This window comes from Salvelinus namaycush, chromosome 31, assembly GCF_016432855.1.
Source record: "Salvelinus namaycush isolate Seneca chromosome 31, SaNama_1.0, whole genome shotgun sequence".
NCBI lineage: Eukaryota > Metazoa > Chordata > Actinopteri > Salmoniformes > Salmonidae > Salvelinus > Salvelinus namaycush.
In genome coordinates this window covers 10,786,014-10,858,102 of record NC_052337.1, presented here as the reverse complement: position 1 = coordinate 10,858,102, position 72,089 = coordinate 10,786,014, and the positions used below count along the sequence as shown (strand labels likewise).

The window sequence follows — 72,089 nt, the reverse complement described above, 5'->3', positions numbered from 1 at the left end:
GGTCTCTACTAACCTAATATTTGTAGTTTTGGAGGTGGACCATGTAGTACATATCCAGCTTATCCAGCAGCACTTCATTCTCCACCCCCTCCAAAACTCCACCCCCTTCATTCTCCACCCCCTCCATAGCCCCCAATGCAATACACTGTAATAGACTATACATTGGAAACATCACTGATACATCACTTGGGCCAAGCTTCCTGCCATCCAGGACCTCTATATCAAGCGGTGTCAGAGGAAGGCCCTAAAAAGTGTCAGACTCCAGCCACCGTAGTCATAGACTGTTCTCTCTGCTACCGCACGGCAAGAGGTACCGGAACGACAATTCGAGGTCCAAAAGGCTTCTTAACAGCTTCTACCCCCAAGCCATAAGACTCCTGAAGAGCTAATCAACGGGCTACCCAGACCCCTCTTTTACGCTGCTGCTCTGTTTATAGTCTATGCATAGTCACTTCAATTCTACCTACATGGACATATTACCTCGACTAACTGATGCCCCCGCATACTGACTCTGGACTGGTACCCTCTGTATATAGCCTGGCTTGTTATTTACTGCTGCTGTTTAATTATTTGTTACTTTTATTTTTTTAAATGTACTGAACACTTAAAAAAAATAAATAATAATAATCTTCTTAAAGCATTGTTGGTTAAGGGCTTGTAAGCAAGCATTTCACTGTAAGCTCTACACCTGTTGTATTTGGCGCATGTGACAAATACAATTAGCTTTGATTTGTGTTGTACTACTGAATGAAACTGTGAAGATATGCACTCAGACCAGCCTTTGTGATTGAACTTACGTTAATTACATTACTTTAGTTGGCTGCTTTGACCAAAACGTGAATGTCATAACCTATTCTACGAGCCTATTGTTTGTGTATGATCTTTATTTATTGCTCACTTGTTTTTTAACAATGTCAGGTACAGGCCGGTATGACTGGGACCTTCAGCAAGTAAAAGACAGGGGGTAAGAAATAATTTGAACATCACAGATATAAATTGCCACTGTGCCCATGATAAATTTAACTACATTACTTTAGTTGTCTGCTATGAGCAAAACTTGTATGTAATATAACCTATTCTGGGAGCCTAGTGTGTGTGTATGAACTATGTGGAATATCTTTGGACAATTGGCTTCCCTGAAAACATGTACTGATTGGAGGAGCAATATGAGTCTCAGAGGTCATCACGCTGGCTGGGGATGGTGATGGAGGCTTTGGTGGTCCACACAACAAAGAAGCAGGTGTTTCTTCCAATGATGTGGAGCTGGCCTTGGACCTGGTGCTAGTAAGGATGGTCTTCACGGAGGCGGTAAGACCCTCCCTCCTTGATATAGAAATCCTTTGACTTCATTGCCTCTTCAATGGTAAGGTCCGTTGCACCATAAGGACACTTGACCTCCACCACTGCTGTGGTGCCCACAAAACCATCTGGTGAGGCACCAAGGATCCCAGACCCCGTGACTCAAAGCCCTGACTCCTGCACATCCATCCTTGTAGCCATTTTGAATGCCTTGATGTCCTCCACTTTGCTATCTGTGCCCCAATTTACAGACACCAACCCCTGTGATCTGAGGACCCTTTTTAGCAGTGACATATTAAAACGCTTAGCCCTAACCCCTGCTCCATAATTGCTGGCCTTTAGACACTGAAGATCCTCCTCTGTGGGCTCTCGGGACAGAAGGCTGTAGTCTTCGGCCGGATACAGGTCCTCCACTGACTGCACCTGGATGGGCATGGCAGGCTTCCTCCACTCACCTTCCACATCCATGCCGCCGATATTGTAAATAAAGACAGATTTTTTTTCAGGTCATGCAACTGCAATACAGGCTGGATGTCTGCAAACAAAGTCAATAATTCTGAACATCAATAGATTTTTAGATTCATTCTCATCAATGACAACATTCTAGAACTTACACTACATTACTAATGCTAAAAAAGAAACGTCCCTTTTTCAGAACCCTATCTTTCAAAGATAATTCTCAAAAATCCAAATCGCTTCACAGATCTTCATTGTAAAGGGTTTAAACACTGTTTCCCATGCTTGTTCAATGAGCCATAAACAATTAATGAACATGCACCTGTTGAACGGTCGTTAAGACACTAACAGCTTACAGACGGTAGGAAATTAAGGTCACAGTTATGAAAACTTAGGACACTAAAGAGGCCTTTCTACTGACTCTGAAAAACACCAAAAGAAAGATGCCCAGGGTCCCTGCTCATCTGCGTGAACGTGCCTTAGCCATGCTGCAAGGAGGCATGAGGACTGCAGATGTGGCCAGGGCAATAAATTGCAATGTCCGTACTGTGACACACCTAAGTTACTTTTGATTTTGACCCCCCTTTGTTCAGGGACACATTATTCAATTTCTGTTAGTCACATGTCTGTGAAACTTGTTCAGTTTATGTCTCAGTTGTTGAATCTTATGTTCATACAAATATTTACACATGTTACGTTTGCTGAAAATAAACGCAGTTGACAGTGAGTGGACATTTATTTTTTGCTGAGTTTATGTGGATACCTGCTTGTCGAACATCTCCTTCCAAAATCATGGGCATTAACATGGAGTTGGTCTCCCCTTTGCTGCTATTACAGCCTCCACTCTTCTGGGAAGGCTTTCCACTAGATGTTGGAACATTGCTGTGGGGACTTGCTTCCATTCAGCCGCAAGAGCATTAGTGAGGTCGGGCACTGATGTTGGGCGATTAGGCCTGGCTTGCAGTCGGCGTTCCAATTCATCCCAAAGGTGTTCGATGGGGTTGAGGTCAGGGCTCTGTGCAGGCCAGTCAAGTTCTTCCACACCGATCTTGACAGACCATTTCTGTATGGACCTCGATTGTGCACAGGGGCATTGTCATGCTGAAACAGGAAAGGGCCTTCCCCAAACTGTTGCCACAAAGTTGGAAGCACAGAATCGTCTTGAATGTCATTGTATGCTCTAGGGTTAAGATTTCCCTTCACTGGAACTAAGGGGCCTAGCCCGAACTATGAAAAACAGCCCCAGACCATTATTCCTCCTCCACAAAACATTCCACTTGGCACAATGCATTCAGGCAGGTAGCGTTCTACTGGCATCCGCCAAACCCAGATTAGTCTGTCGGATTGGGAGGTGGTGAAGCGTGATATTAAATTCATTTCAATAGAGCACATGGATTCATCATGGATTGGGCACAGGTCTCTGACCACGCTGGTGAACGGTAGCTGATAGTGTCGGCTAGAGATGAGGTGCAATTTGTAGTATTTCAGAGGTCTTCTCTGTTGCTAATCAGCATTTAAAATGTTTGAGTGTAAATTCAGGCGAATACATTGATAAAACTCACCTTGTCCGAGAGAGAATTACATGGTTATCAAAACGTCACAAGGTAAGCCTAAACCAAACACATACTTAGTTTGAAGTGTTAGTGAATTTTACAATGTTAAAAATAGTTTAAAAAATGATTGGAACCATATCAATGTTTGACCGCTAGGTTTTATGGGTATTAAGACACGTCCACTGTGCTGGACTATAGCTATCAACATACCAGTATTTGTGTAAATATCACGACTCAGGATATGACCCAGATGCAGACACGGGGCGGATAGTACAGTTAGAATAATATTTATTATACAAGGGGGCAGGGCAAGTCGAGGGTAGGCTGAGTTCAGTAATTGCATTTTATAGATACTGTGATGAGATCCTGAGGACCATTGTCGTGCCATGCATCCGTCGCCGTCACCAAATGTTTCAGCATGATAATGCACAGCCCTATGTCGCAAGGGTCTGTACACAATTCCTGGAAGCTGAAAATGTCCCAAGTCTTCCATGGCCTGCATACTCACCTGACATGCCACCCATTGAGCATGTTTGGGATGCTCTGGATCTACGTGTACAACAGCATGTTCCAGTTCCTGCCAATATCCAGCAACTTCACACAGCCATTGAATAGGAATAGTACAACATTCCACAGGCCACAATCAACAGCCTGATCAACTCTATGCGAAGGAGATGTGTCACGCTGTATGAGGAAAATGGTGGTCACACCAGGTACTGATTGGTTTTCTGAGCCACACCCCTACATTTTTCTTAAGGTATCTGTGACCAGATGCATATCTATATTCCCAGTCATGTGAAATCCATAGATTAGTGCTTAATGCATTTATTTCAATTGACTGATTTTCTTATAAACTGTAACTCAGTAAAATCTTTGAAATTGTTACATTGCTTTTATATTTTTTTGTTCAGTACATTTAAGTATCAAAAGTAAAGGTAATTACTAAAATATACTTAAGTATCAAAAATAAAAGTATAAATAGTTGGTCATGAACCGGCTCAAAGTCCGTAACAAAAGGGAGACAACGTGGGGACAAGGAATAACAAAATATATTTATTAAATAAAGTAAACTAAATACAATTAACAATGGTGTGTGTAATCAGTAGTGTAAGTTAGTGTTTGCATGCATAAATGTGATAATGCTGGGTGTTGAAAGGTGCCAAAGCAAACAAACAAACAAACAAACAAACAAACAAACAAACAAACAAACAAACAAACAAACAAACAAACAAACAAACAAACAAACAAACAAACAAAAGGCCACAAAAATACCAAAACATATCAGTGTCTGCATGGAGAGCGTCTCCTCAATGAATGAGAAAGAGGTGCATTTATCCTGGGACACACCCGAGCCCAGGTGTGTCCCATTTTGCTGACGACCCTCCCGGCTCCGCCCACCGACATCCTATTAAGGAAAACGAGAGCAAAGAGAAAGAATTCGGCAGACAGAGTGGGAGAGTCGTCACATTTCAAATTCTTTATTTTAAGAACATTTAATTTACAGATAGCCAGGGGCACACTTAAACACTCAGACTTAATTTACAAAAGAAGCATTTGTGTTTCATGAGTCCCTGAGTCTGCCAGATCAGAGGCAGTAGGGATGACCAGGGATGTTCTCTTAATTAGTCTGTGAATTTTCCTGTCAATCAATCAAATGTATTTATAAAGCCCTTTTTTATTATTTTTTATTATTTTTATTTTTACTTTTACCCCCTTTTCTCCCCAATTTTGTGGTATCCAATTGGTAGTTACAGTCTTGTCGCTGCAACTCCCGTACAGACTCAGAAGAGGCAAAGGTAGAGAGCCATGTGTCCTCCGAAACACGACCCAACCAAGCCGCACTGCTTCTTGACACAATGCCCGCTTAACCCGGAAGCCAGCCACACCAATGTGTCAGAGGAAACACCATACACCTGGCGACCGTGTCAGTGTGCATGCGCCCAGCCCGCCACAGGAGTCTTGCTAGAGAGCGATGGGACAAGGACATCCCTCCCGGCCAAACCCTCCCCTAACCCGGACCTTGCTGGACCAATTGTGTGCCACCCCATGGGTCTCCCGGTCGCGGCCGGCTGCGATAGAGCCTGGACTCAAACCAGGATCTCTAGTGGCACAGCTAGCAATGCGATGCAATGCCTTAGACCACTAAACAGGAAAATCACATCTGTGACTCAACCCACTCAAGTAACACACCCCTCCTAGGGACGGCATGGAAGAGCACTAGTAAGCCAGTGACTCAGCCCCCGTAATAGGGTCAGGTAGAGAATCCCAGTGGAGAGAGGGGAGCCGGTCAGGCAGAGACAGCGTTGGCGGTTCGTCGCTCCAGTACCTTACAGTTCATCTTCGCACCCCTGGGCCAGATTACACTCAATCGTAGGACCTACAGAAGAGATGAGTCTTCAGTAAAGACTTAAAGACAGAGACTGATTCTTATTTATCTCACATGGATAGGCAGATCGTTCCATTAAAATTCAATTCTATAGGAGAAAGCTCTGCCTCCAGCTGTTTGCTTAGAAAGTCTAGGGACAATAAGGAGGCCTGTGTCTTATGACCATAGCGTACGTGTAGGTATGTATGGCAGGACCAAATTGAAGAGATAGGTAGGAGCAAGCCCATGTAATGCTTTGTAGGTTAGCAGTAAAACCTTGAAATCAGCCCTAGCCTTAACAGAAAGCCAGTGTAGAGAGGCTAGCACTGGAGAAATATGATCAAATGTTTTGGTTCTAGTCAAGGTTCTAGCAGCCGTGTTTAGCACTAACTGAAGTTTATTTATTGCTTTGCAGTAGTCTAACCTAGAATTGACAAAAGCATGGATTAATTTTTCTGCATCATTTTTGGATAGAAATGTTCTGAGTTTTGCAATGTTATGAAAATGGGAAAAAAGCTGTCCATGAAACAGTCTTGATATGTTCGTTCAAAGAGAGATCAGGGTCCAGAGTAACGCCGAGGTCCTTCACAGTTTTATTTGAGACGACTGTACAACCATCAAGATTAATTGTCAGATTCGACAGAAGATCTCTTTGTTTCTTGGGACCTAGAAATAGCATCTCTGTTTGGTTCGAGTTTAAAAGTAGAACATTTGCCGCCATCCACTTCCTTATGTCTGAAACACAGGCTTCCAGGTAGGGCAATTTTGGGGCTTCACCATGTTTCATCGAAATGTACAGATGTGTGTCGTCCGCATAGCAGTGAAAGTTAATATTATGTTTCCGAATTACATCACCAAGAGGTAAAATATATAGGGAAAACAATAGTGGTCCTAAAACAGAACCTTGAGGAATGCCGAAACTTACAATTGATTTGTCAGAGGTATAACCATCCACAGAGACAAGTTGATATCTTTCCGACAGATAATATCTAAACCAGGCAAGACCTTGTCTGTGTAGACTCGGTCTCAACCTTTAAGTCTTTATTGAAGACTCATCTCTTCAGTAGGTCCTATGATTGAGTGTGGTCTGGCCCAGGAGTGCGAAGTTGAACGGAAAGGCACTGGAGCAACGAACTGCCCTTTCTGTCTCTGCCTGGCCGGTTCCCCTCTCTCCACTGGGATTCTCTGCCTCAAACCCTATTACAGGGGCTGAGTCACTGGCTTACTGGTGCTCTTCTATGCCATCCCTTGGAGGGGTGCGTCACTTGAGAGGTTTGAGTCACTGACGTGATTTTCCTGTCTGGGTTTTGCCCCCCCCCCCCCCTACCTGGGTTGTGCCGTGGGGGAGATCTTTGTGAGCTATACTCGGCCTTGTCTCAGGATGGTAAGCTGGTGGTTGGAGATATCCCTCTAGCGGTGTGGGGGCTGTGCTTTGGCAAAGTGGGTGGGGTTATATCCTGCCTGTTTGGCCCTGTTCGGGGGTATCGTCGAACGGGGCCACAGTGTCTCCCGACCCCTCCTGTCTCAGCCTCCAAAATTTATGCTGCAAAAGTTTGTGTCGGGGGGTTAGGGTCAGTCTGTTATACAGTGGGGCAAAAAGTATTTGCTAGAGGACATCCCTCCCTTGGCCGGGAGGGATGTCAGCCACCAATAGTCAGCCACCAATTGTGCAAGTTCTCCCACTTAAAAAGATGAGAGAGGCCTGTAATTTTCATCATAGGTACACTTCAACTATGACAGACAAAACGAGAAAAAAAATCCAGAAAATCACATTGTAGGATTTTTAATGAATTTATTTGCAAATTATGGTGGAAAATAAGTATTTGGTCACCTACAAACAAGCAAGATTTCTGGCTCTCACAGACCTGTAACTTCTTCTTTAAGAGGCTCCTCTGTCCTCCACTCGTTACCTGTATTAATGGCACCTGTTTGAACTTGTTATCAGTATAAAAGACACCTGTCCACAACCTCAAACAGTCACACTCCAAACTCCACTATGGCCAAGACCAAAGAGCTGTCAAAGGACACCAGAAACAAAATTGTAGACCTGAACCAGGCTGGGAAGACTGAATCTGCAATAGGTAAGCAGCTTGGTTTGAAGAAATCAACTGTGGGAGCAATTATTAGGAAATGGAAGACATACAAGACCACTGATTCTCCCTCGATCTGGGGCTACACGCAAGATCTCACCCCGTGGGGTCAAAATGATCACAAGAACGGTGAGCAAAAATCCCAGAACCACACAGGGGGACCTAGTGAATGACCTGCAGAGAGCTGGGACCAAAGTAACAAAGCCTACCATCAGTAACACACTACGCCGCCAGGGACTCAAATCCTGCAGTGCCAGACGTGTCCCACTGCTTAAGCCAGTACATGTCCAGGCCCGTCTGAAGTTTGCTAGAGAGCATTTGGATGATCCAGAAGAAGATTGGGAGAATGTCATATGGTCAGATGAAACCAAAATAGAACTTTTTGGTAAAAACTCAACTGTTTGGAGGACAAAGAATGCTGAGTTGCATCCAAAGAACACCATACCTACTGTGAAGCATGGGGGTGGAAACATCATGCTTTGGGGCTGTTTTTCTGCAAAGGGACCAGGACGACTCATCCGTGTAAAGGACAGAATGAATGGGGCCATGTATCGTGAGATTTTGAGTGAAAACCTCCTTCCATCAGCAAGGGCATTGAAGATGAAACGTGGCTGGGTCTTTCAGCATGACAATGATCCCAAACTCCCTGCCCGGGCAACGAAGGAGTGGCTTCGTAAGAAGCATTTCAAGGTCCTGGAGTGGCCTAGCCAGTCTCCAGATCTCAACCCCATAGAAAATCTTTGGAGGGAGTTGAAAGTCCGTGTTGCCCAGCAACAGCCCCAAAACATCACTGCTCTAGAGGAGATCTGCATGGAGGAATGGGCCAAAATACCAGCAACAGTGTGTGAAAACCTTGTGAAGACTTACAGAAAACGTTTGACCTCTGTCATTGCCAACAAAGGGTATATAACAAAGTATTGAGATAAACTTTTGTTATTGACCAAATACTTATTTTCCACCATAATTTGCAAATAAATAAATTATAAATCCTACAATGTGATTTTCTGGATTTTTTTCCCTCATTTTGTCTGTCATAGTTGAAGTGTACCTATGATGAAAATTACAGGCCTCTCTCATCTTTTTAAGTGGGAGAACTTGCACAATTGGTGGCTGACTAAATACTTGTTTTTACCCCACTGTATCTGGAGTCCCATAGGGTGGCGCACAATTGGTCCGGGTTTGGCCGGGGTAGGCCGTCATTGTAAATAAGAATTTGTTCTTAACTGACTTGCCTAGTTAAATAAAGGCTAAATAAAAAATGACCCAACTATCAATTTAGATCACAGATACAGTACATTTTAAGTGACAATGCAGTGTAGTTACATTGTTCCCTTAGCTACTATAGTTGTATGACTAAGGATCTCTAGGGTGACACATGGTAATACCTGAGGCTACTAGACACTGCCCATTTCTCAGGTAGCCTGGTGGGTAGGTGCATTGGTCCAGTAACCGAAAGGTTGCTTGATCGAATCCCTGAGCTGACGAAGATGTTGATTAAGGCAGACACCTGCACGTGAAAGTTGATTAAGGCTGCCCCCCACATCTCTCTGATTCAAAGGGTTTGGGTTAAATGCGGAAGACACATTTTAGTTGAATGCATTCAGTTCTACAACTGGCTAAGTATCCCCTTTCCTTCTCTTTGACTTCAGTCTCTGTCATGTAAATGTCAGGCATTAGGTGACACTCCTATACATGTAGGCTACAGTTGCTCTCTGGTTTGATTATTGTGAAGTGAGAGAGTGATAAGTGCGGCGCACAATTGGCCCAGCGTTGTCCGGGTTAGGGGAGTTTGGCCGGGATTGGCCATCATTGTAAATAAAAATGTGTTCTTAACTGATTTACCTAGTTAAATAAAGGTAAAACAAAAACAAAATAAGATCCAATGATAACTGTAGATTATTCAGGGAAACAGACATTACTGTAATAAACAGACATCCACAGTGGGACAAAAAGTATTTACGCTATTAGAGTCCCACTTCGTTCTTGTAACTGAGCTGAAGACTTAAATGGGTTGCAGTTCATCTAATCTCCAGTAGGTAGAGACAGAGCACCTTAAATGATTGACAAAAATAGGGTCCAGGCTGAGAATTCTCAACTCCACAATAAGAATTCTCAGCTAGGTACCGGGTTGATCTTACATGAGGAGAAGAAGCTGGGGAAAAAACAACTCAGTTCAACATGCAAAATAACACATGTATTGATACATAAGCAATAAACAACACTGTAATTTTCTACGGAAATCTTTGGGCTCTTTTCCAAAACCATAAACTATTTTCTAAGATGGAGTAGCCCTAAATATAAATCATTCAATAACTTTCTGAGGCTTCTTCCAATCAGATTACTGACTATTTACAATCAGATTACAGCAACTACTGATTTGATAAAAAACATAAAACAATGTTGACTTTGTAAATAATGACAGTGAATGACAATGATAATGAATCAATGGTGTTTTTCAATTATGTTTTGTCTACTCCTGACACTGCAGGGTTACAGTTTTTGACTGACTAGAACAGTAGTAGTGGTATAGTAAGAATCACTGCAGTCACTCAGTGATTAATTATCTGGCCATGGTCCAAAGCGTCTCTAGTTAACAAACAGCAGATACACGGTCTAAAGCCTGAGGCACCAGGCAGGGCTAGATTACGCTCCTGGATTATCACAACTAATCCTGTTTTATTTGTAGTCTTAATCTGGCATATTGACACCTTAACATCTTGATCTATAAGAGGGATAAACGTGTAAATGTCTCTTCACTGTCAGAAATGCTTAAATCTGGTTACGCTTGGACCATAGCTGAAAAGGGTTTTGTTGCATACACACATGTTTGGCTATTCCGTTCATCTTCCTGCTTTTTCTTTTGAAGACCTCAAACCATCAGATCCATCTCGTTGAGTGTATTGAGTACTCCTGGCAGGGAGTCCACCAACATGTATTTCAGAGCGTCCTCAGTCCCACGGTGTGTGTGAGTCAAACATGAGTCATCCTGGTTCAGATGCCAATCAAAGTCTGTGTCATATGTTTAATACATTATTTATCCTACTTCAGACATGTCTAAAAGGACAGAACAACAAAGATATTGTATATACAGTACCAGTCAAAAGTTTGGAAACACCTACTCATTCAAGGGTTTTTCTTAATTTTTTACTATTTTCTACAATGTAGAATAATAGTGAAGACATCAATGCTATGAAGTAACACATATGGAATCATGTAATAACCAAAAAAGTGCTAGACAAATCAAAATATATTTTATATTGAGATTATTCAAAGTAGCCACCCTTTGCCTCGATGACAGCTTTGCACAATCTTGACATTCTCTCAACCAGCTTCAACTGGAATGCTTTTCCATCAGTCTTGAAGGCGTTTCCACATATGGTGAGCACTTGTTGGCTACTTTTTTTCTTTCACTCTGCGGTCCAACTCATCCCAAACCATCTCAATTGGGTTTAGGTCTGGTGATTGTGGAGGCCAGGTCATTCTTCTTATTGGTGTCCTATAATAGTGTATTCTTTGCAGCAATTTGACCATGAAGGCCTGATTCACACAGTCTCCTTTGAACATTTGATGTTGAGATGTGTCTGTTACTTGAACTCTGTGAAGCATTTATTTGGGCTGCATTTTCTGAGGCTGATAACTCTAATGATCTTATCCTCTGCAGCAGAGGCAACTCTGGGTCTTCCTTTCATGTGGCGGTCCTCATGAGAGCCAGTTTCATCATAGCACTTGATATTTTTTGCGACTGCACTTGAAGAAACTTTCAAAGTTCTTGAAACTTTCCGGATTGACTGACCTTCATGTCTTAAAGATATTATGGACTGTCGTTTCTCTTTGCTTATGTAACCGATGTGAAATGGCTAGCTAGTTAGCGGTGGTGCGCGCTAATAGCCTTTCAAACGGTGACGTCACTCGCTTTGAGCCCATGAAGTAGTGGTTCCCTTTGCTCTGCAAGGGCCGCGGCTTTTGTGGAGCGATGGGTAACGATGCTTCGTGGGTGACTGTTGTTGATGTGTGCAGAGGGTCCCTGGTTCGCGCCCGGGTCGGGGCGAGGGGACGGCCGTAAAGTTAAACTGTTACATTGATGCTGTTGACCCGGATCACTGGTTGCTGCGGAAAAGGAGGAGGTCGAAAGGGGGGTGAATGTAACCGATGTGAAATGGCTAGCTAGTTAGCGGTGGTGCGCGCTAATAGCCTTTCAAACGGTGACGTCACTCGCTTTGAGACCTTGAAGTAGTGGTTCCCCTTGCTCTGCAAGGGCCGCGGCGTTTGTGGAGCGATGGGTAATGATGCTTCGTGGGTGACTGTTGTTGATGTGTGCAGAGGGTCCCTGGTTCGCGCGAGGGACGGACTGAAGTTAAACTGTTACACTTATTTGAGCTGTTCTTGCCATAATATGGTCTTGTAAACCACCCCTAGCTTGTCACAACACAACTGATTGGCTCAAATGCATTATGAAGGAAAGAAATTCCACAAATTAACTTTTAACAAGGCACACCAGCACAGCTGTCATCAAGGCACAGGGTGGCAACTTTGAAGAATCTCAAATATAAAATATTATTTGATTAGTTTAACACTTTTTTGGTTACCACATGATTCCATATGTGTTATTTCATAGCATTGATGTCTTCGCTATTATTCTACAATGTAGAAAATAGCAAAAATAAAGAATAATCATGGAATGAGTAGGTGTGTCCAAACTTGAACTGGTACTGTATTTCATCCTTTAAATAGTTACACACACACACACACATGCAGAGAGAGAGAGAGAGAGAGAGAGAGAGAGAGAGAGAGAGAGAGAGAGAGAGAGAGAGAGAGAGAGAGAGAGAGAGAGAGAGAGAGAGAGAGAGAGAGAGAGAGAGAGAGAGAGAGAGAGAGAGAGAGAGAGAGAGAGAGAGAGAGAGAGAGAGAGAGAGAGAGAGAGAGAGAGAGAGAGAGAGAGAGAGAGAGAGAGAGAGAGAGAGAGAGAGAGAGAGAGAGAGAACGACAAATAACATGAGTTTTGATCTGAGTTTGGCCCCAGGCATCAACAGCAACATAACGCATTTTTCAATGAGATCAGCAGCCTAAGTCATTAGCTGGATGTATAACTGCAGCCTGCAGGCTACCTCTGTTGAAACCGTAATGTTATATAAAAAATATATTTTACAACTTATTTACCAGAAAAGATTAGTCACAGTACAAAGCTTGCTCTTCTACATTCCCTACTTCTGGAAACCGTTACTACAGTATTTGCTTTGGGCTGGGCTGTCATCACTGAATGTGATCTGAGAGCGGTGACCGAGGAACCATATAAGGTGCAACCGGAAACAGAAAAAAACATCGAATTCTATGTCAATTTACCTTCGGAACCTCTACATGAGGCTGCCTTTCACCATCTTTGACTGAACAGTGTTGTCCACGAGTTATATTCATCTAGAGAACGAGTCGTGCACCACCGAAGTTGCACAAGTTGTGTGTTGCCTCTTGGCAGTTGTAATGTCAGTCGGTGCCACACAGTGCTGCTAATGCTTGCACAACATTAGCTAGCACCATCAGAGACTCTTGCTGGCAGTATCAGTGGAGGAATCAGTATGGATGCGCTCTTGGTGTTCCTACTGCTGCTGGTACCACTCCTGCTATGGACCAGCAGCACTTTTGTTTTTTATTTTAAAAAGTGTTTCTACGTGGCCTATATGATGATTTTGGCTGCGATTGCGATTCCGCTTAGTATTCTGAAAAGCGGCGGCAGGGACATCGAAAACATGAGGTAAGTTCCAGGTTGTACAACAACGCGAGCCGTGCATTGCTAGCTAACGTTTGCTCATGGGAATGGAAGTTGGCTACAGTAGCTAGATAGCTTGCCAAAGACTGAAATAATGCAACCATAACATCACCATTTGTTTCTACTTTCAGAAAAGCTATTTGCAGATATTTTCACCTATTCGTTGTTGCATTTTGTAACGGACTGCGAGATGGCTATCCAGCGGTTGGTAAGAAGGCTAGCGAGCTAGCTTCAATGCATTGCCAGATGTTTGGGACTTTCTGTACCGTATCATGCGGCTAATGCTAGGTAGCTTGCTAACGTTGTCGTTACATATGGCATTCAGACATGGCCTCAGGGCCCGACATTTTCGTGGCTGGATACCAGGTCGAAACATGGATCCAACAGGCGTGTTTTTTTTCTTTGCACAGATGTAAACCAACAACTGCAAAAAATGCCACTTTAATCCATGCATTGTTGTCATCGATTTTGTGTCTCAAGTCTAAACAGGACCAAGGCAAGATTGTTTTATTTTATCAGTTGGTTTAATGTCATTGGACACGGTACATTCAGGAATGTATTCAGACCCTTTGACATTTTTCAAAATGTTGTTGCTTACAGCCTTATTCAAAAATAGATTAAATAGTCCCCCCTCATCAATCTACAAACAATACCCCATAATGACATAGCAAAAACAGACATTTAGACAGTTGTACACATTTTTTTCAGTTCGTCAAATCAGTTCCTCAAATGTCTTCAATTGACTTATATCCTTATATGAAATAACTCAGTAAAATCTTTGAAATGGTTGAGTTTTACATATTTGTAAGGTGTAAATCGCAATTAAAATCGCAATTGCAACATTTGGTTCAATATCGCCCAGCCCTACATGGCAGTGTGGAAATGCAAATTAAAATGTATGAAGTTGAATTGAATAGCAATCAGAATGGAGAAATGCCCATTGAAATCACTTAGAATGTATGTGTTGCCACCAAAGGGTCACGCATTACTCCTAAAGATAATTTCTATTCTAAAACCTAAAATACAGTTAAACACTGCCTTACTGCCATTTTTTTTTAATACAGTGATATATTTTGGCCATATCGTCCAGCCCTATCTTAAACTGATGGATTTTTATTATTATTATGCAGATTAGATTTTCGCGTGGCGCGCACGTAGACTCCAGGGGGTTATTAATATCGAATTGTTACTGTGCATGTAAAAGTACTTAATGAGTAACGTTAACTTGGCTATATACAAGGGGTACCAGGTATTATATCGATGTGCAGGGGTACGAGGTATTTGAGGTAGATACTGTATATACATATGACTAGGAATAGTGACAGTAACCAGTAGCAGCAGTGTAAGTGGAACAAGGGTCTCTGCAGATAGTCCGGGTAGCTATTTGGTTAACTACTTAACTAACTATTTAGCAGTCTAATAGCTTGGGGGTAGAAGCTGTTTAGGATCCTGTTGGTTCCAGACTTGGAGCATCGGTACCGCTTGCCGTGCAGTAGCAGAGACAACAGTGTATGACTAGGGTGGCTGGAGTCTTTGTCAATTTTTAGGGCCTTTCTCTGACACTGCCTGGTATAGAGGTCCAGGATGGCAGGGAGCTTGGCCCAGGGATGTACTGGCTCGTCCGCACTACCCTCTGTAGAGCCTTGCGGTCGGATGCCATGCAGTTGTGATACCAAGCGGAGATGCAGCCAGTCATCATGCTGTCATTGAAGCAGCTGTAGAACTTTCTGACGATCTGAGGGACCATGCACAATCCTTTCAGCCTCCTAAGGGTGAAGAGGTGTTGTCATGCCCTCTTCATGAATGTGTTAGTGTGTTTGGACCATGATAGATCCTTAGTGATGTGGACAACGAGGAACTTGAAGCTTTCGAACCGCTCCACTACAGCCCTGTTGACGTGAATGAGGGCGTACTCGGCCCTCCATTTCCTGTAGTCCACGATCGGCTCCTTTGTCTTGCTGACGTTGAGGGAGAGGTTGTGGTGCCAGGACAACTGCCAGGTCTCTGACCTTCTCCCTATAGACTCTCATCGTCATCAGTGATCAGGCCTACCACCGTCGTGGGTGAACATGGAGTACAAAAGGGGATTAAGCACGCACCCCTGAGGGGCCCCCGTGTTGAGGGTCAGCATGGCGGATGTGTTGTTGCCTACCCTTACCACCTGGGGGTGTCCTGTCAGGAAGACCAGGATCCAGTTGTAGAGGTAGGTGTTTAGTCCCAGGGTCCTTAGCTTAGTGATGAGCTTAGAGGGCACTATGGTGTTGAACGCTGAGCCGTAGTCAATGAACAGCAATCTCACGTAGGTGTTATTTTTATCAAAGTTGGAAAGGGCAGTGTGGCGTGCAATATTGATTGCGTCATCTGTGGATCCGTTGGGGCAGTATGTGAATTGGAGTGGGTCTCGAATGATGGTGTTGATGTGAGCCATGAGCAGCCTTTCAAAACATTTCATGGCTACAGATGTGAGTGTTAAGGGGCCATAGCCATTTAGACAGTTCCTATGCCCAAGAATGCAAAGGTAACCTATGTCAGTCAACTGGTCTGCAGGCCAGGGGGATTGGGACATATTTTACTGTGGCTAGTGAGACATGGCCGGTTGGACACAATAAGAGAGGAGTGGGGGTCAGATTGTCCCTCCCTTTCAGAGTCGTGTTACCGACTGGTTGTAACTTATCTCTTCCGAAAGGTCCCCTAGAAATCAATGTATGTCTTCTCCAGCCTTGTGCTGCCTGTTGTCCTTTATGTTAGTGATAACACAACTGGCAGACTGACTTGGTTCAGTGCTTTTGGAATAACAACTGTTTCACAGCCATGTGTTCAGACCAGAAGTATTGGCTGTGGTGTCATGTTGCACCTGGCAGTATTCTCTCTTAACCCAAAGGTTTTCTGCAGCTGGCCCCTTTTCACAGTCGCCAACAAGTGTGTGTGTGTTTGCATGTGTGTGAGAGACAGAGAGTGTGAGGGAGCGTGTGGGAAGAAGTGTAAGATGGAGATCCAGACACACAGTGACACAGACCGAGAGGGGGCAGGCCATATTAGAAAGAGTTGACTGATTCAACACGGAAGGATAGCACAGCCTGTCACGGTCATCTACCCTCAAATTGCTAGTGGGAACTGGGACTCTTGAACCTGGCTCACTCTGTGTGAATGACCCTGGTTTACAGCCCCAGGTCAAACACCCACTCAATGCTTAGTGTCTTTGAAAGCCTATAGGTTGGCCATGTTTTCCTGACAAACTAGTGCCGGTGTGTTGAGCATTATCACATGGCAAAAGGCATTTCTAGCAATTATTCTAGAATGAGACTGTTTTTGTAGTCATTTTATTCTCAGCCAGGACAGCGATGGCACTGTCTACATCCCTGTAGGAATGTTGCTGCAAGATTCCAACCTGAATCGTCACAGAGTTTTGGGATGGAAACAAATGGGATTTAGACACTGCTCAAGGGGCATGGCTTATAGATGTCAATGGTACTACAGACCTGTCAGTGCTAGTGAACCATGATGTGCTATGTAGTGTATTGCAGTGTGCTGTCAACTCTTTTCTCTGGGTTATGTCAACTGTCTCTCGGACTGCTTAGACTGGAACTTTGCACGTTTTTCTGTTGAAACTGGAACAATACTTTGGGATAGATTTGAGGTCACCCTGACCTTGCTCAATTAATATTTAAAACGCTTTGTGAAACACTTAAACAGTAAAGACTTTTGTCAAAGATACTGTTGGCTTTGCTCGTTTTGAAATAGTTCAAAACAAGGGTTAAAATGTGTCTTTTAGAGAGCAGTCATGCAATGACATTCAGGAGGAAACTGACAACCTAAACGCGATCATTAGAGGATAACCTTTGTGATATGTCAGTTGTTGACATTGCGATTGCAACTGAATTTAAGGCAATTTTCTTCCTCTTTACGACTGTGCTGTATGTAGTCTAATAAGAATAGCAGCTTGCCTGTTGATAGAGGCCTTGCACAATCACGCATGCTTTTGTACAAGATTGGGCGGTTTTATCGTTGTGATAGTGAGGAGATAGTGTTTTTATTCGGGTTTAAAGATCATATTTTGACATGCAGATCCAGTCTCTAGTATGCACTCATTGCACTCTACACTCATTCTTGTGACTTGAGCGGTGTTGGTCGTATTCTAAACCCACACAGGGAGGGGCCAGTGGAGAATAAAGTGGACAGTATGCTGAATGCTAGACTGGAGTAAACAGAACCACACACTTCTTCATCCTTTAGGGACAGAGGCTCTAGTCTTCCAGTAATGAAGGCCATCTGTTAGAGAGCATGCGCTGCTAGCTTTGTGTCCCGGACAGATCTGGGACTTTATGCTATGGCTGCCTTGCCCTCCTCTCTTCAGCATGATTGTTATTGCTTTCCTGACAGAGAGCCTCAGCCTACCTTAAACTAACATACATAGTCTGTTTTTCTCATTACTGACATCTCAGGCCGGTCTACTTTGTGTAGAACTAAATAGTATTAGGGTAGAAGTAGACATAACATTGTGTTTATGATTAAATACCATTGCCTATGGTGTAGTACAGGCTATCATTATTCATATGTTACGTAGGATAGGCTATTTTATAACTGACCCCAACTCTAAGAGAACGATTTCTTTCCAGTTATTATGGTTGTAAGAACAAGAACAGCAGACGAGTCTAACCATGCTATTGTATGTGATGGGGAGTCTAACCATGCTATTGTATGTGATGGGGAGTCTAACCATGCTATTGTATGTGATGGGGAGTCTAACCATGCTATTGTATGTGATGGGGAGTCTAACCATGCTATTGTATGTGATGGGGAGTCTAACCATGCTATTGTATGTGATGGGGAGTCTAACCATGCTATTGTATGTGATGGGGAGTCTAACCATGCTATTGTATGTGATGGGGAGTCTAACCATGCTATTGTATGTGATGGGGTGTCTAACCATGCTATTGTATGTGATGGGGAGTCTAACCATGCTATTGTATGTGATGGGGAGTCTAACCATGCTATTGTATGTGATGGGGAGGCTAACCATGCTATTGTATGTGATGGGGAGGCTAACCATGCTATTGTATGTGATGGGGAGGCTAACCATGCTATTGTATGTGATGGGGAGGCTAACCATGCTATTGTATGTGATGGGGAGGCTAACCATGCTATTGTATGTGATGGGGAGTCTAACCATGCTATTGTATGTGATGGGGTGTCTAACCATGCTATTGTATGTGATGGGGAGTCTAACCATGCTATTGTATGTGATGGGGTGTCTAACCATGCTATTGTATGTGATGGGGAGTCTAACCATGCTATTGTATGTGATGGGGTGTCTAACCATGCTATTGTATGTGATGGGGAGGCTAACCATGCTATTGTATGTGATGGGGAGGCTAACCATGCTATTGTATGTGATGGGGAGTCTAACCATGCTATTGTATGTGATGGGGTGTCTAACCATGCTATTGTATGTGATGGGGTGTCTAACCATGCTATTGTATGTGATGGGGTGTCTAACCATGCTATTGTATGTGATGGGGAGTCTAACCATGCTATTGTATGTGATGGGGTGTCTAACCATGCTATTGTATGTGATGGGGAGTCTAACCATGCTATTGTATGTGATGGGGAGTCTAACCATGCTATTGTATGTGATGGGGAGTCTAACCATGCTATTGTATGTGATGGGGAGTCTAACCATGCTATTGTATGTGATGGGGAGTCTAACCATGCTATTGTATGTGATGGGGAGTCTAACCATGCTATTGTATGTGATGGTCAGGGTTTCCATTAGCTGACAATCGCCGGCTTTTGGCTGAAAAATTTAATAAAATGAGAAGTCGATTTGAAATCAAACTGTTGCTGGCCAAAATGACTGGGAGAAAAAAAGTCCCATTGCAAATTAAGGCTTTTTATTAATTGATGGAAATACCAGTCAATATAAATACATTTGATCATCATGCTTATTGGTCTAAAGGTTCATTTAGTGGAATTAAATTGGCCTGTGTATTTTCGTTACTCATCATGTATCTTATTTCTCCATCACAACTATAACATGCGCACAGCATACAAATCAGAGGCTATTTTGAGGGAGATTTCTCCTGCAACTTCTCAGCTGGGTGCTACTGAAGTAAAACGTGCTTTTATCAGTACGTCACAAACCACTTTACAATGTGAGCTGGAGGAAGTATGCTTTTTGAAAACATACTTACCGTAATTGTTTGAAACCTGAATGTTTTATTTTATATTATGAGGCTTGCCTTGCTTCAAAGTAGCCAATAGGCAGAATCTGACCATGGAGGCAATGATTTCATAAAGACCTCATAGGCAGTGAGTGAGTTTCAAGTTTGGGGAAGCTTATAATTTATCCTACCATTTTCTACCGTTCTGTGTGCCAGTTATGATTTTCATATGTGCATTTACTTCGAAAAGTTTCATTTCAATAATAACGTTTTCTCAATCATTTTCATGTGGGTAATCATAAAAGTCTGAATTAAATTGATAAGTCAACTAATGTTTGATCACCAGCTTCTGCCATATGGACACATTGATACACTGTGATCCATTGGCGGCTAAAGAAATGAGCGCATGGAACTCATTGTCCATAGGTCAATGCAGCAGTAGACCTATAACTTCCACTGCTCTTTCACACTGAGGATTGGCGATTATCGATGGGGCGATTGTTGGAACGTTTTTTTTCAAATAGCATAATGTGAGGAACTACACTTTTAATATACACTACATGGCAAAAGTATGTGGACACTTACTCATCGAACATCTCATTCTGAAATCATTGGCATTAATATGGAGTTGGTCCCCCCCTTGCTGCTATAAGTCTCTACTCTTCTGGGAATGTTTTCCACTGGATGGAACATTGCTGCAGGGACTTGCTTCCATTCAGCCACAAGAGTTAGTGAGGTCGGGCACTGATGCTGGGAGATTAGACCTGGCTCGCAGTCGGCGTTCCACTTCATCCCAAAGGTTTCCGATGGGGTTAAAGTCAAGGCTCTGTGCAGGCCAGTCAAGTTCTTCCACACCGATCTCAACAAACCGTTTCTGTAATGACCTCGCTTTGCACGGTGACATTGTCATGCTGAAACAGGAAAGGGCCTTCCCCAAACTGTTGCCACAAAGTTGGAACCACAGAATCAGCTAGAATGCCATTGTATGGTGTTGTGTTAAGATTTCCCTTCACTGGAACTAAGGGGCCCGAACCATGAAAAACAGCCCCAGACCATTATTCCTCCTCCACCAAACTACAGTTGGCATTATGCATTTGGGCAGATGGCGTTCTCCTATCATCCGCCAAACCCAGATTTGTCCATCGGACTGGCAGATGGTGACGCGTGATTCATTACTCCAGAGAACGCATTTCCACTGCTCCAGAGTCTAATGGTGGCGAGCTTTACACCACTGCAGCCGACGCTTTGCGCATGGTGATCTTAGGCTTGTGTGCGCGGCTGTTCGGCCATGGAAATGCATATTAATGAAGCTCCCGACGAACAGTTCTTGTGCTGACGTTGCTTTCAGAGGCAGTCTGTAGTGAGTGCACTCGGCGGTCCTGTTCTGTGAACTTGTGTGGCCTACCACTTCGCGGCTGAGCCGTTGTTGCTCCTAGATGTTTCCACTTACAGTTGACCGGGGCAGCTCTAGCAATGCAGACATTTTACGAACTGTTGGAAAGGATGGCATCCTATGACGGTGCCACGTTGAAAATCACTGAACTCTTCAGAACGGGCCATTCTACTGCCAATGTTTGTCTATGGAGACTGCTCGGCTGTGCTTGATTTTATACACCTGTCAGCAACGGGTGTGGGCTGAAATAGCCAAATCCACAAATTTCAAGGGGTGTTCACATACACAAAATGTGTATATGTAGTGTAACTAGCCTACTCATTGTGATTAGGAGGTAGTCAGTCTGCTCACCTGATGATCACGGACTGAGCAGAACTGATGCTCAAACACTGCCTTTAATGCCTTTGTTTTGTTTCTAGTCACACCGTTTGACACTGAAATGGTTTTCAAATAAAGATTGAATTGATTATTGTTGTTCCTTCCTTGGTTCCCAGGGTGATCCGCGCTCTGGTTCGTCACGTGAAGTACTTCCTGGGTCTAAGGTTTGACGTGAGCGGCTTGGAACACCTGCAGACAGAGGGACCCTACGTCATCATCTCCAACCACCAGAGCTCCCTGGACGTACTGGGTAGGAGACACACACGGATGGATGAACGGCCTGACACACTCACAGATACAAGCTTATGCGCGCACACACACACACACACACTTTTGAATAGGATCGAGGTGTTTCCCTGGCCTCTGAGTCTCTTCCCTCTTGTATTGAATGCAAACACTGGGTTTCTCCCTTCTCACTAACTCCACCTTACCCTCTATAGCTCACTTCCTAAGGGAATCTTCTAGTAATGGTTTGAGTGCTGCCAGTCACAGAGCACTCTATTCTGAGAGAGGAGGATAGTGGAGATTGATACGCATGGTTTCAGTGGGCGAAGACTGACAACTGTCAGTTGGAATAGCATCACACAAGCTCCGATCACTGACATGGCTGTTTAAGTCTAAACCCAACACCGACTGTGTATCCTAACTCTAGGGCTAGACTGGTGCATGTAATCAATCAATAGCACTATTTTAAGATGGTGTATTTTGTAAATAATGTGGTTACAGATGTTTGACATTAGAGAAAGGCGTGGATCAATATAAACTTCATTATGCTTGGCACCAGAGGATTGTGCAGCACGAGCCTTATTTGTGCCATGAGGCTGACTGGCTGTATTTAGTTATTGAATGCAGAATGTGTTACGCATTTTCACATTGAAATTGATCATCTTTGGTATCCCCTCATGGGAGATTTTGTTTACATTGTAAAGGTCTTTGAATGAGATGTCTATTCAGAGAGTTGGTCAGTCAGTCTCTCCCACCATGCTGGTCAGTGAGCAGAGGATAGGAATTCTTAGTATGTCTCCTACTGGATACTCATAGGGCCTAGGTTGTGTTCTTAGTGTGTCACATTGATTTAAGTGTGTGTGTGTGGGGGGGGGGTTGTTAACTTTAACAACTAGCTGGAGGAGTCAGTGTGTATGTGTCTTGGTGGTGACTGATATGAGCTGGCTGCAAGCCAGGAGACTGACTGCAAGCCAGGAGACTGACAGCAGGAATGTAAGGGAGGGGGAGCGAGCGAGGGAGCGTGTGGGAGAGAAGGTGATTGTGTCTGACAGCGGGAGGGAGAGAAGGAGTGTGACATTGAGGGAGAAGGAGAGAGGTGCTTCATTAGAGCTGAGAACACACCGCAGGAGGCTGATGGCTGATCTAGGGTCGGAGTTACCATACCAACCTCCCATAATAGATACTGAACTACTGCTCCACCTGCTGATCCCAATCCTCATGAACAACCCTGACCTTCTGTCCCTAGCTTCGCACCCCATGAACAACCTGGCTTACTGTCCCTAGCTTCGCACCCCATGAACAACCTGGCTTACTGTCCCTAGCTTCGCACCCCATGAACAACCTGGCTTACTGTCCCTAGCTTCGCACCCCATGAACAACCCTGGCCTTCTGTCCCTAGTTTCCCTCCTCATGAACAACCCCGATCTTCTGTCCCTAGCTTCGCACCCCATGAACAACCCTGGCCTTCTGTCCCTAGCTTCCCTCCTCATGAACAACCCCGACCTTCTGTCCCTAGCTTCGCACCCCATGAACAACCTGGCTTACTTGTCCCTAGCTTCCCTCCTCATGAACAACCCCGACCTTCTGTCCCTAGCTTCGCACCCCATGAACAACCTGGCTTACTTGTCCCTAGCTTCCCTTCTCATGAACAACCCTGACCTTCTGTCCCTAGCTTCGCACCCCATGAACAACCTGGCTTACTTGTCCCTAGCTTCGCACTCCATGAACAACCCCGACCTTCTGTCCCTAGCTTCGCACCCCATGAACAACCCCGACCTTCTGTCCCTAGCTTCGCACTCCATGAACAACCTGGCTTACTTGTCCCTAGCTTCGCACTCCATGAACAACCCCGACCTTCTGTCCCTAGCTTCGCACTCCATGAACAACCCCGACCTTCTGTCCCTAGCTTCGCACCCCATGAACAACCCCGACCTTCTGTCCCTAGCTTCGCACCCCATGAACAACCTGGCTTACTGTCCCTAGCTTCGCACCCCATGAACAACCCCGACCTTCTGTCCCTAGCTTCCCTCCTCATGAACAACCCCGGCCTTTTGCCTCTAGCTTCTCTCTCTGCTCCTGGCCTCAAAGAGCACTTTGTTGGGCCAACTGGGTTGACAGGACACCAAAACAAACAACCATCCAGACACATGCCAGCGATACAGACCAGACTCGCTCAAATGATCAATACACTACTAATTACATTGGCTACAGACAACTCTCTAGGGCTCACCCTATTTAGTCGACTGGTCGACTGTTTGGTGGATAGGCTGTTGGGCCCAATTTTTTTTTTAGTCGGGCAGTTGTTAAAATTATACTTTTTTGATTGACACCTGTCTGTGGACTAATCCATTGTGTAGGCCACGGGGATGGCTCACCAGTAGTACAGGTACCGTTAATTCCCATCATTTCTAGTTACAATGTTTGTTTGGTTACCGGAACTTCTGTTAATGCATTCAATTTATTATTAGTCTTTTACAGTTGTCATTTCGGAGTGGACACGTTGTTTGCAGAGCCTAGGCTACACACGTTTTACACAACCTAGGCTACACACGTTTTACACAACCTAGGCTACACACGTTTTACACAACCTAGGCTACACACGTTTTACACAACCTAGGCTACACACGTTTTACACAACCTAGGCTACACACGTTTTACACAACCTAGGCTACACACGTTTTATTTCATTCCATTTACGAGTTGTCAATTTATGAATTGTTTCGTTTTGGAGCGCTCCTCTCAATGTTGAGTAAGGAAGCGCACCTGATTATGCGCAGAAGTAGGCCTAGGCTACCTAGCCTGCGTGCAAATGTATGTTTATAGATGTGCCCATTTGGGGATCTGATAATATTTCTGAGTGTCTTGACTCACCAACACTAATGAGCTGTGGCGCTTCTCAAAGTAATTTCTTCTTCACATCAAACGGCAAGTAAACAAAGTATGTTTTTACATCCATTGAGAATGACAATAGTTCCTCAATGTAGCCTATTTGAACCTTTCCAGCCCTCTCCCTTTCGATAACCACTCAGGGTGAAAGGGGAAAAGAAAGTCCTGCTCTGATCTGGTGGAAAGTCATAAGAGACCTACCTGTTTACTTCTTATCCCTTGCACTAATAGCCTACAGCTGTGTCTGTCTGGATCTCACTGGCACTGGAAAATCTGAGGTTCCAGAATATTTTATACAATGCTGCAAGTTTGTTAGTGCAAGCTTGTGGCTGGACCAATTTGATATTTAATACAATGCTTCATGTTCCTTGCAGACAGGCCATGATGTGATTTATTTTTATCAGGATATTTTCTATCTGTAGGCTGCATTGTTTTTATTTGTTGGCTTTATATAGGCAATCTTTCATAGTTTCATAGGCAATAAGTTACTTTTAGATAGAATTTGTATTAATCACATGACAATGATTTTGAGATACAAAGACTTTAATATAAAGAAATTAAACTTCCACGAATATGTTCACATAAATCATAACTGGCACACAGATCGATAGAAATGGTAAGCAGGGATGCAAACTAGTTATCTTTTCGGCGAAATTTGCCATTTTGAATCCAAATTTGGTGACCTACGTGAATCGTGTAGATCCGATGAGAAAAGTTCGGGGGGGGGCTTTGGATCACTACTGGCTGTAAGCGAACGAGTGATGCGCGTATGTAAGCGATACTGTCTGTATCCAAGGCTCAGCCAATCCTTCACATAACAGAATGCAGCACGCGACTGAAGAGAGAAGAGACAACCAATTTGCTAATTACAGAATCAGTGAGCGCTCTGGAAAGACAGCAGTCGGGTGTAAAGGCAGTTTGCCGAACGATAACAAAGAGGTAGGTGAGAAGCCTGACCATGGAGACGGGGGTGAGAAGGTGATGAAGTGTACTTCATGAGCTGTAACCGAAAAACAACTGGCATTTGGAAAGTTTGAGGTTAGGGAGAAAGTGTGGTGGAACAATATTGTTAGCATTGTTAAGTATCTTGCTATAGTAGCTGGATCAAATTCTCTGTTAGCTAGCCAGAGAAAATTAGCTGGCTAATAAAGTCCGACAGCTAGCTAGCTAACGTTACAACGTCAGATGAGCTAGCGTTAGTAACCTAACCAATTTGCTATACTATTAACGTTAACTGGTATACAACTCCTTGCCGTTCCTCAAGTTAACGCATTAGTTGCTTCCTGCCTGGACCCTGGCAATCTGTGTCAAATGTTAACTAGCTAACGAACTAACTACTATCTGTGAACTAATGTTTTGCCTCTACAGTATGTGGTTAATTTTCAGAATGAGAGCATTAGGTGAAAATTAGGTCGTTGCTTAATAAAAAGGGGTATGCCAGGTGTACTCTCTGCCTGAAAGATCAATTATGCCAACAAAGGGTATCATGCTCTACTGGCACATTGTACACTTTCTGTGGACATCTGTTGTACAATGTAATAACGTGCAGTGTAGCCCAAAGATATTGCTTTTGTTTTCTTGAACTTGAAAGTAACACCTTTGGGATTTGAGGGGGATTATTAAATTTTTTACTCAGTGAATGTTATTTTTGCATACATGTAGCCTTGTGCACTTGATCGATGTCTATAGTGGCCACTATAATAGAGCAAAATGGAATGCCTGTTTGTTTCATTCTATTTCTACTTTTAAGATGTTTTTTCCCCAAGTGCAGTATTTAGGTGTGTGTGTGTGTGTGTGTGTGTGTGTGTGTGTGTGTGGTCACAAACATTCTATTATAAAGGCTGTCATGTCTAACTGCAATATTACTGTGTTTGTTTGTTAAGACTTGAGTGTCATTTGCAGTGAAGTCTAGGTAACAAATGACATTGGATTGCTTTCCTTAATTTTTTTTAGCTGTGAGTTAGGTTCACATTAACCACTTTTTATGTTACACACAGACTGATCATGTACACAGTATTCTTTGTTTAATTAGTTAAAACCTGGGATTTGTTTGTGTCACCTTTTTGGGCCCTCACCAGTTTGCATCCCTGGGTAAGAAAAATTGGCACTCCAAATGGAAAAGGTTGCCGACCCCTGGTGTAGCCTATTAGCGGCCACTTCAGTAGCCTAATGACAGAATCTGTGAAGGCAAGCAGCAGCTGGAGGAGGTGGGTCGGGAACAGGTTTTCTTCTGGTTAGGCGATCTTGATTTCTGGCTCCCTCTTGAGTCCTTTGTGTGTCTGATTTTAAATAATGACGTCTGCTTAAAGCATCAGACAAGCTCCGTAGCCTACATATAGTTGATTTTATTAAAATGCATAGGGTGTGTCTACATATCGAAAAATACAAGTTTAATTTTTGACCAGTCGAAGGAACAGACGACTCTTGGTCGACCCAAGATTATTATTTTTTTGTCGGGGACAGCCCTATAACTCTCACTACAAGGCATGGCGACTTGACCCAGTACCAAATTCCAGACCAATCAAATGCGAAACTTTACTGATTTGTATCAGCCACCTCAAACAAATACAGGGCTCTACAGTGTGACCATTTTACTCCCCTATGTGCCTAAATATTTTATTTAGGAGCACCATTCTAGCTTTAAAGGGTAGGTAGCATGAGTTTTTACTCACCAATGTAACAGTGTGGTCAAAGACGTAGTAACTTAGTTATAGTCACGATCTGGTTACCTATAAGTACAAACATAGGTATGTTTTGGGGTTATTACATATTTATGAACTTATTTCCAGATCACTTCTAAACGACCTACAATGCACTATTTCTCAACGTCGTATGGAAGATCTACTGTGGCTACATAGTTTGTAGGCTAGCTTGGTAGCTAGCTCAAGGTGGCTTACGTTAGCCACACCTCATGCTATTCATGGCTTTGTGGCTGTTATCTAGTGGGAACCTGTTAGTAAGGCAGGCTCTGGTGCTATCTTGCCGTGAGCTCAAAATGTAAGAGAATCATGCCTGCTTTCTCTTTGTGTAGTACCTCGTCTGTTTTCCTTTTTGTTTGAACTTTTCGGCATGTTCTCTGAAGTAGGCTATGGGAGTTTTATACCTTGGATTGGTCCTAGCGCACTGAATACATAACACAGAAATGTAGTTATAAGAAAAGCACAAACATTAAAATTCCCATTACAGCATGTTTGTGCAACGGTATCTTATCAGAGAGAAATAGGCGAAGCATTAATATGTTGGCTGGATAGCTAGCTAACTACATGAAGTAAGGGTCACCTGGAAACACTGACCAACACTTTGGTTCCTACCCTGTCAATAATTCCTCCCTGGTTTATTCATTGGTCCTGCCCACGATATTCCAACTATATAATTAGAATAATCATATTTACAACAGATCACCAATTAACTAGGAATGTATATTTTTTGCAAACATCATAATGTGTGGAAATGATAATAGAAATGCAGAGATTGATTGAAAATGCTGAATATTATTTTTGTTTGGAGTTGGATTGAAAAGTATAAGTGGAGAAAGCCCCATTGATAATTTGTGTTGCCACCCTAGGGTCATGAACAAATCATAAAGCATATTTAGAACTTTTATAGCCACCCTCTGCCTTGATGACAGCTTTGCACACTCTTGGCATTCTCTCAACCAGCTTCACCTAGATTGCTTTTACAACCGTCTTGAAATAGTTCCTACATATGCTAAGCACTTGTTGGCTGCTTTTCCTTCACTCGGTGGTCCAACTCATCCCAAACCATCTCGATTGGGTTTGATCTCTGCAACATGGTTGCCATGAAAAACCTTTGAATGAGTAGGTGTCCAAACTTTTTTGACTGGTACTGTGTGAACATCAGATGCAAATCTGTATTCCCAGTCATGTGAAATCCATAGACTAAGGCCTAATGAATTTATTTAAATTGACTGATTTCTTTATATGAACTGTGTAACTCAGTAAATTGAAATTGTTACATTTATTTATGTTCGGTGTACATATTTTTATACCATGGCATTGTTGAATACTTTTTTCAGATTTGCTTGAAGTGCATTCTAGAGTGTGCACAATTTTCCTATAACACACAGTATATCAAGCACGGAATAATTGAATGGCAATAGTTCATTGTCACTGGCAAGTGTACACATTTCTGGGGCAAATGTGACACTGTACCATGGCTATAATTTAACAGAGTCTGGAATATGTAAGGGATAATCAACAAGGGGCTATGGGTCCTCTGGAAAGTAATGCAACTCTGTGGATGGTTAGTTCCACTCCGTTAGTGCGTTGTCGAACAAACCTTCTACGTTATTCATTATTTTCCATAAAACACACATCCCCTCGTTGATAATCCCTTACATATTCCAGACTTTGACATCGCTCCTTCTGATGTTTCTTAATTTATTTTTTATTTTGGGGATTTGTTTGTATTCTTAGATGTTACTGCACTGTTGAAGAAAGAAACATAAGCATTTCGCTGCACATTTTGATAATGTGTACACGACCAATAACATTTTGATGAATTTGTTTTAAAGGCCCAAGTCTAATCAGACCACTGTGCATTAAAGGCCTAACACGGAACCCAAACCGGCTGGGTGCGTGCACAATCGTGCATACATTTATTTTGTCCCCCTACACCAAACGCGATCAGGACACGCAGGTTAAAATATCAAAACAAACTCTGAACCAATTACATTTAATTTGGGGACAGGACGAAAAGCATTAAACATTTATGGCAATTTAGCTAGTTAGCTTGCACTTGCTAGCTAATTTGTCCTGGGATATAAACATTAAGTTGTTACTTTACCTGAAATGCACAAGGTCCTCTACTCTGACAATTAATCCACACAAACGGTCAACCAAATTGTTTCTAATCATCTCTGCTCCTTCCAGGCTTTTTCATCTTTGAACTTATATGGTGATTGGCATCTAAACTTTCATAGTATTACCACGACGACCGGCAACACAGTTTGTCTTTCAATCACCCACATGGGTATAACCAATGAGGAGATGGCACGTGGGTACCTGCTTCTATAAACCAATGAGGAGATGGGAGAGGCAGGACTTGCAGCGCGATCTGCGTCAGAAATAGAAAGGACTTCTATTTTAGCCCTTGGTGTCGCAGACGCTCGCAATCAGTGTGGGTGCAATAATTGAATAACATAGATTTCTAAATGTATTTTGCATCGCTCGCACAAGCGACGTGAGCGGTGTAGTCAGGGTATTGGTCTCATTCCAAATCATTCAGTGGTGTCAATGAAATCATTGTGCGAAACTGTTAATTCAGTTACATGCATGGTTGGTTCTTAATACCTTTTCTCAATAGGGGGTGCTGTTGGCACTTTGTAATAATTTCGTTCCCAAATTAAACTGCCTCGTACTCAATTCTTGCTTGTACAATATGCATATTATTATTACTATTGGATAGAAAACACTCTAGTTTCTAAAACCGTTTGAATTATATCTGTGAGTAAAACAGAACTGGAGTTAGAGCAATTTTCCTATGAGGATGTGAGTGCTGAATTCTGCTGGCTGTTCTGAGATCCATTTATAAATCTGCCTGTCTTCTATTGGTTGAGATGCACTGCATACGCCTTCCCCTGGATGTCAGCGAATAGTGAGAATTGAAATGGTGTTTCTAGGCAGATCTGAGAGGTTATAAATGGCCTGGGAACGTGGGGTCCGGCCTTTGTTCACTTCGCTCTGACGCAGGAAGGACCTCTGGCTATCGTTATAGAAAGCTCCCTTTATAGCTCTTAGATATATCCGGCTCTGTTTTTATTTGATATAGGTGTTAAAGACATCATAATGTTGTTATATTAAACCGAGTTATATCAGTTTATATCGGTATATTGCGATTTTCGGATATTTATTTGTACTGCGTTTTAGTGAGTCGGACACGTCTTTGCCACATGGCTAATGTTTACTGCTAATTCGAACGTTGAAGAGGACAATCTACAACCAAGCAACGATTCTTTTGGACTAAGGACACCTTGCCCAAGATTCTGATGGGAGTTCATCAAAAAGTAAGAACTATATATGATGTTAATTCGTTGTTCTGTTGAAAAATGTAGAACTCATATTCTGCCATTAATCTAGGTGCGGTCTCGCTTTAACGCACGCTGTATGTTGTAGTAACGTTAATTTTAAAAATCTAACACAGCGATTGCATTAAGAACTAATGTATCTTTCATTTGCTGTCCAACCTGTATTTTTTAGTCAAGTTTATGATTAGTTATCGATTAGAATAGGTGCCTCTCCCAAGATTTCTCCCGACATTTTGTTTGCATTTTGGCTACTATTCATATTGTATAACCACGATTTGTGCCGCTAAATATGCACATTTTCGAACAAACTCTATGTATTGTGTAATATGATGTTATAGGACTGTCATCTGAAGAAGTTTGAGAAGGTTAGTGAAAAAATTAATATATTTTGCTGGTTTATACGTTATCGCTATTTTTGGCTTGAATCAATGCTGTTGTGTGGTTGGCTATTGTAGTAAGCTAATATAATGCTATATTGTGTTTTCGCTGTATAACACTTAAAAAATCTGAAATATTGGCTGGATTCACAAGATCTTTGTCTTTCATTTGCTGTACGCTGTGTATTTTTCAGAAATGTTTTATGATGAGTATTTAGGTAATTTACGTTGCTCTCTGTAGTTATTCTAGTCGCTTTGGTGAGAGTTGTGATGGTGGCTGCAATGGTAAACTATGATTTATACCTGAAATATGCACATTTTTCTAACAAAACATATGCTATACAATAAATATGTTATCAGACTGTCATCTGATGAAGTTGTTTCTTGGTTAGTGGCTATTTATATCTTTATTTGGTCGAATTTGTGATAGCTACCTATGCAGGAAAAAAATGGTGGAGTAAAAAAAGTTGTGTCTTTTGCTAACGTGGTTAGCTAATTGATTTAGATATTGTGTCTTCCCTGTAAAACATTTTAAAAATCAGAAATGATGGCTGGATTCACAAGATGTGTATCTTTCATCTGGTGTCTTGGACTTGTGATTTAATGATATTTAGATGCTAGTATTTACTTGTGACGCTATGCTAGGCTATGCTAGTCAGCTTTTTTACTGATGGGGGTGCTCCCGGATCCGGGATTGGGAGGAAGTAGAAGTTAAGTTTTAGATTCAACCAAACATGATGAAGATTTCATACAGATGAAATATCCCAGCAATCAGAGCTTAAAGATCCTTGAATGCTTCATTTACACAGGCAGCCCAATTTTTATATTTTTTCACTAATTGGTCTTTTGACCAATCAAAACACATCTTTTCACATCAGCTCTTTTTCAGTGCTGATCTGAGTGGTCCAAAGACTAATTAGTGAAAAAGATATTGGGCTGCCTGTGTAAATGCTTGACAGATCTAATAGGCTTGATCCTATCCATTAACAGATCCTCTCAAAGATCATGTTCTCTCTCAGGTCTAATGGAGGTCCTGTAACAGATCCACTAACAGATCCTTTCCAACCCCCAGGTCTAATGGAGGTCCTCCCAGATCGCTGCACCATGGTTGCCAAGAAGGAGCTGGTGTACGCTGGCACTGTGGGCATCGTGTGCTGGCTGGGCGGCATCGTCTTCATCAACCGCAAGAAGACAAGAGACGCCAAGAGTGTCATGGCCGATGCTGCCAAGACCATGCTGGATGACCAGGTAATTCAACAGGACAAACCTATTGGACCGGATTAATTCGGAAACCCGTGCTGTGCTCTGGAGCCTTCCAATCTAAAGACTAACTCCATTCTGAAAGCCCAATAATGTATGATAGGGAGTGACATACTGTTAGATCATAAGACTTTGAACAACAAATGAATTTCATTCCCAAGCCAGTATATCCTGAAACTTAACCCAAGTTTGAATAATTGATATTTGTTTTTTTCTAATGCTTATTTCTGGTTTAGTGTCTAGACCTTTCTCCACCACTGATATTTAAATACTGTTTCCATGCTTCCACATAGGCCTCACCTTTGACCCCTAACCTTTGCCCCCTGTAGATCCGTCTGTGGGTGTTCCCGGAGGGTACGCGGAACCAGAGGGGCGACCTGCTGCCCTTCAAGAAGGGAGCCTTCCACCTGGCAGTGCAAGCGCAAGTGAGCCACAGGGCCGTGTGTGTGCGTGCATGCCTCTATTCCAGTGTTCACAAGGGGGACCTAACAACCTAGCATGGATACTGACTGAACATCATATGAATTGCAGAGGACATTTTCACTACCTTTGGCATAGATGGAAGACAAAGAGAGCCAGAGTAAGAGAGACTGAGAGAAGCAAAGACCGAGGGAGCAATACAGTGGGAGAGAGAGAGCCTAATGGAAAGGGTTTCTAAGGTTAAAGATGGAGGGTGATATAGGATGAGTGTTGGGGAGAATGAAAGACTGAGGGAGGGAGACGGGTGACATAAATGTAAAGAACAACGTTACATGAAACAGAGCCAGACCGACACCGCAGGTTCACTCCAGGTTATGAGGTGTCGAAGTGTGTGTGTGTTTATTGTACAGTCTGTCTGTGTAGCCTGTATTCAATGTAGACCTTGTGCGCCTGCATGCGCAAAGGTTGTGTGTAGATGTGGATAAATCTGAGAAAGACGGAACACAGTAACCAAGACCTGCTGGTCCATATTAACTAACACAGAAATGTCTAAGGAAGGGTCAACTCAAAACCCTAATCCGTATAGTAGATCTCTGCAGAATGGTGTATATTTGTGTTTCCCGTATCATTAACACATGACTTGTGCTCCAATGCAGCGCTAACGATATCTCTAGGTAGGGCTGGAGAAGATGGTGCATGTGCGTGCGTGCCCATAGATATGTGTACCGACAGTCTGTGTAGGCCAGTCAGCCATGCATGTCTTTGTCTGTGTGTTCATGTTTGTCTTTGTCTTGCCTGAGGGAGGGAAGCATCCTTAAAAAGTAGATTATACTTGTTGGTTTGTGATCTTGGAAAAAAATAATGGTATTTTGGTACCCTGGGCTTAAATCGAATGTGGAACGAACTGTCATGGTAATTCTATTTCTTGCTTCTCTCCCTTTCTTGCTTCTGTCTCTGTTCCAGGCTCCTATCATTCCCATTGTGTTCTCCTCCTACAGTAACTTCTATCTACGGAAAGAAAAGCAGTTCAACTCAGGTACAGATGTTTGTAGTTCATATTGAAAAGGGGTTATCCAGCTACTCTTGACGTTAATGGCTCATGATATTATTTATCGAAAGAAGTTGTCCTTTGCTTCCATGCAGACACGATGATGAGGGTTGTTGTGATGATATTGATGTTTATGCTATGCTATGCTCTAACAAGGGACCATCACACTGAAGATCCTTCCGAAGATTGAGACGAAGGGCATGACGTCAGACGACGTGGCCGACCTCTCCGACAAGTCCTACGACCTCATGCGCTCCGTCTTCCTAGACATCTCTGGCTCTGCCCCCGTAACCCAGAGCAACGGGCCCTCCTTGCACCACTAAACATGAACAACCTCCCTCCTCATTTTCCTGTCCAAGACACCAAACTCTTCCCCCCCCTCTTCTCTCCCCTCCACATAGTCCCAGCTCCCTCCCTTCCTACTCAAATATATTGGCACCCTCGCACTTTACAATGGCGCAGAATGTTCTGTTTTCAAAACTGGTTGAATGGCTGTCTTACCCTTAAGGCACCTGCAACTTACCACGGGTGAGAGAAATTACACCGAAACAAGACAATTGCTTCCAACCAACCAAATTAATTTTTAATAATTTAGGTCAGGCAATCTTTTTTTACTTTTGAAGTGAAAAATCTCAATTTTAGAAGAAAAATGTATTGGTCCTGTGCAGTTGTAAATCAAACAAATACATGTGTGTACACCAAATGTTTTTAAAATGTCAACTTATCTTAAAAGACATAGTGAATCGTGCAAGGGTGCCAATATATTTGAGTGTATCTCTACCAGGACAGAACGCACACACCGGGTCTACGTCATGAACTCTTCTCTGTTTTCTGATGTGTTGGCCTGGTCCAGGTTGGTTCCTGGTCTGACCCAGCCTAGTACATTCCAGCCCTGACCTCTCACTGCAGCAGCTCTGTTTGATCTGCAGGTTAGAATGGTATGGATGTGATGTGGGTTCATCATGCATTCCTTTTGGATAGCTCTGTTGTCCACCATTTTGTTTTGTTTATCTGTTTTTAAGTGGCTTTATGGTTGTCTGATTTTATGGCAGTAGTTGTGCTTTCGCTTGTTTCCCTCTCCCTTCCTCCGGCTTGACTTTAGATTTTCGTAAATGTCGCCAGTGGATATTTGTACCTTCTTCTGGTGCTGCCTAACCTTTTTTCTTAATGCGCTCTCAGACACGCACAACACACAACCACCCTGCTTTAACATGCACACACAACAGTTCCCCCTGCTCAACACCACATCCCACCCAACCCCAGTGTATCCTCCCCTGTTCTGCATTCCAGCCTATTGTCTCTGTGAAGAAGAGGGGGACCTGGGGGACCATGGGGTCTGGGGGACCAGGGGGTCTGGAGGTGGAGGGCAACAGAGGAACGAGATGAGATCAACAGTAGTAGACTTAGGGACTTGTTCCTTATCTGTGTCTCAGTGGAATCCACTCTATATTGTTACTTACTTACATACATACCAACCACACTGGCTTCTCAACCACCTTATCACAATAGCTCAATGATATACTGTACCATGATATAATGTACCATGCCTGATATACTGTACCATGATATACTGTACCATGCCTGATATACTGTACCATGCCTGATATACTGTACCATGCCTGATATACTGTACCATGATATACTGTACCATGCCTGATATACTGTACCATGATATACTGTACCATGATATAATGTACCATGCCTGATATACTGTACCATGATATAATGTACCATGATATAATGTACCATGCCTGATATACTGTACCATGATATACTGTACCATGCCTGATATACTGTACCATGATATAATGTACCATGCATGATATACTGTACCATGATATAATGTACCATGCCTGATATACTGTACCATGATATACTGTACCATGCCTGATATACTGTACCATGATATACTGTACCATGCCTGATATACTGTACCATGATATACTGTACCATGCCTGATATAATGTACCATGCCTGATATACTGTACCATGATATAATGTACCATGATATAATGTACCATGCCTGATATACTGTACCATGATATACTGTACCATGCCTGATATACTGTACCATGATATACTGTACCATGCCTGATATACTGTACCATGCCTGATATACTGTACCATGATATACTGTACCATGCCTGATATACTGTACCATGATATACTGTACCATGCCTGATATACTGTACCATGATATAATGTACCATGCCTGATATACTGTACCATGATATAATGTACCATGCCTGATATACTGTACCATGATATACTGTACCATGATATACTGTACCATGCCTGATATACTGTACCATGATATACTGTACCATGCCTGATATACTGTACCATGATATACTGTACCATGCCTGATATACTGTACCATGATATACTGTACCATGATATAATGTACCATGCCTGATATACTGTACCATGATATAATGTACCATGATATAATGTACCATGCCTGATATACTGTACCATGATATACTGTACCATGCCTGATATACTGTGCCATGATATAATGTACCATGCCTGATATACTGTATCATGATATACTGTACCATGATATACTGTACCATGATATAATGTACCATGCCTGATATACTGTACCATGATATAATGTACCATGCCTTATATACGGTACCATGATATAATGTACCATGCATGATATACTGTACCATGATATAATGTACCATGCCTGATATACTGTACCATGATATAATGTACCATGCCTTATATACGGTACCATGATATACTGTACCATGATATACTGTACCATGATATACTGTACCATGCATGATATAATGTACCATGCCTGATTTACTATACCATGATATAATGTACCATGCATGATATACTGTACCATGATATAATGTACCATGCCTGATATAATGTACCATGCCTGATATACTGTACCATGATATACTGTACCATGATATACTGTACCATGATATACTGTACCATGCATGATATAATGTACCATGCCTGATTTACTATACCATGATATAATGTACCATGCCTTATATACGGTACCATGATATAATGTACCATGCATGATATACTGTACCATGATATAATGTACCATGCCTGATTTACTATACCATGATATACTGTACCATGATATAATGTACCATGATATAATGTACCATGCCTTATATACGGTACCATGATATACTGTACCATGCCTGATATACTGTACCATGATATACTGTACCATGCCTGATATACTGTACCATGCATGATATACTGTACCATGCCTGATATACTGTACCATGATATACTGTACCATGCCTGATATACTGTACCATGATATAATGTACCATGCCTGATATACTGTACCATGATATAATGTACCATGCCTGATATACTGTACCATGATATACTGTACCATGCCTGATATACTGTACCATGATATACTGTACCATGCCTGATATACTGTACCATGATATACTGTACCATGCCTGATATACTGTATCATGCCTGATATACTGTACCATGATATACTGTACCATGCCTGATATACTGTGCCATGATATAATGTACCATGCCTGATATACTGTATCATGATATACTGTACCATGATATACTGTACCATGATATAATGTACCATGCCTGATATACTGTACCATGATATAATGTACCATGCCTTATATACGGTACCATGATATAATGTACCATGCCTGATATACTGTACCATGATATAATGTACCATGCCTGATATACTGTACCATGATATAATGTACCATGCCTTATATACGGTACCATGATATAATGTACCATGCATGATATACTGTACCATGTATGATATGTACCATGATATAATGTACCATGCCTGATATACTGTACCATGATATACTGTACCATGATATACTGTACCATGATATACTGTACCATGCATGATATAATGTACCATGCCTGATTTACTATACCATGATATAATGTACCATGCCTTATATACGGTACCATGATATAATGTACCATGCATGATTTACTATACCATGATATACTGTACCATGATATAATGTACCATGATATAATGTACCATGCCTTATATACGGTACCATGATATACTGTACCATGCCTGATATACTGTACCATGATATACTGTACCATGCCTGATATACTGTACCATGCATGATATACTGTACCATGATATACTGTACCATGCCTGATATACTGTACCATGATATACTGTACCATGCCTGATATACTGTACCATGCCTGATATACTGTACCATGATATAATGTACCATGCCTGATATACTGTACCATGATATAATGTACCATGCCTGATATACTGTACCATGATATACTGTACCATGCCTGATATACTGTACCATGATATACTGTACCATGCCTGATATACTGTACCATGATATAATGTACCATGCCTGATATACTGTACCATGATATACTGTACCATGCCTGATATACTGTACCATGATATACTGTACCATGCCTGATATACTGTACCATGATATACTGTACCATGCCTGATATACTGTATCATGCCTGATATACTGTACCATGCCTGATATACTGTATCATGCCTGATATACTGTACCATGCCTGATATACTGTACCATGCCTGATATACTGTACCATGATATACTGTACCATGCCTGATATACTGTACCATGCCTGATATACTGTACCATTCCTGATATACTGTACCATGCCTGATATACTGTACCATGCCTGATATACTGTACCACGCCAAACAACAAGGGATACAACGAAGACAAGAACCATCCTCAGTGAATTCATGGACTTTACTGGACTTATCAGTTTCCAAACGTTGTGCATTTTCAGTGTACTACACAGATTTTCTTCATTCTTATTTTCTATCCGCCTAAGAAATAACCTGCATGTAACATTGAGCGAAGTGTTGTTGTTTTTTCAGCTGTGTTCTATATTTCTCTTTATTTATATCTACATCGTATGGTCTTGTGTTAATTTTTTTAATGTGACTTTTATGTCTTAAAGTTCTGTTCTTCGTGCATGGAGAACCTATTTAAGATATATAAAAGGTGATTTTTATGACGTGCAATGTCCAACTGTTCAATCTAAACTGCTCCAAAGTGTAAGAGTTCTAGGATGTATTCATTACATCTTGCAACGGATACCGTTTTAAGAGCCAAACAAAGCAAATGGAGCAAACTGAATGAAACGGAGGGACCTACTTGAATTTGTCTAATAGGAACTCTGGTTTTTGTTGGAAAAAGTGTGTTAGTGCTTTAACAGTAACACATTGGGAAGTGATCTAGATGTAACACGGGTACAGTACAAAGTGTTCTATTGAGGGCAGTGTTTTAAATGTAACACGGTGATCTGTTAGTGATTGATCGGTTTTACGGTTTCCAATGGAAAGTCTGGAGTCCTTGCTGCACTGCGGAGACGATGGTATCGTGATGATATCAGGAGTCTGATCATCTGAAATCTGATCTTGTTTGATGTGGTTAAGTTTTGTTTTAATGTTAATCTTGAGTTTTTACTAACTACTTATAAACCCTGCTTGTCCCAGCCTACACCCCAAAAACACATCTCAGAAGAGGTGAATCAAATTCTCCTCAAACTGAACACCAACCTGTATTTTGGTAACCATCATGATAGCAGTCCCCATAGTTATGTTACATAAACCCTAATATGTTGTACAATTTCCCCCCCTCCCCCGCAGTAAATTATCAATTGCTAAAACAATCGCTGCATCTTAACAGCACAGTAACATTTATTAGCTAAGTCTTGTGCATTCTTTGCCTGGCCAAATGTTCCTTATTGTTACATGGTAATAACTATACTGAACAAAAATATAAATGCAACATGCAACAATTTTAAAGATTTTACTGAATTACAGTTCATAGAAGGAAATCAGGAAATAAAATCATTAGGCACTAATTTATGGCTTTCACATGACTGGGCAGGGGCACAGCCAGTTGTGAGCCAGTTGTACATACTGCCAAATTCTCTAAATTGACATTAGAGATGGCTTATGGTGGAGAAATGAACATTCAATTCCCTGGCAAGAGCTCTGTTGGACGTTCCTACAGTCAGCATGCTAATTGCATGTTTCCTCATCTTGACACATCTGTGGTATCGTGTTGTGACAACTGCACATTTTAGTGGCCTTTTATTGTCCCCAGCACAAGGTGTACCTGTGTAATGATCATGCTGTTTAATTAGCTTCTTGATATGCCACACCTGTCACGTGGACAAATTACCTTGACAATTTAGAAATGCTCACTAATAGGGATGTAAACAAATTTGTGCTCAAAATTTGAGAGACAAGCTTTTTGTGCCAATGGAACATTTTCTGGGATATTTTATTTCAGTTCATGACACATGGGACCAACACTTTGCATGTTACATTTATATTTTTGTTCAGTATAGAAGGGCTGCTGTCAGAGTGGTTACCTTGGCTTTATACTTGATAAACCGGTGCTTTTCCTATTATAGGGGAATGGGGAAGAGGGATACACGCATAGATGTCTATCAATACATACTGTGGTTTTCTGACCAATTATGATACCCAAAACAGAACTGAGAATATTAAATGTAGTTTTTATCGATGGATGGTGTATGATATGTAGAACTCTGACTGTGGGGAAAAGGCGTGGTCTATTTTTAAAGGAAGCGAGGAATTGGCTGAACATTTTTGGCCTTGTATTCAAGGTAATAATAATCAAAGTTGGGATTGAAGTTCATAAACTTGTGAGAGGTTTTATATTCTGTAATTAGTAGACAGATGACTGGAGTGACTGAAATACTTTTAATGTATGGCAACGCAGCTTCTTATAATTTGTATCCAGATCTTGACATTTTTAATATTCACTGCCTTTACATTACAGTTGGCTAAAATGACGTCGCTTGAAGCTTTTTGCCTGTCAAAAACACCACGTCTGAGAATGTATTTCAGGATTATTTTTGTACTACTTATTGCATTAACTCTTTTTATTTTTCAATCTTTTTTTAATTTTAAGTATAACTTATTTCAATGGAATGTTGTTTTGCATACAGTTGGTTTCTGACACAAAGAAATGTCAATGATTCATTGTTTTTATTTAAAATGAAGGTAAAGTAATTGAACACTTAATTTTATCTCCAGCATTTTTCTTTGTTGTGCACCCAAACTTTCTGAGGAACATGGTTGAGGGTCAATCAATTTAAATTCAGTCAATCCAAAAAACATCTACTTCAATTATCCTCAGTGCTTCTCTGAAACATGTTTAATTAGAATTTCAGTTTACTTCCTGAATTGATTAACTCCAACCCTGTTGAGCCGCTCATGCTGTAGAAGTGAAAACATCTATGCTTTGTCTGGTAATAACCCTGTATACGAGGCCTCTTCATAGTCGATTGGCTACAGTAGCTTTACCGGCACCTGCTGGGCTTTTGGCTTACTTGGTTCTGAGGAGTAAATCAACTCAAGGCTCGGGCTTTCCTCATGTCCTTGAAGGCCAGTACCACCATGTAAGGAATATACATACGCCAGTCGGTCTGAAGATATCAAATACATCTGTGACATTCATTTTTGTTAATAGAAGTATATATTAACAATAGTAAGCCTTTCATGGTTATCTTAATGCAGTGGTGTCTTTTTAAAAATCTTAGAGGTTTGAATGTTCATCAAAGATGCTACCAAATTGGTTTCAAACAAATGTATACTGTCATTGATTTTTAGACAATGGTCAATAGTTAGCCTATTAATCTTTTTATGATTATTTTCATGATGTTTTGTAGCTTAACTTTCTAGTGTGTCAGCTAAAAGCGTCATTGACTCAATGACGATCATATGTTAACTCAACAGGCTCTGCAGCACTACTTTGGAGAGCCTGGTTGGTTGATCTGGCTGTTTACAAAATTATTTAAGATTTTAAAGTATTCTAAATATGAATAAAGCACTTTTCATGTTGAGTTTGTGTGGTTATATTTAAAAAGAAATCTTATCAAAATATTCTATGAATTTCACCAAAGCAATTAAAGTGTAATCTGTTGGCTTTAGATGACTATGACGCATTGAGCTGGCCAAGGCGTCTTGTCTTATGACATCCTGCTGAGCTGTCTGTGTGGCCTAGACGTACACACACGACAACAGAAGCCCATTGTAGTGTTTCTTGATTAAACATGTTTGATGAATTCTTTGGAAAATAATAAATGTCATTTTTATTTCTTAAGGAGCTGTTGTAGTGCTTTATTGCTGTGTGTTTCCTAGCCGTGGAGACCCAGGCTTTGCAGATGGGATTTGGACCACGCATGACTGTTTCTTAACTCCATAGAATTGAAATCGGCAACTAGTAATGTGTTCAAATGAGATCTCTTGTTCTTCCACGTGGAGCAAACACAAATCCTCTACCAGACATTTTTGATTTAATCAATTTTATTACAAAAGGTTACAAAACAAGGTAAAATTTTTTTAACTGTCTATTGTAGCTCTATGAAATAAGCACAAGGAATTCTAACTTAAATACATAAATACAGATGTCCATGCGAACCCCACCATGGGGGCTCTGACAGTGGACTGATGTGAACCTAAAACATGGAAACCAGATACTTCAGAGTGAAATTGGCAGTTTGAACTTTGACTCTCAGGTAATGTGCTAATGGGAGAATGAGGCCCCTGTAACCGTCACAGGTGGTGATGCTATATGCTCTTCTATGTCTCCGTAATATAGCAATAACATGAAATTATGCTGTTGGGAGTGAAGGAAAGGGACACGTAAATGGGTTGTATGTGTCACTGACATATAGCACATGACAGGGTTGCCCATCATAGAGCTAGTGTTCGAGTTGGCCTTTGGGCTGGTATAGGAACAGGAATACACAAACACTGAATAGGCCTATGTTCTACTAATGTTCTTCCTCATCCTCCCATATTGCTGGGCTGGGGCATTCATTCCTACTGTTATTGTTGTGGACTCAGACTTGTGTGGAGATATCTGGTTGGTGAGGGTGACCCAGTCCTGTTGTTTCTAATTCTCTTGGCAGGAACCTTTAGCAACAAAGGACAAATCAATGTTACTATCCATAGTCAACCAAATCACTTCACATCCACTTCAAGCCATTATATGGCCACTTTGTACTGTCCAACAAGAGGAGTACAATGAAAAAAAACTTTGTCTTTAAACTTTGTCTTTATCCACTCACAGGTTCCGAGGCGTTCCTCGAGGAAGCCGACCTGTTCGCTGAGCGAGTCGATGCGATCCAGCTGCTGGAAGGAGTGGGACAGGAAGCTGGTTCTCTCAGACACGCCCTCGTCCAGCGACATGGGGAACAGACTGGTGAAAGGGGCCAGGACCAACTGGAGCTTCTGGAGAGGTGAAAAGGGAAGGAGAGAGGAGATGGAGAGAGAGAGGAGATGGGGAGAGAAGAGAGGTTTGGAAGAGGGAGGCAGGAGAGAGGAGAAAGAAGGGAAGAGGGAGAGAAGGGCAGTGGCAAGGAGAAAAGATGAAGTGGTTTAGTGTATGTGACTAACACAACAACAGAGAGGATGACAGCAATACAGAGAAATCAACTCATTTATTTTCCTATTGGCAACAAATCCCAACACAATCCGTCTCGCCATCACAGCAATGTGAAAGTACTGCTATATTATACGGATCCTCCCACTTCAGCTGCCTGCATCTCCTCATTCACTTTTACTGTAATCCACCGAGCATTAACGACATGACTAAAAAAAACTAAAAAGACGTTTAAAAGGTCACTATGACAGTCTGGCATTTCAAAGGATGCTGGGTTTTGTGAGTGCGTGTGTTCTCTGTTGGTTAACAAAGTTCATGATTACATCTTGAGTGGTATTTGATAATACACCAGCATAACAGTCTAACGTGTGTCTGCCTGGCGCTGGCTCAGAGTGGGTGGGAGATGCTAGAGGGGTACTGGTAAGGGTTTAAGGGGGACTTTACAAGGATAGGGAGGGAGAGGGAATGTACGCCTGTTTGAGAGAGCGTGTGAATGTGTGTGTACACGTTTTCCTACTTTATCAGGACCACAATCTCCTGACAAGTCACTAGAATGTTCTGACAAGGTAGGAAAATATATATATATATTTTTTTTTTAATGTCCTGAATTTGTTAAAATGCTATTTTTGGCTTAAAGGTTAGGTTTAGTGTTTGAGGTTAAGGTTATGTTTAGAGTTTGGGGTTAGGGAAAATAGAATTTTGAATGGGAATACATTTTTACTCCCCAGAAAGTCCTGAAAATTCCCCAAAACAAAGCTGTGTATGCATGTGATGGTAGAGAACAGGGGGTGCAGTTGTACCTGCTCCAGCAGCTCTACTCTGTTCTTCAGGCTCTGGACCTCCTCTGTGACGTTCTCAGTCAGCCCATACCCTCCACCTGTAGACAACACACACAATCACACTGTGGATCAGCAGTATTTAAGACACCCTCTATCTGCACAATGGGGTTGTGTATAGGGAAAAAACTTTTTGAAAACTATGAGGTACTACCTGACCAGCTTCAATAAGAACACAGATTTTTATTTTCTGTTGCAAAACATTTTGCTACAGTGAACCCTACTGAATATGACAGTAGGGTTAGTTTACAAAGATTTGGGGACAGATCAAATCAAATGTTATGCATCGAATACAACAGGTGTAGTAGACCTTACAGTGAAATGCTTACTTACAAGCCCTTAACCAACAATGCTTTAAGAAGTTAAGAAAAAAAAGTGTTAGGTAAAAAAATAGACAAGTAAAAAATTGAAAATAAAGTAAAAAATAATTAAACAGCAGCAGTAAAATAACAATAGCGAGGCTATATACCGGTACAGAGTCAATGTGCGGGGGCACTGGTTTGTCGAGGTAATATGTACATGTAGGTAGAGTTAAAGTGACTATGCATAGATTATAAACAGAGAGTAGCAACAGCATAAAAGAGGGGTCAGGGTAGCCATTTGATTAGCTGTTCATGAGTCTTATGGCTTGGGGGTAGAAGCTGTTAAGAAGCCTTTTGGATCTAGACTTGGCGCTCCGGTACCTCTTGCCGTGCGGTAGCAGAGAGAACAGTACACGACTAGGGTGGCTGGAGTCTTTGACAATTTTTAGAGTGGAACGGGTGGGAGAGAGTGCAGTTAATCCTTCCAATTCTATCTAAAGCTTAGACTTGTGACATGTCTTCGAGATAGATAATGACTTCAGCATCTTACTCCGATCCTGCTCCAGAGTGATTCATATGCAGACAGGGGGCCTCAGTCTCAGAGCTATGAAACAAATGGGAAGAAAACCACAGAACCACAAGCTGGCTGGGGAATTCAGTGCTAGGGGTGAAGCCGGTAAAAAATCCATAACTTAAGACTGCAAAAGGGGCCGAGGATATGGGGAAATGACACACGCACACACCATGTAACTGGAAGAGAGGGCACTATGAATAAGACACACAGTCCATCATAGCTAAACATGTTGTCCTGTATCAGTTACAAGACAAGGAGGGGTGAACTAAGTTGGCCTGAGTCCCAACCAGCCACCGAGTGTCCCCCTGCTCACCATGACAGGTCCCCAGAGCTATGGGCTCAGAGCTGGGTACAAACCCCACGTCTCCCCCGGTCAGCCACGGAGCTAAGGCTGAGAACAGCTCAATCTCTCCCAGATGTGGACTATTGGGACAAGAGTCGAAAGGGAGGAGGGGGTGGGAGGGAGGTAGAGGGGGCGACCCCCAGCAGATGAAGTTGATGAAACTGGAATGAGAACGCAAGTTCCGGCCAAGAAGAGAGACCGAGAAGGAAGAAAAAAGATGGAGGGATTCAGACGAGAGCTGTTAAGGTCTGAGCAGGGCATTTATTCTCTTGGTGATCTTCATCAACATCATACCTCAGCCTGGATATAACAGGGCCATTAACCAAGACAATACTGCTGCTGATGTTAATGCTGCAGCAGCCTGCTGGCCTTGCACTTTGTTGGCCAGGAGAACAGAACTATACTGAGCCTGCACATATTCCTCCTGCGTCACCTTCACCAAGTACAATCTGTCATATGTTTTTTTACTGCTGTTTTTCTCTCTTTGTGTATTTAAGTGTGTAAGACAATCTATCCTGTATATCTCTATCTAGACAGACAGACATAAGGTAGAGGAAATTATTATGTTAGAGGAAATTATTTGTTTTTTATGTGTGTACAGTACTGTACTGTATGCTCATCGTACTACAATTTACTGGCTAACACAGTCTGAGAGAAATGGGAATTTCTTTGGGCTCCATCCAGCCACTTCTAGACAGGGGAGGTTATTTTAGCCTGTTGCTAAGTTACGCCAAACACAGCACATCTATGGGAGCTGTTTTTTTCCTTTTCTTCAGTGATATGCAGCAGTTTAGAGAATAGCTTGAGTGTGTGAAAGTGTGGGAGAGGAGGATGTTTCACTGGATACTAAAGAAACGTTTTGGAATGGTAGGAAGTTTTCCTATATTAAAGATGGGGAAGAAAGGTCTACATCAGGGATGGGCAACTGCCCCCCACCTGTGATATGCAACTTTTCAGGGAAGCTAGAAACCAATATACACAGGCAGTTAGAAAAGCCAAGGCTAGCTTTTTCAAGCAGAAATTTGCTTCCTGCAACACAAACTCAAAAAAGTTCTGGGACACTGTAAAGTCCATGGAGAATAAGAGCACCTCCTCCCAGCTGCCCACTGCACTGATGACAGGAAACACTGTCACCACCGATAAATCCACTATAATTGAGAATTTCAATAAGCATTTTTCTACGGCTGGCCATGCTTTCCACCTGGCTACCCTTACCCCGGTCAACAGCACTGCACACCCCACAGCAACTCGCCCAAGCCTTCCCCATTTCTCCTTCTCCCAAATCCAGTCAGCTGATGTTCTGAAAGAGCTGCAAAATCTGGACCCCTACAAATCAGCCGGGCTAGACAATCTGGACCCTTTCTAAAATTATCTGCCGAAATTGTTGCAACCCCTATTACTAGCCTATTCAACCTCTCTTTTGTGTCGTCTGAGATTCCCAAAGATTGGAAAGCAGCTGCAGTCATCCCCCTCTTCAAAGGGGGGGACACTCTTGACCCAAACTGCTACAGACCTATATCTATCCTACCCTCCCTTTCTAAGGTCTTCGAAAGCCAAGTCAACAAACAGATTACCGACTATTTCGAATCCTACCATACCTTCTCCGCTATGCAATCTGGTTTCAGAGCTGGTCATGGGTGCACCTCAGCCACGCTCAAGGTCCTAAACGATATCCTAACCGCCATCGATAAGAAACAATACTGTGCAGCCGTATTCATTGACCTGGCCAAGGCTTTCGACTCTGTCAATCACCACATCGGCAGACTCGATAGCCTTGGTTTCTCAAATGATTGCCTCGCCTGGTTCACCAACTACTTCTCTGATAGAGTTCAGTGTGTCAAATCGGAGGGCCTGTTGTCCGGGCCTCTGGCAGTCTCTATGGGGGTGCCACAGGGTTAAATTCTTGGACCGACTCTCTTCTCTATACATCAATGATGTCGCTCTTGCTGCTGGTGAGTCTCTGATCCACCTCTACGCAGACGACACCATTTTGTATACTTCTGGCCCTTCTTTGGACACTGTTAACAACCCTCCAGACGAGCTTCAATGCCATACAACTCTCCTTCCGTGGCCTCCAATTGCTCTTAAATACAAGTAAAACTAAATGCACGCTCTTCAACCGATCGCTGCCTGCACCTGCCTGCCCATCCAACATCACTACTCTGGACGGTTCTGACTTAGAATATGTGGACAACTACAAATACCTAGGTGTCTGGTTAGACTGTAAACTCTCCTTCCAGACTCACATCAAACATCTCCAATCCAAAGTTAAATCTAGAATTGGCTTCCTATTTCACAACAAAGCATCCTTCACTCATGCTGCCAAACATACCCTTGTAAAACTGACCATCCTACCGATCCTCGACTTCGGCGATGTCATTTACAAAATAGCCTCCAATACCCTACTCAATAAATTGGATGCAGTCTATCACAGTGCCATCTGTTTTGTCACCAAAGCCCCATATACTACCCACCACTGCGACCTGTACACTCTCGTTTGCTGGCCCGCGCTTCATACTCGTCGCCAAACCCACTGGCTCCAGGTCATCTACAAGACCCAGCTAGGTAAAGTCCCCCCTTATCTCAGCTCGCTGGTCACCATAGCAGCACCCGCCTGTAGCACGCGCTCCAGCAGGTATATCTCTCTGGTCACCCCCAAAACCAATTCTTCCTTTGGCCGCCTCTCCTTCCAGTTCTCTGCTGCCAATGACTGGAATGAACTACAAAAATCTCTGAAACTGGAAACACTTATCTCCCTCACTAGCTTTAAGCACCAGCTGTCAGAGCAGCTCACAGATTACTGCACCTGTACATAGCCCATCTATAATTTAGCCCAAACAACTACCTCCCCCTACTGTATTTATTTATTTATTTAGCTCCTTTGCACCCCATTATTTCTATCTCTACTTTGCACATTCTTCCACTGCAAATCTACCATTCCAGTGTTTTACTTGCTATATTGTATTTACTTCGCCACCATGGCCTTTTTTTTGCCTTTACCTCCCTTATCTCACCTCATTTGCTCACATTGTATATACTTATTTTTTTTTTCTACTGTATTATTGACTGTATGTTTGTTTTACTCCATGTGTAACTCTGTGTTGTTGTATGTGTTGAACTGCTTTGCTTTATCTTGGCCAGGTCGCAATTGTAAATGAGAATTTGTTCTCAACTTGCCTACCTGGTTAAATAAAGGTGAAATAAAAAGTTAGAATAGTAGAACAACATTTAGCTTAGAGCACCTGGCCCCAAAAGCCTAGGGCTGGCTCTGACTGCATGTGTGGGTATGGAATGTGACCCACGAGCCACTGCAGCCCCTCATCATGAGTTACGATTTATTGTGGCCCCCACCCCCATCAAAGCTGCCCATCCCTGGTCTACATCAAACAGCCAGCTGATGTTCAAACAGTGGTTATCAGCATGGTTCATCAGGTCATACCATACTGTACATGACCACAAACTGTTGGTTGCTGACCGCAGTTGGTCTATCAATCGTTGTTTATACTGGTTATCAGTGTGGTCCATCTGGTCATAACATACACCACCACACCTTGTTGGTTATTGACTGCATGCGGTCCACTTTGCAGTCTGTACCAGTCTCAGTGCATTATTACTCACGGTACGAGTAGAGTTTGGCATAGCGCGTACCAAAAGTAATAATGGACCAAGAGCCTGGCTGTGGTCTTGTCTGTCCTCTTCTTCACTCCCATTGGAGGCTTTGCTGAAACACACGTACACACAAACGCGCGCGCACACACACACATGTACGTGCACACACACGCTTGCACCCACACATAGCACCCATGCACACGCACACACACGATTGATTATCATGTCTGCGAATAAGGATAATGGTGGAGGTGTACCTGTATCACTGGAGGGGGGTCTGTGATCGTTTGCTGCTTCTTGACTGGGGTGGGTGGAAGAGGCAGGAGGAGGAGGAAGGTTCTCACAGGAGTGTGTGTCTCCTGCCAGCCTGTAGCCCTCTCTACACACACAGTGGTAGCTGCCTGCCATGTTCACACACTGATGAGAACAGGGCTGCTGCTCACTGCACTCATCCACATCTGACAGAGAGAGGGAGGAGAGACTGGGTGTCACTGATATTGTTAGGGTTAGAATTACGTTAAGGGTTAGGAGCTAGGGTTAGGTTTAAGGTTAGGTTTTTGGGTTAACATAAAGTTAAGAGTACAGGTTAGGGAAAATAGGATTTTGAATGGGACTGAATTGTACAGCTATCCACTAGGTTAGCTGTACAATACTGTGTGTGTGTACCTGTTTGGCAGTGGCGACCCATCCATCCCAGAGGACAGGCGCAGTGGTTGGGTCTTAAACATGTTCCTCCGTTCACACAGGACTGGCCACACACCGCTGGAGAGGACAGAGAGAAATAATCAAAAATGAACATGCACACATACGGGATGCTAGGAGAGTGTAAAACCCCTATTACCTTGGTTACAGTTGTGTGAGTGGAGTCGTCGCCAACCCGGGCAGCATTCTGGGTAAGAGTGTGAGACTGGCACTGCTCTGGTCACCTGACGGTACGCCACCCTGTACACTGTCCTGGAGAAACACACAACAGAAAGTTACAACTAGGTCAGACAAGGTCTTTCCTGCCCACACAGAGCCACTTAAATAGGTTTGAGTAATGATTCTGAGAAACACTGTGTGCATGCAGAGCTCCTAGAGTTTTCTCCACACAGGTATATTAGGCTGGACCATGGACCAATGGTTACCAAGTGTGTGTGACAAGAGGGGGAGGATGTGGAAAGGATGGCAGGGGGTGAGGTTGACACCAAGCCAGTTCTGGGTTCTGCTGTTTCACTGAAATCTGCTGAAATGTTTCCTGGCATTGTCCTCAGTGAGAGAGAAAAAGGGAAAGAGAGCAGGAAAGAGAAAAATAGCCTCACGAAAGATGTCTCACAAATTAATCAATAACATCAGTCTCATGGTGGGAAGAAAAGTTTATAATTATAGTTGTCGGCTGGGAGCAGTCTGCCGCGGAGAGAGAGAGCGAGAGTGAGAGAGAGAGATGAAGGAGGGAAAGAATGAAAGAGTGCGTAAGCACAGAGGGAGAGGTTGTCCAAGATAAACACAGCAGTGGTCTCTGTGGGCTGGCTGTTCATTTCCCTATTCCATCAAAATATGTACCGCCATGACCCACTTCTGTGTATGAGTATGATATGAAAGAGAGACCTAGAGAGAGGGGGGGAGAAAGAGGGAGTGAGCCAGAGAGACATGGAGGCGGGGGGGGGGGGGGGGGGTAGAGAGAGATGAACAGAGAAAGCGAGACAACAGAGGGGACAGCGGTGGCGAGGACAGCGGTGGCGAGGACAGCGGCAGGTCTTCTGCTGGAGGTCTGTCAAAACATATCAGGAGCTGTCTACCTTCTTTAGAGTGTAGCCCAGCTAACAAATAAACATTGTAGAACATTGTATAAACTCACCTTAACATCTTCTGTGTCAGAGATGAATGTATTACATGAGGTTGGCTGAGGTCAGACTGTATAGACAATGCTAAATATGTGGTTCTCTGTAGCTCAGTTGGTAGAGCATGGCTCTCGCAATGCCAGGATGGTGGGTTCGATTCCCAAAAATAAAAAAGTGTACGCATGACTAAGTCGCATGACTTAAGTCTGCTAAATGGCATATATTAAATATGGTACAGCTGGAAACAGACTGGATGAAGGTCCCTGCTTGTGTCGTTAATAAATTATGTCCTGTTTAGGCAGTAATATATGGACCTTGTGGTGTCATTAGCATGGTATTATGGGTGTGCTGACATGGCCATAATCGTATCTGTAAATAGACAGTTGATAGTTGGATCGGATGATACTCGTGATCGGGAAAAAAATAAAATGTTTTAATATGCCTAAGTAGATGTTGGCAAAATAGCTCCCTCCCTGCACGTTTCCAGACCAAACAAGCTGCAGATGAGGAGCCGTGGAGGGCTCTGTGTCCTCAACTTGTAGCGGGCAGTTTGCTATCAAATCAGAATCTTTGTTCCCAAACTTTCCCTTCTTTTTAGATATTATGCACATTGATAGCAAACATCCTTGCCATTTGATTCATCATAGTTGCAGGCTAACAAGAGGCAGCAGCAATGTTCCCTCTCATTTTTTGGGGCACTGAGCAAATTTTAGTTCTTGTGACCGGAAACTTGAATGCCAGTTTAAGGTCATTCTGTACCCTTACAGTTTTAGACAGTAGCCAATAAGCTATTTTCACGTGGAAATAGCTTTTGATTTCTATGATATAGTCTACAGTAGCCTGTACGTAGTGTTCAATGCAGGCTTACATTGCATGAGACTTATAAAAACGTTTTTACATTATGCAGGGCTTGACATTAGTTAATTATTTTTTACTTGGTCTGTAACACTATGGGCCAAATTGGTGACTGTAAATTGCATTGTATTGTCTATAATGCAAGAAACCACTTTACTATATACAATGTTTTATTATTACCATACAGAGAATTATACAATGTAGACTACCCCTCTGCCTATTAGCATATTCAAGTCTATCTCAAAATACAACACTGCCCCTTTAATTAAGACATAAGCTTTTTACCTGACTGACTTTTTAAAGACAGCTTGAAATGTAGCCTACAGATTTTGCTCTTGTAGGAAGCAGTAACTCCCCATTGCTGACCTATACGTATCTATAACCTGGCTAATAACTCGCTAACTAGCAAAGAATATCAACAAATGTGCACAAGCGTGGCTCTGATCTGAACTGATCTGAAAAGCACATTCACTTTCAGGTGATTGAAAGACTGCTCGTGGGCTACCCAGCCAATAGAATTCTACCCCGGTGCGCTCTGGCTCTGCCTACGAAAAAAATCACAGACTCAATCTTGCAAAGTTACATTTGGTTTGGAATGTTGCATTGAAAAGGGGATGATGTAATGTTGATCTATATAGTGCAAACTAATTGGGCTAACTCTGTGAAGTTCAATCTCTTGCATCTCTGCGCAGCCTGGCATTTCTTCTAGAGGTCGACCGATTAATCGGAGACTGCGTGGCAGGCTGACTACCTGTTATGCGAGTGCAGTAAGGAGCCAAGGTAAGGTGCTAGCTAGCATGAAATTTATCTTATAAAAAAACAGTCAATCTTAACATAATCACTAGTTAACTACACATGGTTGATGATATTACTAGTTTATCTAGCTTGTCCTGCATTGCATATAATCGATGCGGTGCCTGTTAATTTATCATTGAATCACAGCCTACTTCGCCAAACGGGTGATTTAACAAGCGCATTCGCGAAAAAAGCACTGTCGTTGCACCAATGTGTACCTAACCATAAACATCAACTCCTTTCTTAAAATCAATACACAAGTATATATTTTTAAACCTGCATATTTTGTTAATATTGCCTGCTAACATGAATTTCTTTTAACTAGGGAAATTGTGTCACTTCTCTTGCGTTCTGTGCAACAGAGTCAGGGTATATGCAGCAGTTTGGGCCGCCTGGCTCGTTGCGAACTGTGTAAAGACCATTTCTTCCTAACAAAGACAGCCAACTTCGCCAAACGGGGGATGATTTAACAAAAGCACATTTGCGAAAAAAGCACAATCGTTGCACGAATGTACCTAACCATAAACATCAATGCCTTTCTTAAAATCAATACACAGAAGTATATCTTTTTTAAACCTGCATATTTAGTTGAAAGAAATTTCATGTTAGCAGGCAATATTAACTAGGGAAATTGTGTCACTTCTCTTGCGTTCATTGCACGCAGAGGCAGGGTATATGCAACAGTTTGGGCTGCCTGGCTCGTTGCGAACTAATTTGCCAGAATTTTACATAATTATGACAAAACATTGAAGGTTGTGCAATGTAACAGCAATATTTAGACTTATGGATGCCACCCGTTAGATGAAATACGGAACGGTTCCGAATTTCATTGAAAGAATAAACGTTTTGTTTTCGAAATGATAGTTTCCGGATTTGACCATATTAAATGACCTAAGGTTCGTATTTCTGTGTGTTATTATATTATAATTAAGTCTATGATTTGATAGAGCAGTCTGACTGAGCGGTGGTAGGCAGCAACAGGCTCGTAAGCGTTCATTCAAACAGCACTTTCCTGTGTTTGCCAGCAGCTCTTCGCAATGCTTCAAGCATTGCGCTGTTTACAGTGGGGCAAAAAAGTATTTAGTCAGCCACCAATTGTGCAAGTTCTCCCACTTAAAAAGATGAGAGAGGCCTGTAATTTTCATAGGTACACTTCAACTATGACAGACAAAACGAGAAAAAAAAATCCAGACAATCACATTGTAGGATTTTTAATGAATTTATTTGCAAATTATGGTGGAAAATAAGTATTTGGTCAATAACAAAAGTTTCTCAATACTTTGTTATATACCCTTTGTTGGCAATGACAGAGGTCAAACGTTTTCTGTAAGTCTTCACAAGGTTTTCACACACTGTTGCTGGTATTTTGGCCCATTCCTCCATGCAGATCTCCTCTAGAGCAGTGATGTTTTGGGGCTGTTGCTGGGCAACACGGACTTTCAACTCCCTCCAAAGATTTTCTATGGGGTTGAGATCTGGAGACTGGCTAGGCCACTCCAGGACCTTGAAATGCTTCTTACGAAGCCACTCCTTCGTTGCCCGGGCGGTGTGTTTGGGATCATTGTCATGCTGAAAGACCCAGCCACGTTTCATCTTCAATGCCCTTGCTGATGGAAGGAGGTTTTCACTCAAAATCTCACGATACATGGCCCCATTCATTCTTTCCTTTACACGGATCAGTCATCCTGGTCCCTTTGCAGAAAAACAGCCCCAAAGCATGATGTTTCCACCCCCATGCTTCACAGTAGGTATAGTGTTCTTTGGATGCAACTCAGCATTCTTTGTCCTCCAAACACGACGAGTTGAGTTTTTACCAAAAAGTTCTATTTTGGTGTCATCTGACATTCTCCCAATCTTCTTCTGGATCATCCAAATGCTCTCTAGCAAACTTCAGACGGGCCTGGACATGTACTGGCTTAAGCAGGGGGACACGTCTGGCACTGCAGGATTTGAGTCCCTGGCGGCGTAGTGTGTTACTGATGGTAGGCTTTGTTACTTTGGTCCCAGCTCTCTGCAGGTCATTCACTAGGTCCCCCCGTGTGGTTCTGGGATTTTTGCTCACCGTTCTTGTGATCATTTTGACCCCATGGGGTGAGATCTTGCGTGGAGCCCCAGATCGAGGGAGATTATCAGTGGTCTTGTATGTCTTCCATTTCCTAATAATTGCTCCCACAATTGATTTCTTCAAACCAAGCTGCTTACCTATTGCAGATTCAGTCTTCCCAGCCTGGTGCAGGTCTACAATTTTGTTTCTGGTGTCCTTTGACAGCTCTTTGGTCTTGGCCATAGTGGAGTTTGGAGTGTGACTGTTTGAGGTTGTGGACAGGTGTCTTTTATACTGATAACAAGTTCAAACAGGTGCCATTAATACAGGTAACGAGTGGAGGACAGAGGAGCCTCTTAAAGAAGAAGTTACAGGTCTGTGAGAGACAGAAATCTTGCTTGTTTGTAGGTGACCAAATACTTATTTTCCACCATAATTTGCAAATAAATTCATTAAAAATCCTACAATGTGATTTTCTGGATTTTTACCCCCTCATTTTGTCTGTCATAGTTGAAGTGTACCTATGATGAAAATTACAGGCCTCTCTCATCTTTTTAAGTGGGAGAACTTGCACAATTGGTGGCTGACTAAATACTTTTTTGCCCCACTGTATGACTTCAAGCCTATCAACTCCCGAGATTAGGCTGGCAATAATAAAGTACACATTAGAACATCCAATAGTCCAAGGTATATGAAATACAAACGGCATAGAGAGAAATAGTCCTATAATAACCACAACCTAAAACTTCTTACCTGGGAATATTGAAGACTCATGTTAAAAGGAACCACCAGCTTTCATATGTTCTCATGTTCTGAGCAAGAAACTTAAACGTTAGCTTTTTAACATGGCACATATTGCACTTTTACTTTCTTCTCCAACATTTTGTTTTTACATTATTTAAACCAAATTGAACATGTTTCATTATTTATTTGAGACTAAATTGATTTTGATGTATTATTTTAAGTTAAAATAAAAGTGTTCATTGTTCATTTAGTATTGTTGTAATTGTCATTATTACAAATATATATATATATTTAAAAAAATATATTTAAAAAAATATATAAAAAAATATCGGCTTTTTTGGTCCTCCAATAATCGGTATCGGTGTTGAAAAATCATAATCGGTCGACCTCTAATTTCTTCTGGGCGGCAGTCCTGGAGGAGGTGCACAGCCGTGCACGTGTGCAGCTTAGAGGGAACATTGGGCAGCAGGAATATGACTGATTAGACCGAAACAGAGAAGTGAAATTGATCCAATTAGAGCAGCAGAATCAACGTATAGCCTGCCCTTCTCTTTACAGACAGGCAAACTAGCCAGTTGAATTATTTAGACTATGTAGCACCTCATCTGATTGACTGACATGAGAAAGATGCCTTCTGGCACCCAAACATTTATTTTTTCCCCGATCACGGATCATTTAAAGAAATACTCAGATCATAATCGTATCCAGAAAATTGCCCATATTCTTTTACGATACTCGTTTTGTCCGACTACTCGGCACACCTCTACTCTACATGGTATTATGATAAGATTAGGTGGGATGTTCCCACTGGGCACAGACATCAATTTAATGTCTATTCCACGTTGGTTCAGCGTCATGTAGAAACAACGTTGATTCAACCAGTGTGCGCCCAGTGGGTTTGCAGTGATAGCGATATTGACAGTGATAGTGAGAGATATTAACAATGATAGCGATGGATATTGACAGTGATAGTGAAATTGATCGAGATATTGACAGCAATATTGACAGTGATAGCGATAGAGATATGGACAGTGATAGCAATGTTGATAGCGATAGAGATATTGACAGCGATAGTGATAGAGATAGCATTTGACAGCGATAGCAATATTGACAGTGATAGCAATAGAGATATTGACAGTGATAGAGATATTGGTAGTGATATTGACGTTGATAGCGATATTGACAGCGATAGACAGTGATAGCGATATTAACATTGATAGCGATATTGACAATGATCGTGATAGAGATATTGACAGTGATAGAGATATTGACATTGATAGCGATAGAGATATAGACAGTGATCGCGATATTGACAGTAACAGTGATAGAGATATTGACAGCGATAGAGATATTGACAGCGATAGAGATATTGACAGTGATAGAGAGATATTGGTAGCGATATTGACAGTGATAGAGATATTGACAGTTAGAGATAGCGATAGAGATAGTGATAGAGATAATGACAGTGATAGTGATAGAGATAATGACAGCGATAGAGATAATGACAGTGATATTGACAGTGATAGCAATATTAACAGTGATAGTGATATTGTTAGCGATATTGACAGCAATAGCAATATCGACAGTGATAACGATAGTGACATCGATAGAGATATTGACAGTGATATTGACAGCGATAGCGATATTGACAGCAAACGAGATATTGATAGCGATAGCGATATGGACAGCGATATTGATAACGATAGAAATATTGACAGCAATAGATATATTGACAGTGATAGAGATAATGACAGTGATAGTGATATTGTTAGCGATATTGACAGCAATAGCGATAGTGATATTGACAGCGATATTGACAGTGATAGTGAAAGAGATATTGACAACGATAGCGATATTGACAGCGATCGAGATATTGACAGCGATAGAGATAATGACAGTGATATTGACAGCGATAGAGATAATGACAGCGATAGAGATAATGACAGCGATAGTGATAGAGATATGACAGGGATAGCAATATTAACAGTGATAGTGATATTGACAGCGATATTGACAGCAATAGCAATATCGACAGTGATAGCGATAGTGACAGTGATAGCGATAATGACAGTGATAGTGAAAGAGATATTGACAACGATAGCGATATTGACAGTGATCGAGATATTGACAGTGATATCGAATGAGATATTGACAACGATAGCGATATTGACAGCGATCGAGATATTGATAGCGATAGACAGTGATAGAGATAATGACAGTGATATTGACAGCGATAGAGATAATGACAGCGATATTGATGTGATATTGACAGTGATAGTGATATTGTTAGCGATATTGACAGCAATAGCGATATCGACAGTGATAGCGAAAGAGATTGACAACGATAGCGATATTGACAGCGATCAAGATATTGATAGCGATAGAGATATTGACAGTGATAGAGATATTGACATTGATAGCGATAGAGATATAGACAGTGATCGCGATATTGACAGTAACAGTGATAGAGATATTGACAGCGATAGAGATATTGACAGCGATAGAGATATTGACAGTGATAGAGAGATATTGGTAGCGATATTGACAGTGATAGAGATATTGACAGTTAGAGATAGCGATAGAGATAGTGATAGAGATAATGACAGTGATAGTGATAGAGATAATGACAGCGATAGAGATAATGACAGTGATATTGACAGTGATAGCAATATTAACAGTGATAGTGATATTGTTAGCGATATTGACAGCAATAGCAATATCGACAGTGATAACGATAGTGACATCGATAGAGATATTGACAGTGATATTGACAGCGATAGCGATATTGACAGCAAACGAGATATTGATAGCGATAGCGATATGGACAGCGATATTGATAACGATAGAAATATTGACAGCAATAGATATATTGACAGTGATAGAGATAATGACAGTGATAGTGATATTGTTAGCGATATTGACAGCAATAGCGATAGTGATATTGACAGCGATATTGACAGTGATAGTGAAAGAGATATTGACAACGATAGCGATATTGACAGCGATCGAGATATTGACAGCGATAGAGATAATGACAGTGATATTGACAGCGATAGAGATAATGACAGCGATAGAGATAATGACAGCGATAGTGATAGAGATATGACAGGGATAGCAATATTAACAGTGATAGTGATATTGACAGCGATATTGACAGCAATAGCAATATCGACAGTGATAGCGATAGTGACAGTGATAGCGATAATGACAGTGATAGTGAAAGAGATATTGACAACGATAGCGATATTGACAGTGATCGAGATATTGACAGTGATATCGAATGAGATATTGACAACGATAGCGATATTGACAGCGATCGAGATATTGATAGCGATAGACAGTGATAGAGATAATGACAGTGATATTGACAGCGATAGAGATAATGACAGCGATATTGATGTGATATTGACAGTGATAGTGATATTGTTAGCGATATTGACAGCAATAGCGATATCGACAGTGATAGCGAAAGAGATTGACAACGATAGCGATATTGACAGCGATCAAGATATTGATAGCGATAGAGATATTGACAGTGATAGAGATAATGACAGTGATAGTGAATGAGATAATGACAGCAATAGAGATAATGACAGCGATAGAGATATTGATCGTGATATTGACAGTGATAGCAATATTAACAGTGATAGTGATATTGTTAGCGATATCGACAGTGATAGCGACATCGATAGAGATATTGACAGTGATATCAATATTGACAGCGATAGCGATATTGACAACGATAGCGATATTGACAGAAAACGAGATATTGATAGCGATAGCGATAACGCTAGAGATATTGACAGTGATAGAGATAATGACAGCGATAGCGATAGAGATAATGACAGCGATATTGACAGTGATAGCAATATTAACAGTGATAGTGATATTGTTAGCGATATTGACAGCGATAGTGATAGTGATATTGACAGCGATATCGATATTGACAGTGATAGTGAAAGAGATAGACAACGATAGCGATATTGACAGCGATCGAGATATTGATAGCGATAGAGATATTGACAGTGATAGCGATAGCGACATCGACAGCGATATTGACAGCGATAGAGATAATGACAGCGATAATGACAGCGATAGAGATAATGACAGCGATAGTGATAGAGATATTGACAGTGATAGCAATATTAACAGTGATAGTGATATTGTTAGCGATATTGACAGTGATAGCGATATTGACAGTGATATTGACAGCGATATCGATATTGACAGTGATAGTGAAAGAGATATTGACAACGATAGCGATATTGACAGCGATCGAGATATTGATAGCGATATTGACAGTGATAGCAATATTGACAGCGATAGAGATAATGACAGTGATAGTGATAGAGATATTGATGTGATATTGACAGTGATAGCAATATTAACACTGATAGTGATATTGTTAGCGATATTGACAGCAATAGCGATATCGACAGTGATAGCGAAAGAGATTGACAACGATAGCGATATTGACAGCGGTATTGACAGTGACAGCGATAGAGATATTGACAGCGGTATTGACAGTGACAGCGATAGAGATATTGACAGCGATAGCGATATTGACAGTGATAGCAACAGTAGTGGTCATGAGAGTCATGGCTGTGTCACTTACTTGTAGGTGCTACAGAGGCGGTGCCCCTGACACAGGGTGATGTAGGGTTTGTGAACGGGCTGGACGAATGACTCTGTCGTCATGATGACACTGCTGTGATGAATATCTCTGCCACACACCCTCCTCCTGCAACACACACGTAGGAACACACAGGTGAGATCACTCACACAGGTAGAGACTAGTGAGGTATTCTTTGGAACATATGAGAACTGTGGGTCTGATTCCTGGGACCACCCATATGTAAAAAAGTAATGCATGCTTGACTGTTAAAAGCATCTGCTAAATGGCATATATTATATTAAATTAGGACTGTCTCTGCTGTCATCAGTCTGTCACTGTGTTAGGTTTAACAGCTAGCTACACTCAAAATCATGAAATTCAACATAATCATAATTCTTTAACATCAAATTAACAATTTACTTAATGTTGGAAGTGAAATTACTGACAGGAATCGTAATGGTTTAAAATGTGAAATTACACCACTTACGCTCGATTACCTCTGAAGCATTCACATATAGAATGTGCTGTGTCAGGGGACAATTTGAGACTGGGTTTAAAACCTGCTGTGGTGGTCTCTCTTAACCAGTCTGAGAACTAATCATTCCGTCAAGCATTTTAACCCTCAGTTGATAACGTGACCTCGAGGTCTCTGTGTCAGTGGCAGTTAACTGACATGTAATTGATGCTGACTGGCCACTGAACCTGTCTTGAGTTGAGTCACCTCGAACCTTTCATCACCCTTTGATCTTTTGTAAGGGTTGTAGTTTGTTTTCTAATTTGGCCAAATCAACTGAGATCTCAAAGAACCTGCATCTCCTTAGAGTTGACATAGGTCTAATACAACATGTCACCGTCGTAAATGTTTAACTGTTATCTGGACAATCAGTATACATTTACTCAGGGTGAGAATGCCAAGTGAAGCAAATAACCATTCTAAATATATAGCCCCCAATTAACTCCGTAAATGATTGGTGTGTAACTGAAGCTAGAGGCCCATGTAACCGAGCTATCCCAGGGACCAATAATGGGTGATGGCCAATAACAAACACAGGAAATGGAATGAGGGAGCTGTTACCCGTGGTGACCGTGGAACTGTGGAGTGGCCGTCACATGGAGGATGAAGAGCGAGGAGGAGAGGAGGAGTGTTTGGTACATGTCTCCCTCTTCTTTCTCACTTTCACTCGCTCTTTCCCTTGCTCTCTCTCTGTCCAATGGGAGAAGAAAGGAGGATGAGGGGAAGGGGAGAAGGGCTGTGGCTGTGTCTCTCTCTCTCTGATGTTAGAGCCCCTTGTTTTAGACTTCTAGGAGGAGGATGCCAACTACCTGTAGGTACACACAGAGAGGGACAAACATAGAGGTTAGGGTTCAGAAAGTGAAGAGTAACTTCTGTTTACTCTTTTCATGCATTTCCACTTGACGTTTTCAGTCCACTTGTGATGCACAGAAGATCCGGGTTTGAATCCCAGTCAGTCATATCAACATCTAACCTTTTAGAGAAACCATGATAGAAAGAAGTTCACTGAGTTCTCACATCAGAGACAGTACTAGCTTACTTCTCCACTCTCATTGCTGATGTGGAAGGCTTAAGTGTTACCCCCATTTATAAACACTCAAACAGAATCCATCTCCTAACAACACTCCACATATCAGTTCCCACAACATTCCAGAAAACATCTCTGTAGCAGAATATGGGCCACTTAAGATAGACTCATTCTGACGAATGAATGCTGTCATACTGTCAGCTGTGTCATGTCAGTGAGAACACTCAAACCACCCTCCTCGTCCCCCTCTCCCTCCCCTCTTATTTTTATACCTAATTTTACCATGTAAGTTGACTGAGAACACAATCTTAGTTACAAGAACGACCTAGGGACTAGTTACAGGGGAGAGGAGGGGGGATGAATGAGCCAATTGGAAGCTGGGGATGATTAGGTGGCCATGATGGTATGATTGGTAATTTTGTCAGGACACTGGGGTTAACACGCCTACTCTCCACTAGAGCTTCACCCAGAGCTACCCTGACAGCATTAGACCATTAGATGAAGAGCTGTTGTGAATGGTCCTAATAGAGGACATTAAATAGTGTCAGAGCCCAGTCTCCAACCCCCATCTACGACACCTTGGTCATAAACAATTCACTTTAAAGGGCAGGTAGGCTTGAGCACGCTGACAAATTACATACTTACTGCTTGACTTTGAACCTCAAATCAAGTTCTGGAGTGATAGTGTAACATAAAGATCAATGGGTTATGTAATACTTTAAGTTAAAACAGATGATGTACATACTGTTTTAATACTATGACGAGGTTGAATCTGCAGTGGAGAGTGTAGCTCTGTTACTAAAATAAGGCCAGGATTCAATCCGGAAGATCCACGTTGTTGCGCGGTTGACATTTCTGATTGAGCCAACATCTGCAGCGTTTAATTTGAATGCCATCTCTGCGACTGCGGTAACATCACCTTTAAATGGTGCATAGCCAAAAAGGGACGATCGGATTGAATTCTGGCCTAAAATGTTGTAATGGAATGGGGTAGAGGTGGACACACACAGAAAGAGAGAGAGTTAAAGTCAGAGACTCAGACAAACAGTACGACTCGCTCTGTATAATAAGAAATGTGCCAGTGATTAACATACCAGCACTGACATTCATTTAACTTGACAGCAAATGACTCGTTCAACATTTACACTAGGGTTGAATGGCGGGAACCCGGTTACCGGGATTTACCGCCCAAAACCACTTCCTTTTCCCGGGATAAATAACGATGACAAACCAGCAAATTATAATAAATTATTTATATGAACAGCATGGGGTGAAAAGTGAACTGTTAAATTATACAGTGCCTTCGGAAAGTATTCAGACTCCTTAACTTTTTCCACATTTTGTTAGGTTACAGCCTTATTCTATGGCCTCTGCATGATGAATCATCAACACTCAGGGTGGGGATAGACAGCCCATCTCAGTATGGAGCATAGTTCACAATGCATGTAGACCTATCATCTCATCATCTCTCTCCTTAAATAAGGCTCCTTAGCTCTTGGAGTCCCACGCAGGAAAAGCTAGACTAGAATAGCTTGCTGAACATAATTTCTTATACCAATAGACTATTCGAAGAGGGACGGAAGCTCTTGTTTGTTGAATGTTAAATACAGCAACCAACAGAACAACTCATGGGTAGTTTGAAAGAAGAGTGAACACGCGATGGTGGTAGGCTATAGCAGTTATTTATTCAGACCCATAACCATTCAATGTTCGTGAAGAGAAGTGAAAGCCTTCTGCATCTAATTCTAGTCCTATATTATTCAAAGATGTCATTAGAATGATGGAGATAAGGACAACAAAACTTATTTAATTTAACTGTTGAAGCGAGGAAGGAATGAAGCGACAACAGAGAGAGAAAGAGGAAGTAGGCTAATAACATTAGGGGAAATGTTCTGAAAGGTATGTATGCGTCAGCCTACTAATTATACAAATAGGCCTTATGTTTCAAAAATAAAATCCATTTGCTAGCTTATACTTGTAACTTTTTAGGCCGCATGTGCTATACCAGAATGGCATGTTCTCTCCCTGATTTATCATGGATTGAACATTGTGTGTAATTCCAGTCATATAATCCAGTAAAATACAATACAGTACTTATTATTTATTTGCACCACACAGTAATATAGTCCACACTCAAATAAATAAGCCTACTGGAGCTAGTTTAATTAATTTACCCAAGAGGGGATATAGCTAACTACATCTATAGGCTTTTATGTTTTTCTGTCATGTGTAATATGCAGTAACATATATCATATATGCATTGGATAACAGCACAATCATTTGGGCTTTTTTGGGTCATAAAATGCTCATAAAATGTATTTAATATATGGTTCATCAGGCTCAGGTAGCATCAGGCCTGAATCTTCGATCAAAGCTCTAATCAAATCCAGACATAGGTTTATTTATATGCTTTATAATGCTTTTGAATAACACTTCCGGTTTTGGCGAGAAATACCGGGTTACCCAGGAGAAAAGTGATTTATTCTCGGGACGAAACATTTGTAAAATACCGGGAAAATATTTAACCCTAATTCACACAGGTCATATTTTCACTGTATTCATAATATATAGCTATGTACTTTCTCTTTCGTTTGTTACGTGACTCCAGTTTCCCTACCACAGCTCTTTGTATGAATGGCAGAGCCCTTCATCTTGAAAAGCTTAACGTAATCAACCCATTTATTTATATAACGATCCCCCGATTTTATGAGTTTTGTTTAAAATAGATTTGATTGTGCTTCCCTGGTGGGTGATTTTAAACATGGCTGTCGTAAAAGTGAATGAGTTCAGACAACAGGTAGCAAGCAGTAAGGGGGTGCAGTAACCAGATTTAGCACGTTGGCGGTTACTATACCTCCTCCGCTCAGAAAACTGTTTGCTACCGACTGTAAAGATGTTTTGAGCCATGTTTGTGCTTCATGCTGAGTGTCTGAGCTAGATTGTTTGTCGGGTGCTCGGAGCGGTAGGTTGTGTGCGTGTGTGTGTGTGAGTGGGTGTCAACATTGACCATGCTCTCTCTGCTGGGTTATTGTTCCCTGCTAAACAATATCCTGTGGACTCCTCCGACACTGCACCCCTACGGTCCCTGGATGATGACCTGTCATTAGAGGGCTGTTTACCCGTCACTCCCCACCACAGCCAGGCCCGAGGGAGAAAGGTGGCATCATGTGGTGTCCCCCAAATGCCACCCTATTTCCTATATAATGCATTACTTTTGACCAGGGAAAATAGTACACTACTATTGACCAGAACCCTATGTAGAGAATAGGGTGCCATTTGGGACAGCCATGGAGCCAACAGGGTGGTCTGGATGATGAGGCCCACAGCTGGTTTAGTGGTTTTATCTGAACCCCTTATCCACCCTAAAACCCTGGACATTATTATAGCTGTTATATTGTCTATTGAACCACACACACAGATACCCATACCAAGACGACACACACACATGCATACATATAACGCGCATGTATGTACACAAGCAAAGAGACAGATCCCGTGTGAGGCCAGGGTGGACTGGCCCGTCTCTGAGAACATAAAGTGAAGATAGGTCTACCTCCAGCTCTGTCCCATAATCTCTTCCTAGCTCCCTTTCCACTCTGTTAGATTGGTGGAGAACTATAGCAGGAGTTTGGTTAACCTTCAGAAGAGCTGGGGGTACTCTAACTCTGAATTTTGATTTAGCCTCCAAGATGGCACTACAGTTAACCTGGGCAACATCCCAAATGGCACCCTATTCCCTATATAGTGCACTACTTTTGACCAGGGCTCATAGGACTCAGGTCAAATGTAGTGCATTATATAGGGAATATAGGGTGCCATTTGGGATGCAATGCTGACCTGGAGTTGATCCTATATAGGCCAGGGCCTTGGTTCTTGTTCTAGCCAATAGCATAACACTAATGTTACCCTGGGGGGTTGCTCTTAGCCTTGTGCTAGCGGCTAGCCTGACAGGGAACAAAGAGTTAGTCTGCGTTGCAAATGTCACCCATACTTTAGTTTTGACCAGAGCCCTATGAGCCCTGGTCAAAAGTAGTGCACTATATAGGTAACAGGGTGCCATTTGGGACATAGACAGAGTTAGGCTGGAGGTGCCGCTAAGCCCTGGCTGACAGCGTGAATGTCTCTCTGATCCTCTATTGGCTCCATGCCCAGAGAGCAAACACGCAAACCTTACTCAGCTTGGGTTCATTCACAAATCGCCACAGCAATAGTACAGTACAGCATAGCTCCAGTCTGCTCTTATCTTTAGAGTAGATCAAGTGCAAATTTTAAGTATCAAAGAAGACCTTAAGGTGTGCAGCTATCACAGCCTTGCTGCCTGACAAAGTGCCTGGTGTGGTTTGAGAACATCATAGCCAGCAGCTGTGTTGCCGATGATTAGATTGTAGTTAAATGTAAGGTTGTGAAACTGGCTACTGCTGCCAATAGTCAGAGTCATACTCCCACAGGGAATATATAGTACATGTAACAACCTCTGGCTGAGATATAGGTGGATGATATCAACACGTAATTGAACCTACAAACTTGTTCGTTTCATACAATCTATTTCTACAGACATTATCCTCTCTAATATAAACATATTAAGCCAAGGAGCCAATGCCTGGGTTCACTCTCCCTGCACAACAGACACAACATGACACTCACCTCCACAGGTGATAAAGCACCATATAGGAAAGACTTTTAGGCAATAAAGACCCATAAAAACAATGTCCCTTTACCCCATACTCCAATATCTCAGTGCCCCCCTTCCACCCCCCTTCTCTTTGCTGTGCCCCAGGTGACCCCACCTAGGCAGAGGTCCATGCTGACAGACAGAAAGACAGACAGACGATGATAGTGGCTGGGGGCTGTCTATCTGTCTAAGTGTAAGTCTGAGGAGTGAGGCTCTGTGAATCCCTGTATGGAGGATATCTCCCTAATGGCTTCAGACAGTGGGATCAGCTTACAACACAACATGCCTGTCGGGGGGTTACCAAGGTCGGGCCCAAGGAGGGGTTATGGACGGTGGGTTGGGTGGGGGAAGAGACTACCACATCTGTGTCTGAGGGTTCCTCCCCTGTGGAAAGATAGAGAGGGGATGGTAGGGGAAGGCAGGTAGCCTAGCGTTTAGAGCAGGGGTGGGCAGTTCCAGTCCTTGAGGGCCTGATTGGTGTCACAGTTTTCCCCCAGCTCCAGCTAACACACCTTACTCCAATAACCACCTAATCATGATCCTCAGTTTAGAATGCAATTTGATTAATCAGCTGTGTTTGCTAGGGATTGAGGAAAAAGTGTGACACCAATCAGGCCCTCGAGGACTGGAGTTGCCCACCCCTGGTTTAGAGCATCGGGCCAGTAACCGAAAGGTTGCTAGTTTGAATCCCCGAGCCGACATGGTGAAAAATCTGTCCATGTGCCCTTGAGCAAGGCTCTAAACCCTAATTGCTCCAGGGTTGCTGTTGATATTAGCAGACCCTGGCCATGACCCCACTCCCCGGTCGGAGTTGGGATATGCAAAAAACACTAGGGTTGTGGGTTCAATTCTCAGTACCAGTACAGGGGAAAATAAATGAAAAATGTATGCACTCTCTGGATATGAGTGTCTGCTAAATTACTCAAATATAAAAATGGGAAGGGTGGGCAGGATAAGGGTAGGTCAAAAGTCACTGCCATTTCCATGTTCAGATAAAGTGTGTGGGTTGTAAGATGAAGAGCACACACCTCTATCTTCCTGAATGGATTACCTAAGATAATTATGTCATACCCCAGGGGTTCTGTGAGAGTGCATGAGGTGGGGATTTGACACTGGCAGAATCATAAACCAATGCCATTGACTCTGACTGAGACATGCTGTGTATCTTCCCTGACTGCATGGAGCCCTAAAACACACACAGTTCACACTGAGTTCATCTTCAGTTCACACGTAGCACGATCTAACCAGAACTCTCCCCAGCCGAGAACACAGTACTCAAATCAGACCTGGCCAAACCAAACAGCTTCACCTGGACCGATAAATGGGTTAATTGCTCAAATCCTCTGAACTCCAACCTGGACTCAGAGTATTTCGTATTATTCTGTACGTAAATTCAAGGCACTCCATTTAATGTGATATATTACGTTTCATGTGATCTGTATTCATTTGTGGCTGTCCATCGGCCATTTCATATGAAATGTTCCAAATTACAATTTGTATTATATGTTACGAATTTCCAAAACATTTGATATGTTACGAATCTAGCTAGGTGGCTAACATTAGCTAGTTGGCTAATGTAATCTAGGCTAGGTGTTAGGGTTAAATTTAGGAGTTAGGTTAAAGGGTTAAGGTTAGGGGAAGGGTTAGCTAAGAAGGTTAAGGTTAGGGGAAGGGTTAGCTAAAAAGGTTAAGGAAAGGGTTACCACATCTAACATATTTTACTAATTTGAGTGTCCAGGATTTACGTTTACTATGTTACATCTAGTCTATGAGACGAGGCTGTGAACTCAGGTAAATATTGATCTAGTTGAGATATTAAAATATTGTTATTGCTGCTAATGAGCTTGGTATTCAAAGTAAACAACAGCTATCCCAACACTCAATGGATGGAACATGCCCTCATTGCCCTGGTGTAGTCCAGGGTTTCCCAAAGTCGGTCCTGGGGCCTACCCTGGGTGCACGTTTTGTTTTTTGCCCTAGCAAAGTTGGTTACTTGAATCAGCTGTTAAGTGCTAGGGCAACACTGGTCTAGTCAATGCATCATTATATAATTAAGCAGTTGGCACATGCGACACATTTCTTACAGTGGCCAACAGACGGCAGTGTTTTACAATACTTTCATCATTAGATCACACACCGCAAACTTGCCTCTGAGCGAGAGATGCTCTTGCTCTTCTTTCTATCTCACTCTCGCATACACACACGCACGCACATACACGTATACCAACTTATTCTCAGTAGCCTACAACATAATGCAAAAGTTACCAATATTAATAATAGTCACAAAGTATAACAAGCTTAGCCTATAGAAATTATATCATTGATATGGTCATATCAAAAGTAAAAGTAAGCGGAACGTACGTATTGGCTATATAATTAATGTGCGTAATGGGCTCATGAATTGAAAACGTGCAACTTACAAGTCTGATATAGTAATTCCAATGTGCTCCTTGTAATTTAGTGAAATTAAGTGATATTCGTTTTCACTTTTAAACGTACAACTATTCCATGTGCAGCTAAGTAGCAACGCACTGTTCCCTTGTCCAAAATGTAAAATGTCTAGCAAAACGGAAAACCTCGGTCAAATCCACTCGCTGTGCTAGTTAGTAGCCTAGTGAGCGTTTCCCTGTGAGTCGTCTTGTGTTATAGCCTTGTAGTAATATCTCTCTGTCAGTCCAGATGCAGGTTCGGTCTCCGTGAGTAGCCTACAAACCTACTAACTGTCAAAGTGCGCATGGGGGGTACCCGCGGCAGCACCCCCTCCGGCTCGAGCCAGCTGGGTATCTCGCAACAGCGACGGGTCGAGGGGGGACTCCCCGCGTTACGTTACTACACAGAGATTTCACTTGAATTTATTTGTAGGCTATTTATTACAAGCACTACCGTGGCCAAGAGTGAAAGAAGCTGGAGTTGCATTGGATAAAGATAATATGGTTTGGGCGTCTTTTGAAAATACTGGACTACTGTAGCCTGTAACAGGTCCTAAACATAGCATCATCCACATTCATATTTTGTTGTCCATTTCTAGCAGAGCTATTGATAGCCTAGGCCTACCAGGCAAAATGACAACCAACTGGGCAGAGACTTCAATTCAACGTCTAATTCAGGTTGGTTCAACATAATTTCATTAGGTGGAATCACGTTGATTCAACCAGTGCCTAGTGGGAATTTTCTCATCAAATGTGATACATTTAGTTGAAATATGCCACCTTTCTAAATAGATTGTTAAATCTAGGCTAATTGTTGTTGTAGCATACCACATTCTCAGACATTAATAAATATATATTTTTGCAATGAGCTGACTAGCACAATGCTTGGGAGCGCATTCAATTAATACCATGAAGGCCTATCATATCCCAATGTCTCAAGACATTTTCTCAAGTATAGGCTACATCCCCTCCAACCCCGCCATTGTGCCACACCCACGACGAAAAGGTAATTTTCATTTAGACAGGCCTATAAATGCTCATAGCATATCATAAAGCTATTCCGTTTCGCGCCCTTGGTCGTGGTCGGCTGTGGCTTGATCGAAACGGGTCCCAATGACGTGGCAATGATTTGTCATATTTGAGTTGTAAGTAAGGTTAGGCTATACATGTCTAATATTAAACTGAGTGTCCTTTTTAATACTGGCAGTAGGCCTAGAAGATGGCTCAATAGCCACCGTTGTTTCGTCAACACAATTAAAACATCTTACATAAGTATAGTAAATACGTTTTTTTTTCTCCAAAAGTTAATGAAATTATGAGTTAAGATAAACGAAAAAAACTCTTCTTACCCCCTCAGTATGAAGTCATGTGGTGGTGCGTCTCGCGCACGCTGAGTAGATGCTGCCACGGGAACCAACTCCAACCATTTGACAGCCAGTTTAGTGGACTCTTCCATCGTTGCAATTTATTTTTAGCTCGTACCCACGGTTTTTTCTTAGAATAAAACCTCAACGGTTAATGTTTAGATGCTCCCCGTGAACCGACTGGAGAGAAATGAAATGCCTTTGGGCGTTTTTCAGTTGCTTTTTATCCAGAGCTTCCTGTGGAACGCAGGAATTGGATGGACAATCCCAAACCGGAATTCCTGTGTGTGTTTCACGCTGATAAAACCGTTATACTGCACAAACACTCCATCCTGCTTAAACCGCTTTGTCAATTACTTTTTAAAGCATTCTCTGCCCCCATTAGGCCTATAGTCTACGGTCAGAGTTTGAAGGGGACAAGAAAAAGCGTCTTGCTCTGACTATTGTCAGAGATGGGGTTAATTCGAATTAAAGGCAGTCACTTAGGAAGTGATTGACATTAACAAAACGAATCAAATAAATAGCTTATACTTTTCAATTTATTGAGAAGTCATTGGCATTTCAGTACTTCCTGAATTGACTGCCTTCAATTTGAATTGATCCCAACCCTGGACTGTACTGTAGGCCTTCAGATTTTAACCCATAAAAGATTGCATTACATTACATTGCACCTGTAAATAGAGACACTTCCTGTTCAGTGTTGATTAGAACATGGAGTGAAAACAAATGAATAGCCTAGGCCCAATGCAACCAACAACAATAGAGTACAACAGTATGAGTCATAATACCCATAAAACGTAGCGGCCAAACACAGAAATGTTGCCAATAGTTTTTCCACCATACATTTTTCCCATATGGGATTTTAGAAACATTTCAAATTAGGGCTGTTTCGTGTAGGCTTACCCTGGCGTGACGTTTTGATAACTGTAAATCTCTCTCGGTCAAGGTGACTCATTAATATATTCGCCTGTATTTAACCCCCCAAAAATGAAATGCTAATTAACTGCTAATGTGACTATCATACTGAACTACATATGCCTGTCTCAAGATTCACGCCACTCACCAGGACCAGATGATTTGGACGAGACTGCCGAATCGATGCAAAGGTAAAAATCTCTGGATTAACTATTTAATGTTAGCTACATTCAGTAATTCATAAATTGACCCCCCCCCCCCCAAAAAAAATGGGGACAATTCTGTGAACTGTCTTGGACTAGTTTTAAATTGACACAATACCTGTTATCTAGCTAGTTAGCTTATGGTTAGCAACATTAGTCTGGTTAGCTAGCTGTCTATTTGTCCAGCCATTTAAATTAATAAGAAATTCATAAAAACAAGTTTAGCTTTCTTTGGCTTTTATAAACCAACAGTCTAGTTTGCTAGCTAGCTAACTTAAAGAAGGTGAAGGTATTGTTCTTGATAATGTTTGTGGCTGAGGTGTGGGTTAGCCTACTTCACGTAACTACTTGACTTGTAGCTCCCTAGTTAGCTGTATTATTTTGGTCTGGCTTTTTGTGAGGTTTCAGAGATTGACTGATTAGCATCCTCTCTTGAGTCAACAACTGCTTGAAGACTTTGATCTGTTTGTTGTTACCCTCTGAACAGCAGATCATTAGTATAGCTAGTAAGCAAGGTTATGTAACCTTATTTAGTCCTACCTGGTATGGTTAGTTTTAAATTAATTGGTATTCACACATTAGTTTTTTAGGTAGATTTACTGTCATGTTATTGTTGCCAAATTGCAAATCTTATTTGCACCTTGTCTATTCCAGAACCAATGGGTGTGCCTGAGTCTTTTCACCTCAACTAGGTAAGCTGTTTCAACCTGGAACACTATTCTCCTGCTTTGGTCTGTTTCAGTCATTGCAGGAAGTCCTGAGGAGCAGCAGTGTGTGAAGGGTTTTGTCCCAGTCCAGCTCTAACACCTGACTTAAATAAAAAATAACGAATCACAGCGATAGGCTATGATATGTAATCAGGTATGAGCTGGGCTGGAACAAAGCTTATACATACCCCTACCATTCAGATCTAGAGCTGTCTACCATCACTATTGTGTACGGGATTCATATAGATGGTATTAATATAAATTCAGCAAAAAAAGAAACGTCTCTTTTTCAGGACCCTGTCTTTCAAAGGTAATTCGTAAAATCCAAATAACTTCACAGATCTTCATTGTAAAGGGTTTAAACACTGTTTCCCATGCTTGTTCAATAAACCATAAACAATTAATGAACATGCACCTGTGGAACGTCGTTAACGACACTAACAGCTTACAGACGGTAGGAAATTAAGGTCACAGTTATGAAAACTTAGGACACTAAAGAGGCCTTTCTACTGACTCTGAAAAACACGAAAAGAAAGATGCCCAGGGTCCCT

The 72,089-nt window shown here is 42.0% G+C and overlaps 2 protein-coding genes across 2 annotated transcripts; one reads left to right on the top strand and one right to left on the bottom strand.

The window, feature by feature from the left end:
* The first annotated feature begins 13,175 nt into the window (after positions 1-13,175).
* On the top strand, positions 13,176-35,004 carry LOC120026377 (1-acyl-sn-glycerol-3-phosphate acyltransferase alpha-like). Its single transcript, XM_038971223.1, has 6 exons — positions 13,176-13,509; positions 21,573-21,706; positions 32,063-32,238; positions 32,580-32,675; positions 33,634-33,706; positions 33,875-35,004. Exons 1-6 carry the CDS (start codon positions 13,334-13,336, stop codon positions 34,039-34,041), a joined length of 822 nt encoding a protein of 273 aa, XP_038827151.1. The 5' UTR covers positions 13,176-13,333; the 3' UTR covers positions 34,042-35,004.
* A 7,063-nt stretch (positions 35,005-42,067) lies between these two features.
* LOC120026038 (epidermal growth factor-like protein 7) lies at positions 42,068-69,889 on the bottom strand. The gene is given in 10 exon segments (XM_038970821.1): positions 42,068-42,682; positions 42,685-42,701; positions 42,857-43,019; positions 43,971-44,047; positions 49,092-49,292; positions 49,501-49,596; positions 49,676-49,788; positions 59,708-59,833; positions 60,783-61,030; positions 69,699-69,889. Coding segments are annotated over 9 exon segments (927 nt in total). The 5' UTR covers positions 60,863-61,030; positions 69,699-69,889; the 3' UTR covers positions 42,068-42,628.
* Positions 69,890-72,089: the final 2,200 nt, after the last annotated feature.

What these genes read in the sequence shown, in the direction of transcription:
- LOC120026377 (XM_038971223.1), top strand. Translation starts at nt 13,334, where the DNA reads ATGGATGCGCTCTTGGTGTTCCTACTGCTGCTGGTACCACTCCTGCTA. An exon ending in ACCTGGCAGTGCAAGCGCAA is followed by an intron (nt 32,676 to 33,633) that starts GTGAGCCACAGG and finishes TCTCTGTTCCAG; the next exon opens with GCTCCTATCATTCCCATTGT. An exon ending in AGAAAAGCAGTTCAACTCAG is followed by an intron (nt 33,707 to 33,874) that starts GTACAGATGTTT and finishes TGCTCTAACAAG; the next exon opens with GGACCATCACACTGAAGATC.